Raw genomic sequence first — 72,089 nt, 5'->3', positions numbered from 1 at the left:
CTGAACTCACACATGCCAGTCTCACACTCATCTCTATGATGAAGTGACTAAATACCTTATCTGGGCTAAGCCCCAACTTGGACTCCAGTTCCTCCTTAAGATGATCCCTTTAGACCTGTGATGATTTTTTTTGGTATTCAAACCTTTTTTGACACTTACATTTAAGATTCTGTATTATGTTTCAAATATTGATTGTATTGTGCCATGTATTTTTCAAACTAACCTGCGTAAGTCATATCTCCTTAGTGACTCCTTGACTTAGCAAACTCCTTGACTACTGAAAATTTCCTATATAATTTTGTATATAACCTCCTGCCCTTTGATTCATAGCAGGGCTCAGAAAACACAGAATATGCTTAATAAATATTTGTTGAATTACGAGTCTGTCCAGTTAATACCTCAGCAAATATTTACTTGGTTACTTGTCTTTGCCTGATACTGTGTTTCTTTTCTTGCTTAATTATAGTAAAAGTAAATCCATTAGAGGCCAATTTTTCTTTGAAGCTGACAAACATTGAAGTAGGTCTTACTTATAGTGGAGAATCAGATGCATATTTTATTTTGTTTTCCTTTTAGACTAGAGACAACTTAGGTCATCAAGAACAAGGAGAAGCACTAAATTTGGAATCTCTTAGGGAAAGCTTCAGTCCTAACACTAGAATTACCAACTGCCAAGTGCCAAATTTAGTAGCCAGAAGCAGTAATTGAGGTACTGTTCCCAGAGCCAGAGGGTTGGAAGCCACAAATATAATTCAGGCATGTGTATGAAATAGTGTCCAGGTGGAGAGTGAATGTTCCAGAATGGCTTCAACAATAATTAGAGTCAATAGTTTCCACAAAAATCAAGTTTGGAAATCTGGATCATGTATTGAGATTGTGTGCACAGATACAAATTAGCTGAATTATTCCAGAATCCACAGCTCTTCTCTGGTAGCATGGCTAGGACATGGTAGTGCTCAGTTGCTGAACGCAGAATGCCTCTTGTTTATTCCGTAGGGTTTAATTACTGCACAAGATAGACTGTGCTCCCATAGGAGAAATGCATTCCACAACATTTTTTTTAGGTTTGGATTGTTGCATGATGAGTCATCCCAGATAAAATCCATACTTCCCATTGGCAGAACACTTTGGGAGCTGCTTTAAGAAAAGTGTTAGATAAATCCAAGTCATTGATACCAGCTGATGTTATGTTCCAGTGTTTTAAGTACCACAGAGTGTTAGGAGCTGTTTTTCCCCCAATATGGTTCGAAAATTTTGCAAGTTCAGTTTATGGGAATACCTCATATAGTACCAGCTAAATGTTTATTAAATATCCTGGTTATTAATTTTTCTTGTTATTTCTGAAGAATTTACTTGAAAAAACATAATAAACCTCCTGTTTAGTGTATAAAATGGTCTAGGAAGTAAATATCCTTTTCCTGAAATTTGATTTACATTTTAAATTTCAAGATAAAGCTAATTGAAATAACTCAACCACATAAATCAAATTAACTTGAAATTCAAATCTGATTTTTGAAAAATCTCAGAGTAAACAAAGGATAACTCACATGCATAATGAGGTAAAGGATTAAGACAGCCATTTAGTTAATTCAAGCTAAAAATCTCCTTTCCTGTAACTTCGATGAATATTTTAAGCAAAAGTACTGGAGTCGAAATTATCTGGAAAGCTGCCTTTGCTTTTCATGGAATTTTTCATGGATGTAAAACACTAACAATATTATTTTTCTAAACGGATTTAATAATTTACATTTGAGTATTTGTCACACACCATTACATTTACAGACTTCTATTTCCAAACTTCCCTTAATTAAGATAGTCCTTCTAGACAGAGGGATTAATGATTATTTTTAAAGGAAGGAAATACCCACCTCATAATTATAGGTCATAGATGTGATCCTTAAGCTATCTCAATCGTTAAACATTATCAATTTAACTTTGGACATGGCATTTTTGGAGGAGTTTGGCGTTCAGTCCCTTCATTAAAACTTCTGTATTTAACAAATATGCTCTGTAAACTAAGAGTGATGATGATAAATGCCAAGGTTAGGGCTACCTAACATTCTTGTTTCTTACTATTTGAAAGCAGAGATTTGTCACAAGGCAAACTATAATTAGCTTATTGTTCTTAAGCTAGTGTATTGATATAGTGTAGTGGTTCTTAAAATCGGTTTGTATCAGAATCATCTGTGATATTTTTAAGAAATGCTCACCTTAGGTTCCCACTGTAGCCCTACAGAACCTGAAACTGGTAAAGCGAGTCTCAGGTGTCTGTGTGTTACAAAGTCTTCCCAGATGAGCCTGATGGATGGCAGAGGTGAGGACCACTGCCAGAGCTCATGAGAGGGGGGCCAATCAAAAAGAACTCACGATTAGACCAAACTTGAATATACATTGAAGTATTTATTTCAGCAAATATTTAACGTTTTTTTTTTTTTTAGCAATCTTTACAGTGATTATTGTGGGCTAAATTGCCAAGGAGAGTACTTACCCTTTTCACTTTTTATCTCTATTCTGAGTTTAAAGAAATATAAACATCTTCTAGCAATGGCATTATTGTTGTGGAATACAAAGCTAGTTAGAGATGCATTGCAGCTAGAAACCTCTTTGAAGATCTACGTGATTGAGGACAAATTAGATGTGTAAGGATATGTAAAAACAACAGATTGTCTGAATCTTGCTTCTTTTGGGGTGAAGAAACACAAAACACAAAAGAGAGATCTGATCTATTTACAATGTCTGGAAAATCTAAAGTGCATGTATCTAAAATTCTGTCCTTTGAAAGACAGATTACTGAATACCCTACCAAAGAGGAAATGATCACAGGGGAGAGTGATTTTTGAAACGTTAATGTATTGTTGAGAATTCACTCTACTGAGGGATTGGATTTTTTTTTTTAATTTGAAGGGCAGAAATTTTGATTAACCATTTATTTTATCCAAGTTGTAATAACTGTTAAGGGCACAGTCACGTCCTTAGCAGAGTCTGTTTCCTTCCTGGCAAAGCAAGGAGAGGCTACTTACTGATCCTCACAAATATATTTCAGAGGCACAGGAGCTGCAATAAAGCTAAACGGGCAGTGTGGTGCTCTATGCCTCAGAATAATGACGCTTCCTCACTCCTGGTGCTGATGTCTGGCTAAGGAGGGTGCAGGGAACAGTTAACTCTCTTTCACAACCAGCCAAAGAAAGACATTTACACTTGCTCCCAGTCCCTGTCTCTGTCTTTCTCTTTCCCTTCTTATTTTTAAACACCTTGTTCAATGGTCTTCACTTCAAGGCAGATCCCTTGACCTAAGTAGATTATTGGGGATGCATGAAGGACACAGCCAGATAGCCGTGCTTTTCAAGGAAGAGATTTGGCTCCAAATAGGACACTAAGCTTTTCAGCCTTCTGCTTATTTACCTCATCAGCAGGATGCAATGTCTCTGGGTGCTTAGTGGACTCCTGGGGAATCAGGGGAGAAACAAAAGCAGAAGTGGCAGCCGCCGCAAATGTGGGAGTCTGTGCCATTAAAGGAAGCAGTTGCTAATAAGGGCCTGTGAGACCTAGGTTTCCTCGGTTTCCATGACAGTTATTAGGTACCATAGAAATTGAATTGTCTCCCACAATGCTCTTAGGGGAGAGGGGGTGCTCCAGTGACAAAGCAGTGCAGTTATGACTTGCAGTAAATCGTCCTTTTGAGAATGCAACACTCCCTGGATTATTTGCTCCTGCGTTTCTTTTAAACTCCCTTTCAGTGTATTTGACATTTTGGCCAGAGACCCTGGCTTCTGCTGCACAGTGTCTCAAACACTATTTTTCCCCCTTTTTGTTTAGAACTGAGCTTGGCAAAGCAAGGATATGAACAATTGTGCAGGTGGGCTACTCAGGGCGAGTGAAGAGATAAGGCATCCAATCAGGGACTGGCAGCCTGCGGCCCTGCCAGTATGCCCCTCCACCAGATTTCCGTAATCCCAGCACGGGAGACTGCCAGCAATGGGAGAAGTTCAGTGGGCAGAAACAAAGAGAAGAACAAGGAAGTCGAGGTAAGAGGAGGTTTGATTTGATAAAACAGGACAGCCAAGCCAGCTGTAGCCAGTGCTGCTCTTGGTGCCACAGGACATGGCTGAGGCTTAAGAGCAGCTGGCTCCCGCTTTCAGTGTGTAATAGTAGACTGGAGGAGAATCAGTTCTAACTCACAGGAACATAGTAAATGTAACCACGGTTTTCTGAATGAAGAAAGGAACCAAATCCGTAAGCATACTTGCTGCTTGACAGATAGAAACTTCTGCCTCTTTTTCTAAACATCTACAGAGTCACTTTGGACTTTGATGGCTCGTGGGACACAACCCAGCTGGCCCGGGTAGCTGTGGACATTGCTGTCATCCATTTGCAGACCCTGGGGCTGTTGGTGTTTGTTAATCTTGCTTACTGCCCATTAATCTAGAATGTTTGAAAATAACTTTCTTAACAAAATGACAGAGGAGCCACAAATATGCCAGCTGTGTCACTGAACACATAGCACAAATTAGGATGACATGTCTCTGTCTCATAGGATCTATTGCTCTCTGTAGTTATTGTGAATGTGTACATGTATATTACTTTTGTTTGATATGTTTCATTTGTATTTTTTTCTTCACCAAAAAAAGCATTATTTGAAACTTACATGGGCTAGCGAAATAGATTATCCAATTTATCACACTTAGGCTTTATTTGCAGTGAAATTTAGCTGCTGTTGTTCTAACAACTCGAAATATCACATGCAGAGAACTTATTTCAAAGCTTTTTAAGAAAGAGATTGAGCAGACTCAAGGATTTGGGTGAAAATATTATAAATGTTGTTGTGTTCCCCTAAAAGGGACCCTGAGATAGGAAGCCAGAAACTGTAATTCTCCTGTTTAACATAAGTATTGTCTAGACCTCAGGTCTCAGTAATTTTGTAAAAAAATAGTCTTTCCCCACCTCCTGTTCTGTATGTTAATCTTTTTTTTTCTCAAGAATAGGTGCTAGGTACAGAAAGAAACAAAAACAAAACAAAGCAAAACAAACAAACAAAGCAGATGGGAGTTAAGTATGAAGAAGTGCCTTAAAGGAAGAGACTAATAAACGTAAATACTCCTTCAAATGAGAATTTATCTCCTTTTTCTACTTTGTTTGAACTGATTTTGAAAATGTCACTGAAAAGCAATGAGATCTTTATGTGGCTAGAATTTGTACAAAACTTCAAGAGATTTTTCTAATTCAGCGTGAGAGATACTTTTCCTTTAGTAACTGTCCTGTCATAGGCACATTGGGTATTTCTGGAGTTTCTGAGAATTAAACATGTTTTTAAAGTGAGTAAACTTACTAGTTTTGTATTAATTGGAATATTCTCTATGAAATGTTTCTTTTCTTTGACCTGGTAATGTGATTATTAGAACATCAAAAAGCTGTTTCTTAAATTTATTAGTGCGGAGTGCAGGGTTAGCGTCACTGATCAATCGTGAAAGTAGAACCGGAAATGCTAAAAGCAAGAAAAGTTACATATTACTTACTTGTTGCCTAGCTTCTTTGGTAGAATTTAAGATAATTTTGAAGGGAAGTTCATGTGAAAATATTAGGTGGCAATTTTGTTTGATATCCAGAATGATCAGTCTTTCAATGATATTTGAGAATGAATACACTGATTCAATCCCAAGTGTTCCCCACACCCCCTCAAGCCTGACCGCCCCCCCCTCCCCCCGACCTTACCCATCACATTATGTCACCACCAGAAATCTCCTGTTGCTCATGTCTGCTTGGCTATGAATCAGAGAAAGCTGGGATGGCTTACCTGACTTTTGAAAAAAAAAAATCAAACAAATTTGGTTTTTGACACGTTAAAAATAATAATGAAATTATTCAACCTCAAAAACAGCTGCAGTCTTTATCCAGATATTGATGTTCAGACACCACTCCGACATCCTCACAAATCTTTTAAAGCAGTACACATTTATGAACAGCTGTGTTTCTTTTGAGGGCAAACATATTTTATTATAGTCACAGTGTGAGTCAGTGGGCATTCTTAAAGGGAAATAGGTTAATTATGAGAAAAAGAAAGGAAAGTCCCAGCCTGCATATTATTTTGAAAAGAGACATAATTCTGAGTATCAGAAAGGGAAGCACTTTTCTGGTTTCAATTACATCTCAGTTTTCTATAGGATAGAATTAGGAGTTTCTCTTTAAGACTATGTTTGAAACATACTGCTAAATCTTATAGGCCATTAAATTGCTTGTTTTGATGAACTAAATAAATATCCAAAAATTGCAAATTGCATTTAAGGTGGATAAATTGCACAGAATATACCCTGCGAGTTGGAAAGCAAGAAGAATCTATTCAAAACAATACTTTCTGTAATTTCAAATGTTGATTCTCTCTAAAGGAAGGGAAAACATCTTGTACACAAAATGGACATTTCCTGATTGTTGAACAAATGAGACAGGTCTTCCTTTGAAGTTCCCTTAATGTATTTTGCTTCTCTTAAAGTTATCAAAATAATGCATGCATATGTAGGGCAAATGATCTAATTTCCGAATTAAGAATTTGCTAATTCAAATGTGAGCCAATTTAATGTGTTCCATTAGAAATTTAGTGTCCCTTGAATATAGAAATTTATTAACTTCACATGTAGTTTTGTTGTTGTTTTAAGGCATACAAAGAAAAAATGGAAAATGTATAAACTATTTCTTAGCTATTATTATAGTACAGAAGATTTAAACTATAAGAAATAATTCAGAGATTGAGATTTAAAAAATAATAAATCTAACTCTAAGCTTTATAATCAATATACATTTTCACATATTTCATGTGACATAGCACTATAATTATCTGTTTGGTTAATAACCTTAGAAATACAAAAACCATAATAACATATTACATCCATTTTAGATATAGTTGGTATTAATGTTTAGGGGAAGGATGTAGACTTATCTTCCAGAGATATCAGCTCTGGAGGTTGTTTGGACCATTGACAGGCAATGCCTCACACTTGCATTCCAGAGACAAGATTTTATTAGCACAACTAGGGATGATCAATCTCTATGAAATGATAGATGAATCAAAGTAATAGAAGATTTATGTACAGTGCAGTTGGTCAAATTTATTAATTTGTATGTATGTATGTATATATGTATATATATATGTATGTATGTACATGTATATGTATATATTCATAAATATATATAGAATGCTTAAGTGCAAGGTCCAAGAAAGTCCTGGAAAGGAAATTAGCAATCAGATTTACCTTCATAGCGTGGAGTCAGTGAAGGAAATTAAATGGTTTGGAGTGGGGTTAGTTCATCTACATCTTCAGAAAGCAACCTTGAGAAAGCCATGAGGGAAGATCCCTCTCTAAAGAGATTCGTAACTCCAGATCTCTCCAGCTCTCTCCTTCTCTAGTTAAGTACAAAGCTTAACCAATCCAGCTTCTTTAAATCTTGTTTGCCTACTACTGTAAGAGGGCCACTTTGCTTCTATTAATCCACTTTTCCCTCCTTTTTTAGATACGTTAACACCACTTTTTAGGCTGCAATTAATTCACCTTAGGGATTTGGGCTTATATGACATCTGTCTCTTATAAGGGAAATCAAATTCTTAGACTTCTAGAGTAACTTAATTTCATACCCTATAACTGGAAATAATGATGATTGTGTTAATTACCATATTTAGTCAACTAGCATGTATTTTTAAAAAAACAATTCTCTAGGATTTATATGCAAATACCCCCTTGCCCACTGTATTTCAGATGTAGAAATAAACCAGGGATCATACCAAGGGTGTTCCTCCCACCTGCATTGAATGCTGCCATATACTCCGTCAGCACAGAGTCTGTATCTCAGATGATAGGAGTTTTATAAGAGGTGAAAAGGAGCTATTGATGCTTTTCTTCTAACCTTTTCTCACTCACAAATTGACCATGCATGGCCATCATTGATGGCCCATCAAATGATTGACCATCATTTAGGAGGTTTGAGAGGAAAAACACAAAAACAAAAACACCTTTGATCATATGTACATTTTTCTTTACTGCTTTCATGATTTTACAATGTTTCTCAACTTCAATTTTTTCTTTTTTCTTTTTCTTTTTTTTTTTAAAGAATGTTTCCCTCTCCTTCCTTTCTCCTAGGATGTCCCCTTCAAGACCTTCTATTTGCCTTTCCAATGACAGCCCACTGGGCTACCTTTCCTTACTCAAAGTAGCTGCTGATCTGGCAATTTGAGTGAATTGAAAACAATATGACTTTTTGATATCTATTCTTCATTTTTTAACAGAGTGGATAAATTATTATTTATCTGGTGGATAGATTTATTAATTCCATTTTTAATAGAAAATCATAAAAATTAAATAGCATAGTTAATCTCAGAGCCAAAGACTATATGGAGATTAGTCAATCTAAATTTACACTATGGGTTTCTTTGTAATTAAGATGCCATACACTTTCACACTCCTTAAGGAAAATTTTTTTATCAAAGGATCCCAGAATCAGAAAGTCTCTTCAAAATTCTTAGTTCCAAAAACAAAACCCATAGAGAATAAATAACTTGCCCTTGCCACATGACTAGTTAGTGGTAAAGTTGGGACAAAAATACAGGTCTTCTGACTGCCAATCTAGTGTCCTTTCTGTTATTACTGCATTTGGTGATTTCTTTTTCAGGCAGAAAATTACAGTCCCAAAGATTAAAAGAGTTAATACAATCCCCAAAGCTGCTGACCTCTGTATGGGGGAATTTGGGTTTTTGTTGTTATGGTTATATGCCCATGACTCATAATCAGAATAGGGATATAAAATGGGTCCCCTTTATAAAATATAACTGGAGTTCATTTCATCAAAATTTAGAAAATAGGGTAAAATTAAATAATAATGGGAAGAATAGTTTAAGTAGGGAGGACACTTGCCTGAGATTTAGCACATATGAAATGGAGTCCAGCTTCATCAAAACCTTTTAAATTTGAGTGAGTCACCTAACCTCTTTAGCTTGTCCCCTGGAGAACAAGTACATTTACTAAATCCTGTTTAAACAATAAGATTATTTTATTTTCTTCTCTTATTTCTTTAACACAATCATCTGGTCATGCTCCACTCTGGGCACATAAAGATGATGATTGTCTTCAAAAGTCATTTGGCTCAGGCAGGATAAGACTGTGTGGTGAGGACTCACCCTTAGTGGATACCTGTTGTCTTGCTATGCATCATTCATTTCTCCTTCTGATAACAGTGCTCAGGGAACCAACCCTGTCCTTTCACAGCCACGTGATTCAGAATGAGTCTTGATTGCCTTAATCTAGTCACTATGTCATAATGCTCTGTCATAGTAATTGATTCAGAAATAAATATATAACTCTATCAGAATCAATGGCACATGTAGATCCTTTAGAACTTACTTTAGGAAGCTTTATTGTTCCTGAAAACCTTTGGAATAGACTTACTTTCTTCTTTTGGATGGTTTGTATGAGAGTGTGAGTTCTAGATTTGGATGTTTTGAGGGAGAAGGTTGGAGCTTCAAGGCTGACCACAGATACTCCTAATGTGAAGGTGACTTGGAAATAGGCAGGGCAGAAAAAGAAAGAAAAGCTAGGTTCTGAGTGATAAAAAGATGAGCTACTGGGTTACTCCTTGCTTGAAACCAACCATCATTTAAAACCAAACTGCCTTCCAATGAAGTGATTCAATTCCTTTATTGTTTAAACTATTTTTTTTTTGGTTGAATGTTATATCACAACATAACAGGATGCTAAATGATTCTTTGCCAAAGGGTAGTTTTCTGTAATGTTACTTGAGTAGCAACTGACTCTGAGCTTGGAAATAGCTGAGAACCAGGTAGAGTAATCACAAAGATTAATTTATGAGTAAACTGTGAACATTTACTTGGAATGCTCTGTATTAACCAAATGAAAACATCTTTAGCAGATATGAAACACTTTATGGAGAATGCCAGGGGGTAGGAAAGCTAGTTCTCTTTTCTTTTCTTCAGAAGAGTACTTTCTAACTTCTAAGTCTCAATTGAATATTGGAGTCCCACGTGCTTATAGTGAATTCCACTGAGTATACTAATAGCATTGAAATAGTTTATATAATGAAAACCAGGAAATTTCCATATTACTATTTGCTTTTCGCAATGAAATTACCATAATGCACATTAGTTTTTCTTGTTTAAAACAGATGTTGTGGGTAATTGGATTAATAAGTAAGACTGAATAACACATTTTATTGACAATTAAATGAAAACAGTAATTGCTGATACACCTTGGACAGTATTTTAATTTTTTAAATATTTTGCTTATTTTTAAAAATTTTTAAATTTAAGTATAGTTGATACACAGTGTTATATTAGTTTCAGGTGTACAAGATAGTGATTCGACATCTCTGTACGTTATGGTATGCTCATCATGAGTGTAGCTACCGTCTGTCACCATACAACTGGATTACAATAGTGTTGACTATAATTCCCTATGTTGTGCCTTTTATTCCCGTGACTTATTCATTCCATAGCTGGAAGCCTGTATCTCCCACTCCCCTTCACCCATTTTGTATATCCATTGCCCCCCTCCTTTCACCCCCCTTCCCAGCTTCTGGCAACCATCAGTTTGTTCTCTGTATTTACAGATTTGATTCTGCTTTTTGTTTATTTGCTTTTTCATTTGTTTGGCAGGTAGACTGTTAAAACTCCTCCCTGGTGGGCATTTTAAAAAATCTATTATGAATTCATGGCTGTTTAATGAGACTCAATGTGATCATTGTGTTTCAAAGATTGTTGATCAAAAATCTTGATGTGGAGGTGTCTTGGGGCATGGGAAGAGCAGGTAAAGCCACAAATGTTTAATTAGGCAGGATTTTTAGAACTTGCTGCTTAGCTAACATTCAACTCCATTTTCTGCAGCACTGACAATGACAACATGGATTTAGAATCCCTTAATTTGAAGTACTGCTGGTGGGGGCGGGGGGGGGGGGCGCAGATAGCAGTCTGAGTATTGTTTTCTCCCAGCTCATGCCTACGAATACCACCCGGAGCCACTTGGAGCAGCCTTCATAACCTCCAGGTGAAGATGAGAAATGACATCTATTCGATACTCATTCTCTTTCTTGTCTCTGTAACTCTGTTAAATAATTGAAAGAGGTGTGACATGAGGGTAAAACTGGTGATAAGACTTTGCTCTTAAAAGAGTGACAAGGAGATTGAAGAAAAGGACAGTGTTCCGGGGTGCTGGGTGTCTGACTTGAGCTTTCAGCCTCTCACTTTTGACATTGATCACTCCATTCATCAAACCTTGCAAATCGGGATAAGGAAGGTGAAGAAAACAATTGCAGAGCATCTCTTCACCCAACCACTGCCAAAGAATACAGTACACATTCTCTGATACAAAGGAACACTTTGAATTCTTTAGGATTTGTACTTTTGATGTCAACATCAGAAAGAGAGTTTCTTAGGGAAAAAAATACTGGCACCAGTAAACCATCGGACATGCGATGCCGCAGGGCACAGAAAATGAAGCTCGTGTGACATATAGAGTAAAAAGAATCTTGTTAGGTGAGGCAGCAGTGTATGTTTTCACAAATTATCAAATTCTTTACAGATAGCAATTATTCCTACCTGTAAACCTAAACAGGTTTACTCCTAAACAGGTTCCATATAGCAGTGTATGGCTATGAATGCTTAGTTTATGAAAGTTATATGCTTAGGTCTATGATACAGTTTTACTTTCCATTTTTTTCAAAATTAATTTCCATAAGATTATAAAATATGATAGAGATTTGTTAAATTTTACAGAACTTTAGAAATTCAAATTCTACCAGTATGTTTTATTTTAATCTGAAACTACTTTCTATATGACCATTTGCTATGAAACTACTACTATAGTTCTTTCAAGTTTTGGAGGAAGTGATTTCTGTGTCCAATTACCTAGTTACACAGCAAGGATTCCCCTTTGACTGCTGGTGTTACCATCTAACTCAGGCATTTTGTTTGGTCCAATGAGAATATAATAGAAACTCATGCCTTAGAATTAGAAGGAATCTCTTGTTACTTGATACTGCCTATGTTGAGAGGCAACAGATGAGGTAGTTAAAAGCATGTTGGGTTCAAATCTGAGCTTTGCCAGTTAGCTGTGGGATCTTGATGAGATTACTTAACATCTGTGCTTGAGTTTCCTTATGTGTAAAATAGTGACAAATACGAGGACTACCTTAAACAGTTAGGAGAATTAAAATGAATGAACATTTCTAATGCAAGGAAAAGTCATCAGGACAAAATAAATGCCATTATGTGCTTGATAAGTAAAAGTGCTAAGGAAATCAATTCCCTATGTTCATTGTATTTCCCACCAACATTTAATTACTCATAGTGAACGTGACTCATTAATTAATGCTTTTCATTAATGACGACGTGATGAGGAAATATTTACGGTCACATGGCATCATAGAAGGAGGCTTTTATAATGATAGTGATTAAAGGAATAAAAAGCTAATTCATTGCTCTTTGAAGTTTGCCAACACTCTGACCTCTACTTGTTCAGACCATGTTTGCCTTAGATAAGAGAAACCTAACCTTAATGGCTTTTTGTTGCTCTCCTAACCTCAGTCTCATACTGTCAGACCAAGAATTCTCTATAGTCAAGTCTTTGTAGAGCAGTTTCACTTCTATTCCATGTACATATCGCCAAGTGTTCTTTACTTATGCTAATACTTTTCAACATTTCATGGGTTTTTAAATCTGAATATTGTAGATAAATGTTATTTTGATAATTCTTTGTCCTTCGTCTTTATTGTGGTAATGTTCCTAATTGCCTTTTGTTTTACCACCTCTCCACGTGTTACAAAGAACAGGCCATGCTAGGAAGAACTAAAACAACCAATGATATTGAATGGGAAAGTTTTTGAAAGTTTACGTGTATAGGATGATTTTGTGAATATTTGAGTACTTTCTGAAAAAAATAGTATTTTTTTTTTCTAAATCATAGTAACACTCAAAGAAATAACATCATGCTGAATAGCTTTTAAATGGTCTTCAACTATATAATGATGACTCTTTGTTATAGCTGTTGAACTTAAAGGTACTGGCCTGGTTCAATTCTACATAAAATGTTCTGTGAAAAATTTTTTTCCCCCTTGTGTTGCTTTTTGAGGATATCGGTGCTACACACACACACACACACACACACACACACACACATTCATTCATATATTTATAATCATTATTAATCTATTACTAATTACTGAACGCACACTACATGTTCAATAGGAATTGTTTTATGTACTTTTCATGATAACTCACAGCTTCTCTATGAGATCATATTTTGGTTGCTATTTCTGTGTAATGAGCTACCCCCAAACTTAATGGGTTAAAGCAACTATTTTATAATGTTCATGAATTCTGTGGGTCAGGAATCTGACAGTATGTAGTGAGATGGTTTACTGTTTGGGGCTGTGATCCGAGTGTGTGACTCTGAGATGGCTTCAATACTAGGGACTGGGATTTTCTGAAAGCTCATTCATTCAGATATTGAGCACCTGAATTGGGAGGATCAGAAGACTATGATTACCAACTGAATAAATTACACATGACCTCTTCATATGTCATTGCATCCTCCCAGCACAGTACTTCAGGGTAGTTAGACCTCTTACATGGAGACACACATTCTGAGTGTGAGTTTTCCAACAAATCGGAAGCTGCATTGCTTTTTATGACACAGTTTTAGACACCACCGAGCATCACTTTAGGCAGGCATTTAGTCATTTTTACCCAGATGCAAGGGCAGTGGGCATAGATCCCACCTTTTTTTTTTTTTTTTAACTGAAGTTTCATTGACATGCAGCATTATATTAGCTTCAGGTGTACAACATAATGATTTCCTATTTGTTTATATTGTGAAATGATCACCATGATAAGTCTACTTACCATCTGTCACCATACACAATTACAAAATATTTTTTATTATTGTGATGGGAACTTTTAAGGCGTACTCTCTTAGGAACTTTTACATTTATTTATTTATTTATTTATTTATTTATTTATTTATTTTGGGGTGTGTTCAACTTTTTATTTTAGTAAAATCCAGATAAACACAGCACATGCAGTGCTAACATCTAATACTAATACAATAAGCAACTACTAACTTACAGTGACTTGAGGTTCAGTGTCTACGTTCAGCAAGTTTAAATCCATTCTTATTTACTGAAAATATTGCTGGCTGATAAAATTGAATGTAAAAGTCACTAATTATGGCAATACACAAAAATAACCACATATTTGAGGATTACAAATATGCCAGACAGTCACTGAAAACCAAACCAAAGAAAACACATAACTCACAAAACCTTTAAAATGTGGACACTTCATATCAGTGTTCCGAAGTGTTTCGTTAACATTTTGAGACAAATATATCAAAACCTAGGCATGCTTTAATTTCAAGTTGCTAATTTTGTCTTAAATTTGTCAGAAATTGTATCTAGCTACATCACCAATGCCAGATCTGCTTAATTTGGCTCAATTGTTTAATAGAACTTAACATTAAAAGTGCACAATACCCTGGAATATATTATTTCACATATGGTGACATTCAGCATTCAAGTGCCAGTGTTTTTGTACTATCTTTTCATTGAGTTTCTTTAAACTTTTAAAGAATTCACTTTTAGACTTATAAAAATAAATATTTGTCAAAATGTTCAATAAATATTACACAAAGTAGCAGCAAAAAATATCTAAAATCTGTCATGTGCAAATAGTTTTTTTCTCAACTGTCATTCTGTGGTCCCAAATAAAATTTTAGAATCTAGTTCTTAACAAGCTGTGTTCAACAATCTCCAAGAGACAAAATAAGATTGGAAGTTTAAGGCCATATACACAAGACATATATATATATATATATATATTCTCTGAATGTACAATAAAATAAGTACTTTGTAAAAAGTTACGGGCAAAATGTACAAGAGTCTAAACCTACACTAATTGGAATAGCACCATAACAAATGACCTCAATACTGTCAAGTGTACCTATTTAATGGTTTTTAGAACAGGACATAATATACTTGAAAATCTATTGCACTTTATGAAAATTTTTGCCTGCTTAGTTTTTAAAGATCACTACATTCTGGCCACAAAAGCAGCACAGAATCCCAAGTGGCAAAGGCAGTTTTAGTGGTAGACAATCATCTTTGGCCAAATCTATCTTAAAGAGACTATAAATATAATGGAAACCTATGCAATGAAAATAGACTAAAACTGCACTATCCAGAAATAACATCTGACATACTTTAGTATGTATTTCCAACTTGTGTGATCTGAAGGATTTCAGTTTGTTTTTATTCTGATCTACAAAGTTTACAAGTGTAAGCCATTTTAACATTTCAATACAGCTTAAAGAGAATAACATAAATTTGCATTAAAATAAAGCCTGCTATATAATCCCTCCTGCTCATATCCTCTTGACCAAAAACATTAACACAAGCATCCATTAAAAACCAAAATCCCGGGCGCCTGGGTGGCACAGCAGTTGAGCGTCTGCCTTCGGCTCAGGGCGTGATCTCAGCGTTATGGGATCGAGCCCCACATCAGGCTCCTCCGCTGTGAGCCTGCTTCTTCCTCTCCCACTCCCCCTGCTTGTGTTCCCTCTCTCGCTGGCTGTCTCTATCTCTGTCAAATAAATAAATAAAATCTTTAAAAAAAAAAAAAATCCAACCAGGCCCCATAAAAAGACTGGTTACTGCCATGGTCAGCTGTCCTACTATTTCAATTTTATTTATGGCAGGCATTAGAAGAATCTAATCAGATGAAATCACCTTCAAACACTTCTGTTATCAAACCTTTAAACTTTTTGTGTAATAGTATGCCCATATTTGCTAAGCTTAAAATTGATAACCTAAACATTAAAAGAGGAATTGCTGTATTTATTAAAATTAATTTTGAAGAATGCTTGAAAAAATATATATGAAGTATTCATACATGCCACCTCATCATGACTGGAATGGCTTATATTTAAAAACTACAAGATTCCAAGTGCCTATCAGGGTAGAGTGAGCAAGTCAGAACTTTAACTCAGTCCAGTTTGCCACATTAGAAGCTAATTCTGCCTTAAGATGTTTTCCTCCCCAGTTTGCAAGTACACAGAAGTCTTAATGCAGCCTACTGCCTAAGCTTCTTTTTTCTTATTAATATCTGCAGATGAATGGATGATTCCTGTTAAATTGTATCACGCCTACGTGCCAAGGCTTGATTTTAGCCCAAGTTCAGTAAATTTAGTTTTTCAAAACAATTGATATCCTGAGCATTACTGAGTCAACAGGATGACAAAATAATAAGTTGTTTAAAGTTAAAGTCACGGTACATTAACAAACAAATGACCCTCAATCACAAAATCATAAATGCAGCTTGGGGTGAGAATAAGCAGGAAAGGAGTATATCCCAACGATGGCAATTAAGTCTTCAAACCAATTTCCGAATAAGGCTGTTGATTGTTCCTTTCTTCTTGTGACTTTGAAGCTCCCTTGAATTTTCACGAGAATCACAGCTGGTAATGTACTGCAAAGTCTTGAAGCTATAAGATATAGTCTGGCTAAGTTACATGTGGTTTCCATGTTAGCTTGTTTAAAAGGGTGAATTTGTTGAAAAGCAGATTAAGTTGCCCTACCAGTCAACCCCTTGAGAATTATAATTTCCTCTATATCCATCACTATGGTAGAAGCCTCCATAGACACCTCCACTAATTCCTCTGCTGTTGCTGTGACCACCTCTACTACTATAGCTGCTGCTTGCATGTCTACTACAAAGCCTTAACAACTTTTAAACATACACTATAGTAATATTAACTATAGTTGCCATGACATACATTGCATCCCTATGACTTATTTTATGTATTATGTATGTATGTATGTATGTATGTATTTAATAACTGCAAGTTTGTGTCTTTTGACCCCTTAACCCATTTCCCCACCCCACCCCCCACTACCTGTCTCTGGCAACCACCAATCTGTTCTCTGTATCTACGTGCTTATTTATGTGTATGTGTTTGTATACATGTGCATATATATATATATATACATATATATGTATATATAGCATGTGTAAGTGGAATCATATAGTATTTTTCTTTCCCTATCTGACTTATATCACTTAATATAATGCCCTCAAAGCCCATCCATGTTGTTGCAAATGGCACGATTTCATTCTTTTTTATGGCTAAATAATACTCCATTGTGTGGTGTGTGTGTACATTTTCTTTATCCATTCATTTGTTGATAGATGCTTAAGTTGTTTCCATATCTTATCTATTGTAAATAAGGCTGAAATGAACATGGGGTGCATATATCTTTTTGAGGTAGTGTTTTTATTTCTTCAGATCAATACCCAGAGATGGTATTCCTGGATCATATGGTAGTTATGTTGTTAATTTTTTGAGGAACATCCATACTATTTTCCATTATGGTTGCACCAATTTACATTTCCACCAACAGAGTACAATAACTTCCTTTTCTCTACACCTTTTGAACACTTCTTATTTCTTGTCTTTTTGATAATAGCCATGTTGGCTTGTGTGTTAGGTAATATCTCATTGTAGTTTTGATTTGCATTTTCCTGATGATTAGTAATGTTGAGCATCTTTTTGTGTACCTGTTGGCCTTCTGTATTTGTTCTCTGGAAAAATGTCTATTCAGATATTCTTTCCATTTTTATTCATTTTTAATTTTCTTTATTTTTTCTGCCCGTTTTTAAATTGGATTATTACTAGTATTTATTTTTACTGTTGTGTTGTATGATCTATTTTGGATATTAAATCCCTTATCAGATATATGAATTGCAAATATTTTCTCCCATTCAGTAGGTTGGTTTTCATTTTGTTGTATCCTTTGCTGTGAAGAAACTTTTTTATTTTTTATTATTTTTTAAAATATTTTATTTATTTATTTGAGTGAGAGACAGCACAAGCAGGGAGGCGGGCAGAGGGAGAGGGAGAAGCAGACTCCCTGCTGAGCAGGGATACCAATGAGGGGCTAGATCCCAGGACCCTGAGATCGTGACCAGAGCAGAAGGCAGATGCTTAATGGACTAAGCTACCCAGCTGCCCTGTGTGGAAACTTTTCAGTTTGATGTAGTTCCACTTGTGTATCTTTTATTTTGTTGCTTGTGCTCTCCAAAGGTGTGATTTCCAAAAAAAATCATTATCAAATCTCATGTCAAAGAGCTTTTCCCCTGAGTTTTCTTCTAGCTCTTGGTTTCATTGATTTTTTCCTATTGTCGTCTTAGTGTCTGTTTATTTCTGCTGTAATCTTTGTTGTTTCCTTTCTTCTACTAACTTTGGGTTTTGTTCTTCTTCCTAGTTCCTTGAGATGTAAGTTAGTTTGTTTATTTGAGATTTTTCTTGTTTCTTGAGGTAGGCATTTCTTGCTATGAACTATTTTCTTAGGACTGCTTTTGTTGCCTCCCATGTTTTGGTGTGTTGTATTTCCATTTCCACTTGTCTCAAGATATTTTCTGAATTCACTTTTGATTTCTTCATTGACCCATTAGGTGTTAGGTAACGTATTTCTGATCTCCACATATTTGTGAAATTTCCAGTTTTCTTTCCTGTAATTGATTTCTAGTTTTATATCATTGTGTTAGGAAAAGATGCTTGATACTCATTTTTTTTTTAATTCGATAAGACTTGTTTTGTGGCTCATTAACTGATCTATCCTGGAGAATGTTCCATGTGAATTTGAGAGAAATGTGTACTCTGTTGCTTTTGGATAGAATATGTCTGTTAAGTCCATCTGTTCTAACATGTCATTTAAGGCTGATGTTTTCTTGATCATTTTCTTTCTGGATGATCTATCCATTGATGTAAGTGGGGTATTAGGTCTCCTACTTTTATTGTATTGCTGCCTATTTCTCTCTTTAGATATTTGCTTTCTGTATTTTGGTGCTCCTATGTTTGGTACATAAATACTTACAAATGTTATATTTTCTTGTTGGATTAACTCCTTTATCATTATGTATGACCATTTTTGTCTCTTATTAGTCTTTGTTTTGAAGTCTATTTTGTCTGATACCAAAGTATAGCTGCACCACATTTCTTTTGGTTTTCATTTGTGTGAGATAACTTTTTCCATCCCTTCACTTTCAGTTTGTATATGTTTTATGTCTGAAGTGAGTCACTTGCAGGCATCATATAGATGAGTTTTGGTTTTTATTCATTCAGCCACTCTATGTATTTGATTAGAAAATTTAGTCCATTTACATTTAAAGTAGTTATTGATAAATATGTACTTACTGCCATGGCTGTTTTATAGTTCCTCTGTTTCATTCTTCTTCTCTTGCTCTCTTCCTTTGTGATTTGATGATTTCTTTAAGTGGTATACTTAGATTCCTTTCTCATTATCTTTTGTGTATCTACTATAGGTTTTTTGTTTATCTACTATAGGTTTCTGCTTTGTGGTTACCACGAGGCTTACATATAACAACTTAATAACAGTCTGTTTTAAGTTGATATTAACTTAAATTTGAACACCATCTAAAATCCTACAATTTTAACCCTCCCCCCAAGTTTTATGTTTCTGATGTCACATTTTACATATTTTTCTCTTGTATACCCCTTGTATACTAGTTGTTGTAGTTAATGTTATTTTTTCTACTTTCATTTTCTAACCTTCACACTAGCTTTTAAGTGATTAATCCACTACCTCTACTGTATATTTGCCTCCACTAGTGAGATTTATACTTTCATATGATTTTTCATTACAAATCAGTGCCCTTTTTTCCTGCTTAAGGAAGTCCTTTAACATTTATTGTAAGGCTGTATTAGTCGTGGTAAACTCTTTTAATTTTTGCTTGTCTGGAAAATTTATCTGTCCTTCAATTCTGAATGATAGGTTAGCCGTGCAGAATATTCTTGGTTGAATTTTTTTTTCTTTCATCATTTTGACTGCATTGTGCCACTCACTTCTGGCCTCTGCTGAAAACTCTGCTGATGGTCTTGTGGGGGTTCCCTTTCATGTCACAAGTTGTTTTTCTCTTGTCTAAGGTTATATTCTTGTCTTTGTATAAGATTATCTCCCAAGATTATCTCCTTGTGTTATAATGTGTAGATCCCATATTTTGATGTTAGTAGTGTCAAACTCTTGGCCTCATGAATTCTGTAGGTTGGAAATTCAGGCAATAAAAGCAGGGATGAAGCATAGCAGCATGGCATCATTCTCTGCTGCATGATGCCTGGGGCCTCTGCTGGAAAGATTCAAATGTTGGGTAGAATAACTCAGCAACTGGAAGCTGGAATCATCGTTTTTCACTCATGTTTCTGATACATGCATTAAGATGACTCCAAGATTAAGAGTGCCAACTAGAGCACCTGCACATAGACATTTTTGTCACTTGCCTTCTTCACAGCATGGTGATGTCAAGGTAGTCAAATTTCTCAAATGAAGGCTCAGGGCTTCAATTTCGAGTATTCCAACAATCAAGGCAGAAGGTGCATCACCTTTTATGATCAAGTCTTGGAAGTCATGCAGCATTATTTTCACTAGACTCTGTGGCTTGAAATAGTCACAAGCCCATTCTGTTCAAAAGGAAGTGTCACAGACCCTGCCTCTTGAAGTGAGTCATGTCAAATAACTTGGGAATCGTGTTTTAAACCACCACAAATTGGAGTGCCTAGTTGAGTACCAACTCTTGGTTTCAGCTCAAGTTATGATTTCATGGGTCCTGGAATTGAGCTCTGTGCTCAGTGGGGATTCTGCTTGAAGATTCTCTCCCTTTGCCCCTCATCCCCCTCATATAAATAAATAAATATTTAAAAAAATAGAATAAACCACCACAAATGGTTACTGTTATTATCTGCATTTTATAGTTCAGGAAATTTGGGCCCAGAAAGATGTGGAATTTTTCCAAAAACACATTCTTCATAAGAGGCAATGCCAGGATGTAAATCCAGGCAATGTGACTCCAGAGGCCATATTTAAATCCACTGTATTACCTTGTTTTATTCCCAGTGTACAACATAGAAGATGTGTTTGATTGTGCTAGACCTAAAAAGGAAAATTCACTTCCATTTAAAATTGTTCATTTATTCAATACACATTTTGTAGTGCCAGCAAGAGCCAACACTGGCCAGGGTACTAAGGATACAATAGTGAACAAAAGGGACATAGTCTGTCTTACTGCAGCATAAAATCTAGTTTCTCATTGTCTTTCTCAGTGTTCTTATTTGTTAGTTCTTGCAATAGACACTTCTCATTTTTTAATGTGAATATTTATTACTCTGGGTTTACTCTATGTGGCCATGGTGGGTTAATTGCAGTGATGGCTTCTATTTTTGTCTTCCTATAGTCAAGCCTTTTTTTTTTTTTTTTTTTTTTTTTTTGTAGTGCCTCTTAATGAGTTTCTGGACTTGGCTATACGACTTCCTTTGGCTAGTAGGGGAGTAGGAAAAACGATGGAAGTTGAGCCTTGAAAAATACTTGTGTAATAACATTTGCCCTCCTGCGTTTCTTTCGAAGTGGTTAAAACCAGAGCACTTATGGTGATAAGAGAAACATAGACCAGTTACCTCTGTTGCCCCCAGCAATAGATAGCCAGTTACAAGACACGTGAGTAAGGTTGTCAAAGACCAGTAGCCCATAGCTGACTGCAGATGTATGGACAAGACTAGTCGACTAACCCAAGCCCAAATATCTGCCCTGTGGAATCATGAGCTAAATAAATGGACGTTATTTTAAGTTTTGTGATAGTCTGATACACAGCCGCATAAACTGTTATATATTTCTTTCAAATATATATTATGGGTTTTTTTGTTTTGTTTTAGAGCCTGACTTTACTCTTGATAAATTTCTATAGCTTGTTTTGATAGTCTCTGAAGAGGTTAAATGCAGTTTTTATGCATGCCACACTTTTTTTTTTTTGAAAGGACATGACAATCTATTTTAATACCACATTTACATATAGAAATCATCTTTGCTAGATTGGTTAATTTCAGCTGCTAAATTAACTTTACAACCATAACAATTACATTGATAGTAACTAATTCTGATTCTTCCATTTAGATTTCTATACCTAATAGAGCTCTTAAAACATACATTGAAGACTTTTTTTGGTACAAGTATACCTTCTAAATAAATCTAAAACTTAAAAGTAGAGCATACATTAATTTTTAAAAATGAAAAATTTCAAATGCAAACTGCAAAATCCTTTTTATGGGACTCTTTCTCTTGACTCATGTTTCAGTCTTTTTATAGTATTTAAATGACATAATAAAAGGTATACATACTTAAATATGTAATGTTGTGTTTGAAATATATTACAGGCTCAGTAATATTAGATGTTATCTCAAGAGACTGAGTCTTCTCATCTAGCCCCTACACCTTCAAATATAGAAGATCTCTAACTTATCTTACAATAAAGAACATATTTAAAAAAAAATTATGTGGGCAAAGACTCTGTTTTAAGTCTTGGCCCATTTAATCATTCTCTGACCTTTTTCTTTTCTTCAGGCTTAGTTTCTCCAACTCCACCCTGGTTTGGCCTCCATGCTTAACAGCAGGTCGCCTTGCTTCCCTAGTGTGCCAGCCTCAAATACCTGCTCTCTTCTGACCTCTGCAAACATTCTTAGTTTCATTGACATTATAGTATCTTATGGAGAGGGAATCTCTCCACCAGCTTTGCTTCTGTGGATCTTCACAGACAGGGTTAACCTAATGGGCAAATCTAACATGATGAACTTGAGCTAGACCACCTGTAAAACACTATAATTAAGTTATATGTAATTCAACTGTTCTTTAGGTTTCCTATGGCTAATAACCATTGCTTTTCTTCAGTTTTGGGCACACAGAGCTCATTCTGACTTAGGGATTGGAATTTACTGTTTCCATTTACCTATTTCAATTTCCCTCTAGTTCTTTATGTGACTACTCTACCTATATGTCTGAATTTAAGTAGTAACACAGCTGCCTGCTCCACTTTCTATCCCACTACTTGGTTTTATTTGCTTCATTAATATGGATCACAGTCTGAAATTGCCTACTCCTTCTACTTCTACTTGAAAAAAGGTGCATAAGTGAAATGCGCTTTTTTTCTCTCGTTGGTTATAGTCACAGCGTCCAGAGCAGTGTTGGCACCTTGCAACGTCACAAGGGATATGGGATGAAGAAATCATATTTAGAACTAGTGAGATTATAGTCTCACTCTGGTCTGTAGTGTTCAGAACTTGCTAGAGGTGTTGTGTTTAGTTACAATTTTTGCATTTTAAGAGCACTGTTGAAAACTAAAGCATTCCAAGAAAAAGTCAGATAAGTGAAGAGGCTTGAAGAAACTTTTCTATAAGAAAAAAAGTCTTCAGAGGATATGTAGGTATATCTTAGAGAATAACTATTGTGCATAAAATCACAGTTTTTGCAGATATTAGGACAGTTGAGCTAGGGGAAAGGGATTAAATATGTTCTATGGAGCACTGGAGTACATAGCCTAGAATGAAAAGGAAACTGAATGTCAGAGTCTGATAGGAAGTTAAAATAAAAGTAACCAAACTCCTCTTTTTCAGATAAAGAAAAATAGACCCTAGAGTGTTTGTATCAATGTATGACCCCCAAATTTTATAGATCTTGAGGTGCAGAGCTAAAAATTGAATCCAGGCTTCCTGACTCTCATTCATTGTTCTTTACACTACAATTGATTTATTTTCCACTTAAACATCATTGTTTTTTCAAGCACTTGAAGGATCTTGAGACTTCATTCATTCATTTGTTCATTCATTCATCTATTCAATCAAAAGTTATTGAGTATTAACTATCCACTAGCATTCCAGCAGTTAGGGATAGCGTGCTATTCACATAGAGGCATTCCTTGTCCTCTCAGAGTTTATTTTCCGTCATGTGTTGGAAGAGGCATTAGTCCAAGTGTGATTACTGAGCTCAAATTACTGAGGTTAGTCTTGTAGTGTGGTAGAATTTTTCACTATACGTAAGTACATATTAACATTAAGAACGGGATTTTTCAGTCTGAAAATAAAAGGGACTCTTCTTGAAGCAGGAGAAGAGCTCCCTGGTCTCTGAAGTGTTCCAACAGGTTGACAAGATTTGGAGGAAATATCTTAGAAGAGATTAAACTTCCAAATGGGGAGAAAGTCAAGTTTCTTTTCCTTTAGAGTCTACTTTGCTCTGTTTTAGAGCTTGCTGAGATCATGGTTAATCTTTTACAAAGGAGCTTATGGACAGCTCTGTACAGTTCTCGGATGGTCCTCGGACCCATGAGAAAACAGCCTAATGAGAGGTTCTCCACCTAGATTGTATGGCTTAGACCTGGAGAACTGCTGGGTGCCTGTTACCAATCTGATTATTTTCAAGACAGTAAAAATTTCAAGCATACTATAAACTATAAACTTTTAAACTAGAAGGCTTATCGCCAAACAAGTATTTTTAAAGCACCTATCATGTGCCAAACACTCTGAAGAGATGTCACAGACAGAATTTGGAAAGGTGTCATGCCATCAGAGTAATTAAGTCCTTGTGCCTGTATGGGAAGCTCTGTCTCTTTCAGGCCCTTGAAATGTGTGAGGTCTACCTAGCCCTTGCTCCAACCTAATTATTACCATCCTGTTTTTTCCTTGCCCAGTGTCACTCCGATGAAGTGATTTAATAAATGAAATGTATGTTTCTTTGAATATAAGTCCTGTTAATTTAAATAGTGGTTGCATATTTCAGATCATTTTGAGACTGTGTTTGTTGCCCTTCTCTTTAATTCTACCCCCAAACATGTGTCATGAACTGAATAATTTCGGTAAACTGAATAGCATCATTTCCTCTACTATTTCATATTTGCACCCTAATATGCATATTTGTGTTGAATGATAAATCTATTGATTAATAAGCTATACTGCATCAGGTTTAAGAAAAATCGGATCATAGAAACATGTTGCATATAGCACATATTTCTGTTTCATGTCATTTGTTTTGATCTGTTTCCCGTCCAGATGGACTAGAGCATATGCCACTTTGAACACTAAAGATAAATAATGAAAGGATAAATTTACAGTCTGAGGAAAATCATTTTTACTTTTACATTAAATCTAATTTATTTTCCTATAAAGGCAGGAGACTGTTAAAATAAACATTCCTGTTGCCCTGTCATGTACCAACTTCATTGTCAAGAATCAATTCCCCAGGACGTATTATTTCTTTCCTGAAATCTATCACCACACTGACAGAGATCTCTTTGAACACATTTTAAAGCATCCTCACTCCAGCCAAAATTTGCTTTAACTCATAGAAAATGCCGTAGGAAACATACTGAATTTCATGATGCTACTCTTACATTTTTCTTACTCGAAATGGTTCTCTTAGATATTGAGCTTAGCACAAGATATGAAAATGCAAATAGTTTAAGTGCTGTGCATATGAAGAGAAGAAATGTGATCCCTGTTTCTCTGGCAGTGAATTAGCTACATTCCTCCCCTAGGAATACCTTCCTACTCTTTTTTTGTCAAGGTTCTCAGAGAAGTAGATGGCCAATCCAGAGAGTACCTGCCCAACTGCCCCACTGGGTCTCTGCTGAAAACATATCCCAACCACGTGTCTATGGCTAGCTGCAGTGCCTAGTAGATGCTGCTCCCCCTCTGTGAGCTCTGAAATCCAGGCTATTTCTAGAACCTCTCAGTCCTGTAGATCAAGCACTGCTACAGCACCACTTCTCTCCCTGCTTTACACAGGTCTGGGAAGGAGTTAAGCTTATTCCTTCTAACCGATGCACTGTGGTTAGACACAGTGAATTTGGGTAAACAATTTCTGAGCCAGGGAGTTGACTTTTTTTGTTGCATTTTATTCTCCAGGGCTTCTTTTAATTCAGAGCTGTTTGTTGGAAGAGGGGCAGATGGAAGAGAAGCGGTGCTGAGTGGAGAGGAAATGATTGCCAAGTATTAGGATTTGGGTAGTCTGCATCTATAATCTGTGCTTCTCTTAAGTGCGGATAGTATAGTGTGCCCAGCTGGGAGAGAGGCCCAAAACCATAGGAAAGCAAATGCTGGCAAGGTATAATGGTGTTTTGATTAATATTCTTTGTATGTGTTAAATGCAATAAATATTTAATAACAGCAATACATGCAAATGATTGAAATTTTTCAATACTTTAGAGGAAAACATAGTACATGATGATAATCATTGTCCTTGCAACAAGTAGTAAAATGTGTTTTCAAGTGCTGAAATTTGGAAATTGCCCAGGTAGAAATTCAAACCTAAATTTTCCTCTCACTTAATTTTGCCCTGTTTATATAACAGAAGTGTCTTTAAATGAACAATAAAAGTCTCTTCCAAAAAACAAATAAGACTTTCATTTTCCTGGGTTTGTAAGCTACATAAGAGACAATGAATAGGGCTCAAAAGAAGAGGCTATTTGCAAATAGAGAATTCTCATGGAGGTGGATGCAAGAAGTCTTAAATTTGTTGCTATGACTATGGAAATACTTGCGGCAAATAAATATTTCTAACAGCAAATACTTGCCCCAGGGCTGAAAGACATTTTCAACCATGCAGGGGGGACTCTTAAGAATATTTAATGGATATCTATCAAGTAGAAACTTGCTCAAAGACCTGTCTAGGAATGACCACTATGATGGTTAATTTTGTGTGTCAAATTGGAGGATTTTTTTTCTTCCAAGATTTTATTTAAATTCATGTTAGTTAACATATAATGTACTATTAGTTTCAGGAAAATTTAGTGATTCATCACTCACATATAACACCCAGTGCTCATCACAGCAAGTGCCCTCCTTAATACCTGTCACCCATCCACATCCCCTCCAGCAGCTCTCAGTTTGTTTTCTTAGTTAAGAGTCTCTTATGGTTTGCCTCCGTCTCTGTTTTTATCTTATTTTATTTCTCCTTCCCTTCCCCTAGGTTCATCTGTATTGTTTCTTAAATTCCACATATGAGTGAAATCATATGGTATTTGTTTTTCTCTGACTGACTTATTTAGCTTGGCATAATATACTCTAGTTCCATTAACCTCGTTGTAAATGGCAAGATTTCATTCTTTTCGATGGCTGAGTAATAGTCCATTGTATATATATGCCACATCTTCTTTATCCATTCATAAGTCAATGGACATTTGGGCTCTTTCTGTATTTTGGCTGTTGTTGATAGTGTTGCTATAAGCATTGGGGTGCATGTGCCCCATTGAAGAAATGGAGGATGTTTTTGAATGGGATTAACATTTAAATCAGTAAACAGCTTGCTCTTCCTAATGTGGATGGGCCTCATCCAAGCATTTGAAGGCCTGAATAAGACAAAAAATTGGACTCTTTGAGCAAGAAGAAATTCTCTAGTAGACAGCCTTTGAATTTCATCTGCACTGTTGGCTCTCCTGGGTCTCTGCCTGGTAGCCCACCCTGTAGATTTTGGGTTTCCCAGCATCCATAACTGCATGAGGTAATTCCTTATAATTAATCTCCTTATATATGTTATTGTACTGTGTATATGTATTATGTTTCTCTGAAGAATTTTTTGTTTCACTAGTGAAGGAAGGAGTGGGGACCTGGGAAACTCACTGGGTGATAAGGCAGAAAGTGAGAGAACGGAAAAAACATTGAGGCCTTTGGATAGAAACACTGCTCTTCTAATGTGATGCAGTTCTAGGGCTAGTTATGTAGATTGTCAGGATGATTTGCCTTTCTTAAAACATGTCTTCAAAATTAAGGAATGCAGTGGCACAGTGAGATCAAGTATTGATCACTGATCTTTTATTTCCCCTTTTCTTCCTTCTCACTGCTTATTGCTCTTGACTGATCTCTGTCAAAGAGCATGTTTGACTCTATCAACAGGTTAACTAAGTAAAAGATAATTTGACAATATCACTGCTCTGCTTAAGTGACTTTGACTACTCTCCACTGCCTTATGAGTAAGTCTAATTTCCTTGACATGGTACACCAGGTGCCTTAGTGACCTGATTCCAAACATTTCTCCTTCTAGGTCTTGCTAGTGTCTTTGTACTCTCCTATTGCTGTAGACTTATTGGTTTACTCATCACTGCCTGAATATACAACTATACTGGCATTTCCCACCTTCTACCTTAGATGTTCTTTTCCTGTCCTTTGGTCATTGAATTGTTAGGCCATACTCAAAAGGGAACTGAGCTGTAAAATATTTTCCATTCCATAGAATCAGAAAAAAGCCCTCCTTTTTGCTTAGAGCACTTTTTTATATGTCAGTGCTCCCACTGTTACACTAGTTTTTGGTAGGTTTTGCAGCATGCAAGTCTGACTCTCTTACTGAAGCTCTAAATAGAGCCTGGCTCAACCAAGCCTGGCTTGGAAACTCAGCTGTGCTATTTGGTAGCTGGGCGACACTGGGAAGTTACTTCCTTGTGAAGGCCCAGTTTCCTCACCTGCAAAATTGTGAAAACAGTAGAACTATTAGTAAAATTAAATGTTTTAATACGTGAAAGTATTTAGCATAGTGCCTGACAATATAGAACGAGGTCTAAAATATTACCATCCATTCATTTATCCCTTGGTTCTTCAAGAAATGTTATTTGAGTGCTTGTTATGTGCCAGTCATTATTTGTCATCATCACCTTACAATTTTTGAGTTCATATTCATTTTTAAAAGCTGAACTTCTAGTCCAATAAATGTCACATAGATGTTCATTAAATGTTTATTGATATAAGAATTGCTTTGGTCATTAGCTTAAACACTGGGAAATTGGATGTTCAGTTTTTGTTCTATTTCTTAAGGTAAAAAGATACAGCCTATGGCTATGAAAAATATGCCTTATAGCCTAAAGCTGTCTTCCTTAATGGCTGAGAATTTAAATAACCTAATTAAAATGAAATAATATCTTCCTTGTATGCAAAATAACTATGTTTATAAAGATATAACACATTGTGAAATTATGTTGGAAGCAACAATTTATAAATGGTACAATTCTATATTTTTGCCTTAGTGTAATATAGCATTTTAGTATAATTAGATATAAATTTAACTTTTGAAATATTAATAATCTCAACTCTTTAACAAAATCAATACAACTTTGTAAGAACTACGTATATAACATTAGCTCTTAGTAATAACACACAACCTCAAATACCAAATGCTTAAATTTTATAATTTTTGTGTTTACCATGTCTCATATTTTTCAGTCTTTGGTATAATGTAAATCACACTCAAAAGTGTGAGAAACACAAATAAAAATGTCCTTTCCCATGAAGAGATACTGGACCCCTTCTCAGGTATCAAATATAGGACCTGTTAGGACCTTCACAATCTGTGTTATCTATGGAGCTGTAATAGCAAAGCATGCTCATTGTTATGTGCTCTGATTATGTGGCTTTTCAGATGCCTGAGTCTGTCCATTTGGGGATAATTGACATCGATTGACTTGGTTAACTGTAGAGTGTTAAAGTCTTTTCAGGCTAATAGTGCAGATATTATAAATTCAGTGCTATTTTAGAGGTGGATATGTCACCTATTCTGACAAAAATGTCACAGTAGGAGTGGAGCCAAGAAAGAGGTGGGTGTGGGTTCTTAACGCAGCCATTTGGAACTGTTTTAGAATTTTGCTATCTCATTGTCTTAAAAGAGAGCAGTGCAGCCTAGTCAGAAGGAGTCTGGTCATAACGAGTTTCCTAATTTGTGAAATGTGGATGCTGGAAAATAGCCCCTACAACATAGGGTAATCATGAGGACTCAAGGAGTTGATATACTTAAAGTACTCAAAATAGTGTTCTAGCACTATGGTAAGCCTGCGCCTGGTACTTCACTCTCTAACAAGAGCGATCCTTCCCATGTTTGAATGGAGTGCTCAGAATCTCTATAGTTTAAAAAAAAATCTCATCTTTCCCACTTGTCTTCCACTAGTCTATTAAGTAGCTGGGTGCTGTGACTATATCCTATTCATCAGTTTTCCTGGTTCCAGTTAACAAAAATGCTTATTAAATATCTGTCATCACCTGTGTTTTTTAAACCACTCAAAAATCTAACATTTCTTTAGTGTTTCATTCTGTTTACTGTTTCATTTCAGTTCCCAGACATAAACCTTAAACTTATATAGAATCCTTGCCATGTAGCACCATGGAAAAACTATCAGTAATTCACATTCTTGACTGAATTTTTATTTAATTTTACCTAAAAACAGTTTGGTACCAACTATAGATGTGAGGTGCTGTGTGTTCGGCAATACTGATAGAAGACTTATACCAGTATAATTTCAACCCAGGATCAGCTCAGCTGATCATTTAAGGCAATGTTTCTGAATCAAAAGTAGGAGGTACTGGAACGTTTTGGCATGTTTTGTGTATTTGGAAGAAGTCACAGCTATGAGGGACTTTATGTTGAGTGGCTCTGGGAAGGCAGCGATGAACTTCATGGCACGGCCCATGGAGAGAGTCATAGAGGAGAGAAGGAAAGAAGCCAAGGCTGAGAAACTGAGAAATATAGTAGATAGACTTATTTTCACCTGATTTATAATTTTTTGGACTAACAGTTCTAGAAAAAAGGGTTTTGAGATTATCCTAACTTGGAGGTTCTCAAAATGTGGTCTAGGCCTGCAGTATCAGCATCATTTGGGAACTGGTCAGAAATGCAAATTCCTTTTTTAAAAAATATTTTGAAGATGTTTACTTGTTTTCAATAATATTTTCAGATCAATATTCTCAATACTTCAACTTATACAAATGCCACAGGGGTTAAATTCAGCAATTCATCACTTGCATAAAACACCCAGTTAGAAATGCAAATTCTTGGGCCATATTTCAGGCTTTCTGAATCAGAAAGTCTGGGGGATAGAGTCCAGTAATCTGGTTTTCACAGGCCCTTTAAGTGGAACCTCTGTCATAACCTAGTCCTTACCATATGTAGATAATTATTCATAGTCAATGTTTATTAAGTTAAATCTTATGGAACTTACATCGTCATGATTTCTAAAGAATTGCTGCATATAGAAGTCATGGGTTTCTGCTAGTTCTGAAGGTAGGGCAGTTATATTCTGCTCTTTTATTAGTGATAAAGAAGACATAAATAGACAGCTAACAATCCAATGCAGTATTTGCTTAATATCAAATGATTATTTGTAATAATAAATACTGTAGGTATTCAGAGAAAGTAGCAATAACCACAGATGCAGGTGATTGTGGAAGGGGTCAGGAAATGGAATTTAGGAGATGTGGGTTTTCTTGTTCTAGCTCTGGGTTTCTAGGCAACCTTCTGCTTATTTATTGCTGAGAACAAACCATCCGGAACTTGGTGGCCTACAACAACAAATTATTATTATCTCTCAGAATTCTGCGGGCTTACTGGACTCACCTGGGAGGTTCTTGCCTGAGGTCTCTTGTGCGGTTATAGTCTGAGTGCAGCTGGGTGGAGGTCTCCAGAAGTGTGTGACTTGGCTGGATGTCACTGAACACCACTTTCCTCACAGGTCTTGGCCTCTTTCTCTCTGACCCCGGGTCTCATCCTTCACCTGTCTCCTTTAGAGCTGGGTTTCTCACAGCATCATGGTTGCAGAGAGGTGTTCCCCTTACCTTGCAGCTGGCTTCTGAGAAAGGAAGTGGAATTCCAAGTGCTCTAAAAGACCTGGAATTGTTGTAGCATCAGGTCCACCCTGTTCTATTGGTCAAAGCAATCACAGATGAAATCCTGATTCAAGGGGAGGGAACATACAGGGGTGAGTGTTTGGAGGCATGGTTTGTTGGAGGGCCATCTTTTGGAGACTACCACAAGTCACAGACAATCTCTGGAAAACGTTGGGTATGACCTAAATGATCTCTGGAGTATTCTTGCATGTAGCTTCACCTTTGCATGATCCACAAAACTTCCCTCCATAAATTGTAACTCACCAAGGAGAAAAGTAACATGTTATCTAGAGTAAATACTGTCAATTTTCTATGCTTGTGGCATTATGTTTTTAATTGGTTATCAGTATGGGCTGTTGGGCTGTTGAAAACAAAACAAAACAAAAAAAAAAACAAATTTTTCTTCTGGTTATCTAGCCAGAAAGAAAAATAAATATAGAAAAATATATCTCTTAAGTTGGTGAAACTTCCTTGCTTTAATTTTATCTCCAAAATCAGAGCACACTAATATCCCAGGCCATATCACAATCTCAAAGTGATCATATATAACCAGTGCAATTGTGTATTTAAGTTTTTTGAAGTCAATAATATCTTATGAATTCATTTTAGTGTTTTGGGGGGAACTTTAGTCCCATTAAAGTTATTATTCCTTAAAAACACAATGGTTCTATTCTGACCCAGATGTTTGAAATACAAGACTCTATAGAGAAATGCAGTGCCCGTTAGGAAATCTTGCTGAGAGGAAGTAAATGTGAATTCTCTTAGATTTTTTTGAATATACAGACTCTATTGCTCAGAGCATATATCTCATGAGGTCAAGCCAGATGTCATATCCTTGTATAAAAGTCATTGAAGTTTTACCATAGAAGCAAAATAAAATTCTAATCTCTAAAGAATCAAAATTTACCTTTTAAAATTGCTTATTCTTTAAAAAGTAGTAAAGGATTTTTAGAAGATTTGAATTTATACTAGAATCCTTATGAAACTTTTTTGCTAGAATGCCAAAAACATCTTTTCTTCAATATATTACTGAATATCTAAAGTTTTAAAGGACAGTGGAAATGTTTATATTTTATGCTTAGGCACTTTCTTCTTTTACACTATTCAAATTTGAATGCCTAAGCAGACCATTTTTCTCCACACTTACAGTACATAATATGTATATAATAAAGAACCTGCTATTTGAACTTAGGTCACAATCATGGCACAGTTTTCAATTATACTCTTTATCAGTTAATTAGGGGATGTGGAGTTGTATATTTCCACAGAAGACATTTTGCTTTCCCATCTAGCACCCTCCACCTTGAAGCCTTCCTAGACCACTATATATAAGTTGTCAGCCACAACACCCTTCCTGCCCGCCTGACTCATTGCTTGCCAGCACCCAGCACAGACCTACCATAATGAAAATATGCAATAATTATTTGGTGATTGAACTAAAATCTTTGTCTCTTTAACTGAATGGAAGGTATTCCTGGTCCCAAATGACTTCATCTTGCACCTGAGTTTCTTTCTCTCTTTTTTTTTAAGATTTATTTTTTTGAGAGAGAAAAGGGTGCACAAGTGGGGGGGAGGGGCAAAGGGAGAGTGAGAGGGAAGCAGACTCCCCACTGAGTGCGGAGCCCAACATAGGGCTCAGTCTTGGATCTGAAGATCTTGATCTGAGCCAAAATCAAGAGTCAGAGTCTTAACCAACAGCCACACAGGTGCCCCCACACCTTGAGTTTCTAAGACCATCTGAACTAAGGATGAGTCCATTAGTTTTTTAATTGCAGCATTTCCCCATTGAAAGGAAAAGCCTATGAGGTTTTTTCCCCAAAGCCTAAGATATTGGCTTTTTTGGGGAAAAAAATATTAGAAAATCATTTTTAGAAATAAACTTTAACATGGACACTAACGAGTTATATTTAGTGTTAACTTTTAAAATGTTCTATTTTTACATGTCTAAGTCATATTGTAAACATTTAATTGACAAATATTTTTTAATTTTAAAATAAAAAGGAAAATTAAAAATTTCCACCTTGCCCCCAGAAAACTGGGTCATGACAGTAAAATGAATGGAACAAATGAAAATCACTAGAGCAGAGTGAAACAGTGAATATTCTCTTCTAAAAAATGACAATGTGTGCTGCTACTTACAGCATTTCATCATGGAGTTCCAAGGTTGCTAATGACAGTTAGTACAATTACTCTCAGTGCATTAGTACATTTAGCCTCGCTATATCAAAGAAAGTATTTTTAATCTTATTCTTTAACTTTGGGGAAAAGGAGTTAAAGAGAGGTTACATAATTTTTTTGATCAGAGAATAGCATAGGTATTTGCTAAGAAAGGATAATAAGCAAGTCTCTCAACTATGGCAGTTGAGCGTCCCTTTGATCATATAATGGTGCTCCAGCTAATGGCGAACTGTGATAGAATAAGAGACCAATTGTGGGAAATAGCACATGACAAGATTTTTTTTTAAATATTTTTGACACACAATGTTACATTAGTTTCAGGTGTACAACATAGCGGTTCAACTTCTTTATACATAGTTATGCTGTGCTCACCTCAAGTGTAGCTACCATCTGTCACCATATATCTCTATTACAATATCATTGGCTATATGATAAGTTTAAGTGAATGGCAAGTGATTCCATATAACTTTCTTTTGTTATTTTCTTTTAATTTTTTTTTCTTTTTTGTAAGTAATCTTTACTCCCAGCATGGGGCTTGAACTCAAGCCTGAGATCAGAAGTCCTCATGCCTTACTGACTGAGCCAGCCAGGTGCCCCTCTTTACTATTTTCTGGCATCCATTTAAATGAATGAGAGATTAAAAGATCAGTGGTACTCAGCTAGTCTCACATATTAACAATGGTAGAAACACTTGACTTTTATCATCATAAATGAAAGCATTAGTGCTCATTTTAAATATAAGAAATAGCAGAATCACATGTTAGTCTTCCATAAGATTGTTAATGTTCAGGAGAGAGTATGGGCACCTTTATTATACAGAAGGTCAATATAGGATTGGGTAACTATTTAATAATTGTTCCATAGATGAGTGTGTAAGTTTTCTGTTGCTGCTTATGGACAGAATTGTGTCCCCCTGGATTTATAAGTTGTAGCCCTAACCTTCAGTGTGACTGTATTTGGAGATTGGGCTTCTAGTGAGATAATTAGCATTAAATGAGGTGTAAGGGTTGGCCCGAATCCAGGGAAGAGGAAAAAACTCCAGAGCGCTCTCTCCACGCACGTAAAGGCCACGTGAGGACATAGTGAGAAGGTAGCTGTCCACCAGCCAGAAAGAGAGGTCTCATCAGAAATCAGCACTGATAGCACCATAATCTTGGACTTCTAGCCTCCAGAACTGTAAGAAAATAAATTTCTGTTGTTCAAGCCATCCAGTCTTTGGTATTTGGCAGCCTGAGAGGACTAATTTAGCTTGAATGAAGCTACTCCAAATTTTTCTGGCTTTAAACAATCATGATGTTATTTGCTCACAATTCTGAGGGTCTAGTATTTGTGTATAGTTTGGCAGGGGCAGCTCTTCCCTGCTCTCCGGTATTGAGTAGGGAAGATCAGCTGGGGGAGGAGATTTCAAGGTGACCTCTCTCACATGTCTGGGGCCTTGGTGCTGGCTGTTGGCTAGAGTCACAGTTTTTTTCCATGTGTCCTTTCTTTCACATGTTTCTAATGCTTCAGTGATAAGAAGGCCTAGACTTCCTTACATGGCAGATGGACTCCCTCTTTGTGAAAGTAGAAGGTGTAAATCCTTTTAAAGCCCAGACTCAGAACTCCCAGAATGTCACTTTCACTATTTTCTATTGGTTAAAACAAGTCATCCCAAATATTCTGAAACTACTGGGAGACTTTGTGCCTGGTAAAATGAAACAGAACATCATCAAGAATGAACTCTCTTTTTTTGTAATAATTTCGGCTGATTGTAGATTACGGTAGACTTTAAATGACCAGCTTAGGTCACTAAGGCATTGTAAATAACATAAAACAAGAAAATAGAATGAAGAAATTATTCTTAAAATTGACTGAATATTGCTCTTTTCCTAACAAAGGCTAAACTTTATCTGTTTTATGTTGTGTGATCCCAGGTTTTAATCAATACTTAGAATAGTCAGTATCTTAATTGTATAAAGTAACAGCTTGCAAGTATGTATAAGAGTCAAGAGAACATATTTTCCATCAATAGGTGAATATATATATGTACATATATAACATCTTTATTCCTTTGTGTACATATATTTCCATATACACTATGTATACATACATACACAATGGAATATTTTCTGTTGCGAAAAAAGACTGCGATTTGCAACAATGTGGACAGATCTAGAGGGTATAAAACTGAGTGAAAAAGTCAAAGAAAGACAAATACCATATGCTTTCATTTATACGTGGAATTTAAGAAACAAAACAAAGACAAAAAAGACAAAAAAACAGACTCTTAAATACAGAGAAAAAACTAATGGTTGCTAGAGGGGAGGTGGGGGCGGGGATGGGTGTAAAAGGTAAAGGGGAGTAAGAGTACACTTATTTGATGAACACTGAGTAATGTATAAAAATGGTGACTCATTATATCGTACACCAGAAACTAATGTTTAACATCTATATTAATTATACTTTAATAAAAAATAGAACATATTCATTCCATTAATTTAAAAAACTAGCAATTATCCATTAAATGCCTACTACCTACTATGTGACAAGCTTCTGGACACTGGATATATAGTGATAAAATAACAAAGTCCCTAACTCTGTTATCCCTAAGAAAGTCCCTAACAAAATCATTGCAGTTTTAAGTTTCCGGTGGGGAGAAAACAATATCAGACATACAATTATGTGTTAAGTGAGGTGGTATGCACAATTAAACACACACACACACACACAGAAAAGGAGATGAAGTGATTGGGAGGCAATTGGGAAAGAGAAATGTTTCTATTTTAAATAATGTACTTTGGTTAAATCTGTCAGGAAAGGTAAAATTTGAACACCTGAAAGTAATTAGGGAGTTAGACATACAGATATCTGGAGGCAGAGCTTTCTGTGCAAAGGCCCTGTGACAATAATGTTCTGGAATGTTCTAGTAAGCACAACTGAAGCACATGGGGGGAAAAGGTGGAGTTGAGAAGTATTCAGGGTCCAGACATGCAGAGTCTTTCAAGCTATTTTAAGGTTGATTCGTATTCTAAGTGTGATTGGAAGTTATCTGGGTTTTTAAAAGGCTATCTGAATGCAGTATGGAGAATAAACCGTAAAGAAACATGAATTGAACAGAGAACCCATTAGGAAGCTGTTGCAGGAGTCTGGGAAAAGAGATAATACAGATCAGTATCTAGGTGGTATTTATAGACGTATAGATAGCTGGTCAGATTCACCATATCCAAAGAAAGAGTGGGTCTACTTACAGGTTAGAAGTTGGGAGTAAAGATCTAAATAGTCAAAAATGACTTCAATTTTTTTAAATTGCCTGAGCAACTCAATGATGAGTAAGAGCTATTTCCTTGATTGGGAACAATTGAAAAAGAGCAAACTTTGGTATTAAGAAAAGCAAGTTTAGTTTATATGTAGCAATATCTAGCACTATTTCTGGCACATATTTAAGCAGATGCTCAATCAATTTGATATCTTTTCCTCCTTTGTAACTTTTTTTCTATAACACAATAAAAGATATCCCCCGAAAAAGGTAGAAAAGGGCCAAGTTCTTGACTTGACAGCAAAATAAAGCATTTTGGCTAGGAATTTTCATCAAAGCAAATTTGAAATTGTGGTTTCCTGGGCAGCACACTGTTATCTACTCATTTTTATGCTAGTTTTGTTTTGGCTGCATGAGCTTAAATAAAAGAACTAAAACCATTGCTAAGATTAATTTCTCATTAGTTATTACATGTGTAAACTAAATATCAGAAATTTGTCACATTACATTGATGATTGTAGAGTTTAATAAATGTTTTAGAATTTAGTATCATGGTTTAATTACAGTTACAATTTTTTTTCCAAAGATAAACTGTTCTCAGCTGTAACTGTGAAGTTTCTATTGGTAAATTCAAATTTTAAAATGTGTGAAAATATGCAGAAATTCTATTATTTTTCTTAATACAATTCTTTAACAGTTGAAATTATTTAAGTAATAAAAACCACATGAAGTTTATATATTTGGAGGAAAAATAATCATTTTCTGATTTTTCTAATAATATAGATGTAATGTAGATAAATATTCTAGGTTAAATGAGATGGGTAGCAGCAGGGTTGATTTTGACTGGGCACTTGGCTTCTTTTGGCTAAATATATAACCATCATCATATGTGTAGTTTTGAAGCCCTTTCATGAAGACACAGTTTTATAGGTGTTATTTCAAATTGAATGATGAGCATATTATTTAAATGCTTACTTAGATATGTACTATAGAAAATCATTTTGCCACTCTAGATCTATTTGTTCATTTTCCCCAAGATCACTTATCAGTTATCTCAACACATAAATTATACTTTGTATTTAAAATGATTTGTGTATCATATATTAAAATTCTATATCTAACAGAATCTATTTTAGTGAAATCTTTTTTATTTTGTTGCCTTTTAGAAATGTTCTCCTTGGTATCATCTTTATTTGTTTCTTAAAGGGACAATTAACTAACATGAAAATATTAGTTCTAATTTACGAATGAGATAAAAAGACTTACTGTCTAGTCTCTTTATTCAAACTGTGATATTCTGGCAACAGTGCTAGCTTCCTTCATTGATCAATTTGATTGTGACTTTAATGATAGGGTTTCCAAAGTACAAAGTGATCATGTGCTGTGGTATTCATGTGGCAGTGGTTCATTCAATAAATACTTTTGAGCCCCTACTAAATGGTTGACATTTTTAACAGATATTTATTGAACGACAATGAGTTGAGGAAATCTTGCTTGGGACTATGATTTGAGCAGAATGTTCCTTTTAACTTTGGAATAATTTTGGATCTACAGAAAAGTTATGAAGATAGTACAGAATATTCCCATATACTCATCACCTAGTTTCCCCTAATTTAACATAATTATTATTTTTACCTATTGCTTTTATCAAAAGTAAGAAATTGACATTACTACTATCTATTCACTACAGACTTTTTTAAAAAAAATTTCACTATTCCAATGATGCCTATTTTTAATGTCCCAGGACCCAATCTAGGTTAGCACAGTGCATTTAGTTATTATGTGTCCTTGTCTCTACTTGTGACAATTTTTTAACAGACTTTTGACATCTGTGTCCAAAATAGTTGAATGTATAGAGTTTCTAATATATTTTATATAAAAATGGAATTTGTTTCATTTATCTATCATAATATACTGTTCTTGGCACTGGAATATAAACATGACTATGTTCTTATGCTAGAGAGGCTCCTAATTTATTGTGAGCAAATAATTCCAGTAATGACATAAATGCTATAACAGAGGAATAGGGAGGATGCAAGGGAAAACATCTGACTCCACCTGGAAACATTAAGTCTAGAAGGAGAGTGAGACTTTACAGGTAAATAGACATATTTGAGATGGGGAACAGCATATGCAAAGGCACAGAAGTGAGAATCACAGCACAGTTACTGGCATGTGAAGTGAGTGAGCGAGTAATTAGAAAATACGATGGCCAAGGGGAGTCAGATCCTGAAGGACTTTTATGTTCTGCTGAATAGTGGGGCTGCATTTCAAAGACAATGACAGCCACTGAATTTTTTTTTTTTAAGTGGAGCAGCTAAAACTTTGGCCCTATACTATGTGACAGACATTCTCATAAGATCATTAGATTATTCTGGGAAGTTATTCCTGTTTACTAGATTTTTAGTCAGAACTCTTGAGTTTTTCCCAAAGATTCATTTTTACAATAGTCAAGATAAGGAAGCAACTTAAGTAACCGTCAGTGGATGAATGGGTAAAGAAAAGAGCACACGCACACACACACACACGCACACACAATGGAATATTATCCAGCCATAAAAAAGAAGGAAATCTTGCCTTTTGAGTCAACATCTTAAAGATCTTGAGGACATTATGTTGAGTGAAATAAGTCAGACACAAAACAAAAACCCAAAACAACCAAAGCCTGAACCTCAAAGATACAGAGAACAGATTGGTGGTTGTCAGAGGTGGGGGTTGGGGGTGGGTGAAACAGGGGAAGGAGTCAAAAGATACAAACTTACAGTTGTAAATTAAGTAAGTCACAGGGATGTAATCTACAGCATAGTGACTATAGTTAATAATACTGTATTGTATGTTTGAAAGTTAATAAGAGAGTAAACTTAAAAATTCTCATCACTAGGAAAAGATGTGTAAGTATATATGGTGATGAAGATCTGTTGTGGTGATCATTTCAAAATACACACAAATATTAGATCATTATGTTATGTATATAAAACTAATGTTCTATGTCTATTATATCTCAATAAAAATATATAATGAATTTTGATAAAACTGAGGACTGTGTGGGAACATAAAGAATATTGTTAAAATCTGTAATTGTTTTCCTGAATGTGGAAAAAGGTGTTTCTTTTATAAAAGGGTTAATATTTAATATTGCACTGTATGTTAAATAGAATTTAAATAAAAATTAAAAAAAATAAAAGGATTAACGTTTTAAAATCCCAATTTAATAGTTTGTTGAAATCTGCAAGTCAAGCACCAAAGGAAGGAATTTTATCCTGTATTTATACAAGGTAGAGGGGCAAATTATCAATGTTCAAGCAAAGCCATGCTGTTTTTTGTCCATGTGTTAGAAGCCAATATTATTTCGAGCTTTCTACTTGAGGCATAATCAGCATCACCTGTGAGCTACTGAATCCGTATCTGCATTTGTAACAGGGATTCTTCTGTGTTTCACGTGCACATTCAAGTTTTAGAAGCACTAATTTAAGACATTTTTTATTAGATTTTTAAATTTATACAAAGAAGTATGTGATAGCCATAAATAAAATTTTGGCTACAGTTTATTTTTAAAAGAAGAAAACTTGTCAAGACAATGTGAATGCTAAAATTATTCTTGAAAGGAAAGAATGTTGCATATAATTATCAACCTTTTTAAATATGCATTTTATTTTTACCGAAGAGCATGAAAGGAACAAATGGGAAAATTGTTTTTAAGCATCTCTAAATGTCACCTCATTATATTTCACTCCTTCTGATTATGTATTTTTAATGAGTGAATTGAGATTTATTTTATCAATCTTCCTAGAAAGTTTTAGTTATGGAAGTTTAAATGCTGAATTCTTTAACCTACTACCTAAATATTTCGGTTTATGTTAAGCTTAAACTTTACTTTTCAAAAGTTCTTTATTTCTCAAGAATTTAATTATATCTTAATATTCTATGTGATTTCTGCAAGAACTAAAATTCCCTATTATATTGTAAGTGAAATTTTAATTAATGAAAATGAGAATTGATTTACCTTTCACAGGACCTATGTCTTTCAATTATCTCTGTATATATTTAAGTGTCTATTTATGGCAGCTTATTATATACAAACTGTTTTTTGAGCTACATTGATTTTTGCCTTTAAGAAATTAGCATCAAAATATGGGACACTAGCTTGCTCATGAATAATTCTGATTCAGTTTTCTGTTGTTATTAATCTGAGACAGAGGTCAGCAAACTTTTTCTGTAAAGGGCCAGATAGTAAATATTTTTTTTGGCTTTGTGGCTCATACAGTCTCTGTCTTATGTACTCAGTTCTGCAGTTCTGGCATAAATGTAGCCATGGCCAATATATAAACAAGTGAGCATGAACATATTCCAATAAAACTTTATTCATGAACACCCCAATTTCATATGATTTTATTCTTCTTTTGATTTTTTTTAAACCACTTAAAAATGTAAAAGCCATTTTTAGCTCATGGGCTATACAAACAACCAGGGGTTGGATTTAGTTTGTAGGCTGAGTTTGCTGCCATCTGATATGAAGACAATCCAAATACAGGGGTGCAAAGCTAATGAGAACATAGCACTGAAAATAGGCAGAGGGAAGACCACTTGTAAACTCTCAGTGGACATGACGCTTTCATGTCTTTCTCCTTTGTTTATCTTCCTCTTCCCCTTTGTAATTTCTAGCCTTTATTATAGCTTGATGAAAATGGACTGGTTTGCATTCTTCTTTTCACTGACTTGTCTTTGTTCTTGGCCCAGATTTTCAAAAAAGTGAATTCATTGCTGCTTATCTGACAATTCTGTGTCCCTGAGAAAAATTCAGAAGGACCTTCCAATTTCCACCAGTTGTACTTGGCATTGCGCTGTAATGAAAGACAAAGGAGGCAGCTGATAGAGGTTGTGTCTTTCACACCCATTGCCTTTTGTACTTTCTCAAAGTACACTCAGCCCATAGCTATTTAGATGATATGTAACTTATATTGGTCACAGTATTTGAGCTAAATAATTACTACACAGGTAGAATGGTGAATATCTCATGAATACAGCTATGTGCCTTACACAGATTCTCCTTTCGTTGTATGGTGAGCATGTTGAAAACACAACTCACATTTTCCTCATAATAACTCAGTCTCATATTTAATGTGTGCTTAATTTTTAGGCATTTTAATTGTTCTTTGTGCAGGAATCCCTCATAGCCAAAAGAGCTGAGGTTAAGACAATGAAGAAGTTAGCACAGAATATTTGCACTAGAGTCTAGAGTAAATGTTACAAAAATTTGTAAGAAAGTTATACAGTAACACATTTCACATGTCTTTGGGTTGACATTTTCTTGCAGTGTACATGATTATATAGGATAAAGAAAGAATAAAAGAATATGTGAAAGAATCTCTCAAAAATGAAATCTATCATATTAAAAAGTGCTCAGCTTTGATTCAAAAGATGAAAATATGGCTTTATATTTGGAAGAGCACACTCAAATGTATGCTTCTCATGTCCTAATGTTTATTAGGGAAAAGTAAGCAATTTTCAGCAATTTTCATGGAGTCTTAAAGAGATAAGAGATCAATAGAATTTTTGTTGCTACTAATGACTATTTTCCAAGATTTAAGAAATGTTCTGTACGTTATAAATGTTAAATTATACAATGAAATGAAGAATGAGGAAACACAGTCAGGAAATGCTTTATAAAAGTGCTGACTTCTATAATTCACAGTATTAGCATATTTTGAAATAGTAAGCTGGGGATTGTTCTGCTTATGAAATTATCATTGTAAGGTACCTTTATTTTTTATTTTTTTTAAATGATTTTTTATTATATTATGTTAGTTACCATACAGTACATCCCCGGTTTCCGATGTAAGGCTCAATGATTCATTAGTTGTGTATAACACCCAGTGCACCATGCAATTGTAAGGTACCTTTAGCTACAACTTGTTGAAATAGCCATAAGTCTAACCCTTCTTTCGTAAGTGATACTTTGGGCTGATCAGAGGTGTTCCTACATCTTTTAACTCATGACTTACCCACATAACCTGCTCAAGCAGGACCCAGAAAGCAAGCTGTGAACTGTAGTATGTGTTTTTGACAATTATCTTGGGCCTCTTTCTGCTTTATCTTTCTGCTTTTTCTCTTGCATTCTCTTCCTTTGTTCCTGGATTTCAATCCTTGCTCCTTTGAAGCTTTCATTTCAGGACTACCTTCAATCAGTCACAGTTTTTCTCTCTCTTATTTGCCAAGACTTCACTTTTCTTCTTGGTATTTGCTCTGGTTTTAGTTTCAGCCTCTGTATGCTCCACAAGGGAGAATCCTGTTTGCTTAAATAGGCATATTTTTCAAATTCTACTATCCCTTCCCTTACCACAGGCTTACACCAGTGTTCATGGTTCTTTGCATCTAGATAGCAGTCTGTTTGTAGCTAAGAGTTCAGGCCAGGGGTTAATTTAAAGGCAGCAGAGGAAGAGTACCGGTTGTGATAGGTAGATTTAAAGACAAAATTACAGATATGTTTAGGGACAAGTACAAATACAGTTGACTATTTCCAGAAGTAATAATCCTTTTTATCTCCTTTTTTTTTTTTTGCCTCTGTAAAGATCAATTTGACTTATTTCATCAAATGTTTCAGTTGAAGTTTAATTCATTTTTCAGAATATCCTCTAAGTCAGTGAAGTAATATTTTTACATGCTTTCACTTTTTGGGGGGAAACTTAGGTCTGTCCAACACTTGACATCTCATGCTTTTGAAATAACCGTAGTAGTCTCTAAATTAATTAAAAGTCACTTGGCTCATTGCCTCCCTTGTACAGTGTTCTGTGGAGCTGACATCAAGGTGAGGTTCTAATGTTAAGAAGAAATAGGTTTCTTTAGATCAATTCCTTGAAAATGTACTTTTAATAAACTTATTCATAAAATACAAATAATCCTACAAATTATTATATTTTTGTCATCCTAAGGAGTCATTTATAATAAACAAGCATCAGAGCATGGACTATAGGAACCTCATGTATCACATTATATGAAGCCCTTGAATGGGTCAGATGGCTCCAGGATTGAAATCTTGCTCCAATTCACTCTCCTGTAGCCTTGATGTTTCTGACTCTCACACTCCTCAACCCATTATACTAATCATGGTGGGTTTTTATTTTTTTTTTTTTATGGTTTCATAAGTTCACTTCCTTGCTCAAGTTTCCATGGTATTTCCAAGTTACTGCTGACTGCTCCATTAAATGTGGACTTCTCTTCTTGTTTATTCTAATTTTCCACTATTCCTCCATATTATACAATCATCACAGCACTGCACTTAGGTTTTCTTCTGTGTCTTTGCTTTTGTTGTTTTTTCTATTTATTACGTCTTCTCTCCTTTTCTACACCTTAAGTGCATTCTCTGTATATAATTTTAGGTTCAACTCATGTCCTGTTTACATAAAGCCTTTCTTAAGAAACAAACTCACCTTGATCAGTCTTCGATTTTTTATGCATATCCTCTTTACTGAAATAACTGGCAATTAATTATATAGTTTTCACTAACTTGGATTGTTTTCCTAACTTGATTATAAATTTCATACAGGTAAGGAATTAAAGTTTTTGCTCTATGAACTCCTAAAATACTAGACATGTATTAAGTTCTTAGAAGACTGCTCTTTCTAATGAAAATAAATGTGCTCTCTAGTACTACATTAGAACAGTTACAATTAGCTAAACCTCTAAGAATTTGCTTCTTATATGAAAAAAAAATGTAGCTAATGATACTGATTTGACAGTAACATTGTTAATGAACCATTAAAACATAAAATGCACCATGTAATGCCATTTTAGGACATTGAATATTTAGTTTAGGATGCTATTCTATGTTTTATGCCTTTAATTTTGTAGCTAGGTATTGGTTTTGTGCCTTATGTAGATTTGTATGAGCTGTAGTAGAAGACACAACATGACAAAGAAGTGAAGATAGAAAGATAAGGCAAAATATGCAATCAAGAGGGAGTAATGATGGTTGGGGATGAAAGCAGAGAAGTCCACATTGGGAAATATTACTATATACCTTTAGAATTTTGATAATAGTCAACAGAAATAGAAACAGATCAATCATATGTTTCTTTGTCTTCTAAGAAGCTGTAATAACTACAAAGCAGTTTTTAGTCCCCAGATACGAAATAGAAAAAATAAGATAAGTTATTAAGAACTAAAGGTAATTCAACATACACAAAAGGAAACAAAGTTACCTAAAAGGCAGGTGGCTACCAGACAGTATAACCTACTCTACTAATTTCCTATTTCTGTTATAAAAAGTTACAAATTTAGTGGCTCAGTACATCACAATTTATTACTTTCCTTGGTACTGGATGTCAGAAATCTAAAAGTGGTCAACAAGGCTGTGTTCCTTCAGGAGGCTCAAGGAAAGAACCCATTTCCTTGGCTTTTCTAGTTTCTAGGAGCTGCCTGTGGTTGTACATAAACCTGACCTTTGCCTCTGTTGTCCCATCTCCTTCTCTGACACTGACTCTCTTACATCTTCCGTATAAAGGCCCTGTGATTATATTGGGTCTGCCTGGATAATCTAAAATAATCTCTCCATCTCAAGATCTTTCACTTAATCATATCTTCAGAACCCCCTTTGTCATATAAGGTACATATTCATAGGTTTCAAGGATTCAGACATGGACATCTGTGGGGGACATTATTCTGGCTACTATAACTACAAGGGTATTAGGACCATAGCTCATCATCTACTCTAAGTACATGGAAAAGAGTGACACACACAAAAAATGCTTAAATTGGAATTTTTAGATCATATTGTTAGTAAGTTCTTATTTAAAGTGAAATACTTTTCTCCAAGTGAACTTAGGTTGAGCATTTTCACAAGGCAAAATTTTCTGATGTATTATTCCTCATTCACACCATTTCTTTGTGCACAAGCTGATGCAAAAATGTTCAAATATTCATTGTTCACTGAATATGCTATTTTTAATTCATATCCCACAAGCTCATATAAAAGGCAAATGCCTACATTTTTAAAATTCTGTAAATATGTGCCATATATTTAAATACAGATCTGGACTTTATCTTTGTAGAATTTGGTAGATTTTCTAATGGAATATAGAGGTAACATATCAACAAAATGTTGCAGTGGGCATTTTTATTACTAATGCAAATCCATCCCATGGAAAACAGATCATGAAAAATTTAATTATTTTTTAATTACTGAGAGAAATTATTAAGATGCTGCTGTGACTTGGCCACAATCAGGTAGAGTTAGCAGGATTACCTAAAAATAAATTAATCAACATTGATTGTCCACTTATGCTTAGCATAATCTGAAGCCTTTGGGGAACACAAAATTAATATAAGCATGATTTGTTTTACCAATCTATTTAATACCAATCTATGTCATATATACCAATCTACATATATTCATGTAAACTCAATGTCATTAGAAATTGGGAGATGAGCATAATTGTCTTGAATTAGAAGAGTCAGGAAACTTTTCTGGAGGATACTATTTTAAATTGAGCCATACAGGTACATTGGATAGGCAAAAATTACACCATCAGTCATCACAATGTACCCATGACAGATGACACCATGACAATGTAAGGTCTTCCCACCCCATATGACATAGAATATATGCCTTGGGGTGTTGAGGGGCAATGATGGGGATTTCTATTTTCTTTTCACTGATACCAAGAGCTCAGAACAATGCCTGATATGCAGTTACTGAATTTTGTTGAATGAATGAATTACTTGAATTCATTTTCTATGTGATATTTTTATAAAAAAATAAACTTTAAAATTAATGTTTCAATATAAAATAACATTAATTTGATGCTATGTGAAATTAGTTGTTTTCTTTTTCCCCAGGTGTACTAAGAGTACCAGATAAGGAGCTGGGTTTCATGTTTTCTATAACAGAGACCTAAGAGTAGGGAAGCTGTGAGACACAGAACTGTCCACTCAGCATTAGAAAGACGACCCTGTTCAGTCTCTTTTATAGGACCAACCATCCCCAGACTCTCTAAGGCAGACAGAAAGTTTTTCTAGATAAAAGCCTGTTCCTTAAACTAAGAAGCAGAATATTTGAATAATTTTTCATGATATACCTATGAATTTATACTTTTTTTTCCTCTATTTTATCCTTTGAAATGTCAAGATTACTCAACAAATGAATTAGCTATATACAGGGAAAGTATAATTTTCAATTAAGTTCATATGCAAAAATTGAGTTGCTAATAATAAGTTACTTTAAAGAACTAATGAAATTAGCAGCTGATGTAAAGATCTGCAATTGTGGCATTGCCAGGACTGAGTTCAGTAATCCAGACCTAGGGATTTTTTTTTTCTTTTTGTAACTTAAATAGTAGACAAGCTAATTTAGAAATAGTATTTGTGGTGATTTTTTATATCATTTGAAAATTATTCTACTTGTACCTTCCAATCATAATGAACCCAAACAGATTGACATAGATATTATGCTTATCATAAAATATGTTATTTTATATGACAGCAGAAATTTTTAGTCATCTTATTTTTTTTCTTGCAGAAGCTACTCCCAAATTAGTGACCTAAAATAACTCATAAGTTTTCATGACATAGAACCCAAGGAAAAAAATTATCTGGCCTACGACAAGGAGTTCAGAGGGAATTAGGAGAAAACCAGAGATTTTTGTGAAGATAGAGATAACATATGAGGTATTTATTTTCTTGAAATCTTTAGGAGTAGAAGGTAATGTAGAAATCAGAGGAGCATGCCACATATCTGAGACTCAGCTTTTGTGAGTATTGCTTATGCATGTAAGACAATAATATTTTTTATTTTATCTGTTCATTTAGAGCTATACCATAAATAAAATTGGCTCATGGAGATGGGAGGGTGAGCCAGCAACCTGTGCTTGGAGTCCCATGGATTATTATTGTTTTTTTAAGAGAGAGAGATTGAGAGAGTGTGCATGAGGTGGAGGGCAAAGAGAGAGGTAAAGAGAATCTTAAGCAGGCTCTACACCTAGTGCAGAGCCTAACGCAAGGCTCAATCTCACAACCCTGAGACCATGACCTCAGTCAAAATCAAGAGTCAGACACTCAACTGACTGAACCACCCAGGTGCCCTAGGCCCATGGATATCAGTAGTTGATACAAGCAACTTTATGTTTCTTATCTTGTAACTGCACCTAATCACTTTAGATTGATACTAAGACTGTGTCAACAAAAGACTGCCGGTAAGACTGGAGTCAACCAAATTGTTATGGATGTCAGTAGACGTGAGGCAGAACGGAAAATTAGGATTAACACTGGATTTCTAGTCAAGTGGTAATATGTCCTCATTATATCTATGCCTCTAGTTAGTGGGACTTTAAACAAGTTATATTATGGGTATTGCCTCAGTTCCCAAGTATTGCAAGTTGGGTTTTCTGGAGGAGGTGTTAAGATGAATTTAGGGTTCGGAATGTTTCCTAGACATGAACACTTGAGAAAAAAGAGAGAGGAAGGAGAATTGAATTGAGGAAGAATTTGAACTGTAGTGCAGACCCAACACAGCTTTGGCTGACCAGGCTGAAAGCTCAGAAGAGAATGCTGCACATCAGATTCCCCCTCAATTGGCTACAATTTTTGTACCTTTATTCCCCTACCTTGCATACTTAGTCACTGGATGTGGACTGTCCCTGAAAAAGCATGCCATCAAGCAAGGTGGTTCTCTGTAGCTGAAGCAGGAACTTCTGTAAAGGTGACGTCTCCAGATGGATTATGTGCACCCCACCTAGGTGAATTCTCCAAGGGCAACAGATTTATCTGTCTGCCACCTTGAACCAGTAAATGGCAGATTGTAGTGAAGGATTGGGGTAGGCAGTTTGAATGAATGGTAATGGGTGAATCATAGATGAATATAAGATTTAACATTGTATAAAGTTATGATTGTGCCCATATAAAGCCCAGGGTCAAATTCTCAGAAGGCTCTAGAACCGAACCAAGCACAGAGATATAGTCTAAAACACCATAAGTGCTTAACTTGCAGAACACAAATGTCAGCACATCCATTAGAAAGCCTCTGAGTTTTGTTTGTCAAGAATCTGAGTCCCGGGGCGCCTGGGTGGCACAGCGGTTAAGCGTCTGCCTTTGGCTCAGGGCGTGATCCCGGCATTATGGGATCGAGCCCCATATCAGGCTCCTCCGCTATGAGCCTGCTTCTTCCTCTCCCACTCCCCCTGCTTGTGTTCCCTCTCTCGCTGGCTGTCTCTATCTCTGTCGAATAAATTTAAAAAAAAAAATCTTTAAAAAAAAAAAAAAAGAATCTGAGTCCCTTTCTTCTTGAGAACAGAATGTTTATTTTGCTTTGGAAAACTCCTGTTCTCCTGTTGTCGTCAAGTGCTCTGCTATCTCTTGGCCTGGAAGTAGGCACCTGACCTCAGCTCAGCCAGTTGGGTGCATTTTCCCTAGAATTTGGATTTTGAGAGCAGTGAGAAAAGTAGGAAAGAATTGGCTGAGACTGATTCAGGGTGGAAACTACATGAAGAAATTGCCCCCAAACCTCAGTGCTTCCTTGGCTCTAGCCCTGCTTGAGATTGAAGTATTACAGCTTGGCTTCGATTTTGTGACCTATGTAGTAGTATTCCAATAAATTCCTTATTTCTGTCTCTGAGTTAACCAGAATTACTTTGGATTGTTTACAAAGTAACCCTCTACCAATTGTACCCAAGCTGTTCTAAGATGATAATAATAATACTTATTATGATGATATTATTATGATAATTATAATGTACTATAAACTGATTTTCTAAATGAGAATGTGGAAGGAACCAGTATATCCATTTTGTTGCGGTTTTTTTTGAGAACTCTCCACCAAATAAATACAGTTCCACATTGGAAAGGGGGTAATGATAATGGTGGATGGTGTAGAATATAAAGGAATTAGGGCTTCAGAGGGGAGGGGAGTGAGAGAATGGGATAGGTCAGTGATGGGTATCAAGGAGGGCACATATTGCATGGTGCACTGGGTGTTATACGCAAGTAATGAATGATGGAACTTTACATCAAAAACTAGGGATGTACTGTATGGTGACTAACATAACATAATAAAAAATTATCATTAAAAAAACCCTGCAAATAGACCATAGATGTAAATGTAAAACTATAAAACTTTAAAACATAGGAGAAAATCTTTAGTATCTAGAGCTAGGCAGAGTTCTTGACACCAAAATCATTCATAAAAATAAAAATTATAAATTGGTCCTCATCAAAGTTAAAAAAAAAAAACACTCTGCTCTGCTAGAGGGAAACAAACCATAACAGACATTAATGATAGAGAACAAACTGAGGGTTAATGGAGGGAGGTGAATGGGGGATGGGCTAGATGGGTGATGGGTTTTAAGGAGAGCACTTGTTGTGATGATTCTGGCTGTTGTAGGTAAGTGATGAATCACTGAATTCTACTCCTAAATCCAATATTGCACTGTATGTTAACTGGAATTTAAATAAAAATTTGGAAAAAAAAAGAATATAAAGGAATTAATGAGTGAAAACAGTAGAAAGTTAATTTGAGGAAATAATTTTAATTCATTATAAGTGTGAATTTCCAATCAAAAGAACTGTCCAAAATAGATCTGGGGAGGTAATGAATTCTTCCTATTAATCCCTGTGGGGAGGAAAAAATAGAGGAGAAAAATGTCTTGTTTGCATGTCTGTTGATGAGGATAGATTTCCCTTCAATTTTCCCATCACAATATATTCCACTATCACTGTACAATTACTTGTGAGGGAAATGAACCTTTATGAACCTCTCTGCCCAGATGATAATTCACCTATTCCTTCAGCTCACATTCTCAGGAGCACTGACTTGTCCACAGAGGTAGCATAATGTCAAGCAGCTGCGCAAGAGGCTTATAGGACATTCACCTTATCATCTTGATGTATGTCTTAACAGGAATTACAGTTAGACGGAGAAACACTGTCTTATCCAGAAAGACATGTTTCTAGAAGAGCAGGTTATGAAGGGGATTGTTGAAACCCATGACTAATTTCTTTGCTTCACTATTTTATACTACAGCATTTTGAGAATGACTTCCAAATTGGCCATGGTGGCTTTGATCGCTTTTCTAGGGCAGTGATGATATGGAACATTACAGCTTCATAGATATTTCAAAAAATCAGACTGCAATTTATGATAGATGTAATATAAAGCAATAGAAAATAAATATTTTAACATGCTGTTTTTTGTTCATGACAAGAAATACAACAGCTTTTATGGGGAAAGTTTCTAGTTTAACTGCCCCTGTTCACACTAAATTTCATATATTGCATATTTGACTTTGACCAAAAATTGAACAGAAAAGAAAGTTCTTTGGCTTAAAAAAAAATAAAATGGAATGAAATAAACAGGTTTTACTTTATCTTATTTATTTGAATTATTTCTGATGTAAGCTAACACTTTTAAAAATCAAAACATAAGTTTAATTTAAAAACACTTCTGTAGCACTTTCCAAATACCAAGCACTGTTTTAAATGCTTTACATATATCGGATCTTTTAATCACTGCAACAGCTCTGTGACACAGATACAATTATTATCTTCCTTCACAAACAAGAAAACTGAAGTGCATAGGTATACTGTTCTTCAGGGACAAACCAGAAAGTGGAGAAATGTTTCCGAAAAATCAGTGGTAAAGGGAAATCTGTTCACTGGGCAGAATTTGTAGCACTAGTATGCTTTGTTGGTTTTGGGTGGATTGAGAAATACCCATGAAGGTCAGACAGATGCTGAGTAGCAGGCCATAATTTGCAAGCAGGGAGGGCCTTCCAAAATCCAAGCACTTATTCTTTATTGCTATTTATCATACATCACCAATTCTAATCAGACAGCTGTGTTTCCTACCTGGTGTGACCTCTGTCATGTTTACCCCTGCTTCAACTGTTGTTCATGTGCTTTCACTTTCATGGTTTCTTGAAACATCCTTTTCTTTCCCTTAACTTAATTCTACTCAGTGTCCATTTCAGTCCTAACGCCTTCGTAAAGCCTTTCTTGACAGTCATAGCTAAGATTGAGTTTGCCCTTGCTTTCACTGATAAAGCCCGCAGAATTTGTACCTGACTACTGCCGCTGCTGAACACCTAACCCTTTTAACAACAGAGATCAATGCAAGCTTCCAACATGGCACCTTTCTCAAGCCAGCCTCCTTATTGTTTAGTGACTGCATTGGAAACCTTCCAATAGGGAAGAGGCGGTAATTTGCCCTCACTAGAGCAGGATTTAAATTCTGGATATACATTTGCCTTCTCTGCTCCCAAATGCTTCTACTAGCACCAACATCTGTGATCTTACTTACTTTTGTTTTATTCCTAGGACATTGTCTAGGACCAAAGTACTCATTTCACACCAAAAGAAATGTGCTAAAGGGCTCCTGCCCATGGAATTATCTGGTCTTATTCATGCACTCCATCAGTGTGAAGTAAGTGGCCTGATAGAATGATAGAGCGGTCTATTGAAAACTTAATCACATTGCAGTTTGGAGATTATACACTTCAAAAAAGTGAGATTTTATCTTATATGATGAGGAATATGTTATGAGTCTGTTACCAGTATGTGGTGTCATTTTTTTTTTCTATAACTAGAATATATGGGTCTGGAAATCAAGGGTGGAAGATGGAGTGGCGTCACTCATTATTTCACTTACTAACCCATTTGCAGAATTTTTGCATTTCTTCCCCATACCTTAGACTCTGCTGGTTTGAATCTCTAACATCCTGAGGGAAAAATGCTTTCACCAGGGGACACAGTGGTTTCATTGAAGTAGAAGTTGAGACTGCCACGTGGCCATTTTGTGCTTCTCCCTTTAGTGAAGCAACGAGCACATTATTGCACTGACTGGCATGACTAATCTTGATACAGAGAAGTAATTGGGTCACTACTACTAATGGGAGCTGGAGGAACACTCAGTGAGCCCAGAAGATTATCTGTGATGCCTCCAAACCCAGTGGCAAAAGTCAGTGAAAAATTATAACAACCCCTGTATAGGACCGCTAAGGGTTCAGTTTTTTAGAAATGAAAATTTAGGCTACCACACATGCTGCCAGAGATAAAGAACATACGGAGTTGATAGTTGAATAAAGAAGTTTAAGAAAAACAACAACTATAGCTTTGTGACCAGTTACAAAATGAGTGCTTCATCAATATGCATATTTTATTATATATGTGTGTATTTGAGTATACATACATATGTATATACGTTTGTCTGTATGTATTCACTGATTTCTACCTTTTCCTCCCATCTCATTCTTTTATTGTTTTACTTAAGGCTTGGTGGTGGTGGCTTCCTTCAAAATTTAGTCTAGGTTACAGAATATTCAGGTGGGACTGTGATGGAAATAGAGGAGTGATGAACATCTCTAGAGAGGTATATAAACTGCTGTCAGAGTATACGATAGTTTGGATCTTGTACCTCTCTTTTTAGGGAGAAGGTGAGAGTTATTTCATTTATAGAAATACGTTTACAACTGTTATACAGAAGCATAAAATTGGTACTGTTTCGATGGGATGGATTGTGCTCTAAACTCACTCTTATGTACTCTGGAGATGTTGAGCCTGATACTCTGAAAATTACTTTCTCATTTGTCAGCTGATTCCTGTGAGTTCACCCAATCAGAAAAACTGGAGGGAGGTGGAGAGGCAGGAAGAAAAATCTTATTCCTGTCAGTATTCAGACCAAGTTCCTAATGCCCCTCTCTGAGTTCCTGATGTCCCAACATCAGCCAGATGTATTAATTAGGCTTCAGTGGAGAAACAGAACCTATAGGATGTGTATATATTCAGAGAGAGACTTATTCTAAGGAATTGCTTGTGCAAGTACGGAAGCCTGGCAAACCCAAACCCTCACAGAGTAGGCTGACAGTCTGGAGACTCAGGGAAGAGTTGCAGTCCGAGTCCAAAGAAGTCCACTGGAAGAATCCCTTCTTCTCAGGGGAGGTTAGACTTTGTTCTGTTAAGACCTTCAGTTGATTGAATGAGGCCTGCTCATCCTGTTAATCTGCTTTACGCAAAGTCCACCAATTTAAATGTTAATCTCATTCAAAAACACAGTGTCTGGGTCATCTTGGGTGCTATGACAAAATAACTGTAGACTTGGTGGCTTAAACAACAGAAATTTATTTTCTCACAGTTTTAGAAAGCTGGAAGCATAAGATCAAAGCTCTGGCTGTTTCAGTTTGTGATGAGAGCTCTCTTCCTAGCTTTTGGATGGCTACCTTCTCTCTGTGTCTTCACACGTCAGAGAGAGATGTTTCTTTTTTTCTGTTTCTTTTCCTTTAGGGCTACCAATCCCAACCTTATGACCTCATTTAACTTAACTACCTCCTAAACACTATTTGCAGGTAGGGTTATATTGGGGGTTAGAACTTTAACACATTAATTGCCAGGGTAGGGTGTGGGGGAACACAGTTTAGTCCATAGTATTCTTTGTGCCCTCAAAATTCATGTCTTTATCTCATGCAAAATACATTCATTCCATACCAACAACTTGTAAAGTCTTTTTAAAAATTTTTTTAAAGTTTTTATTTAAATTCCAGTTAGTTAACATACAGTACAATATTAGTTTCAGGTGTACAATATAGTGATTTGACACTTGCATACAACACCCAGTGCTCGTCTAAACAAGTGCCCTCATTAATCCCCATCACCTATTTCCCCCATTCACCTCCTGTCCAGTAACCATTGGTTTGTTCTCTATAGTTAAGAGTGTTTCCTTGGTTTGTCTTTCTCCTTTTTTCCCCTTTGCTCATTTTATTTGTTTCTTAAATTCCATATATGTATGAAATCAAATGGGATTTGTCTTCCTTTGATTGACTTATTTCACTTAACATTATACTGTCCAGCTCCATCTAAGTTGTTGCAAATGGCAAGGTTTCATTCTTTTTTATGACTAATATTCCATTATATATATATATATATATATATATATATATATATATATATATATCCCACCTTTTCTTTGTCCATTTATCAGTTGATGGACACTTGGGCTGTTTCCATAATTTGGCAGTTATAGATAATGCTTCTATAAACATTGGGGTGTATGTATTCCTTTGAATTAGTATTTTTGTATTCTTTGGGTAAATATCTAGTGATGCAATTCCTGAATCATTGAGTAGTTCTATTTTTAATGTTTTGAGGAACCTCCATACTGTTTTCCAGAGTGGTTGCACCAGTTTCCATTTCCACCAACAGCGCAAGAAGGTTCCTTTTTCTCCACATCCCGACCAACACCTGTTGTTTCTTGCACTGTTGATCTTAGCCATTTGGACAGGTGTAAGGTGATAGCTCATTGTACTTTTGATTTATATTTCCCTGATGATCAGTAATGTTGAGCATCTTCTCATATGTGTGTTGGTTATCTGTGTGTCTTCTTTGGAAAAATGTCTATTCATGTCTTCTTCCCATTTTTAAAAATTGGATTATTTGGTTTTTGGGTGTTGAGTTTTATAAGTTCTTTATATATTTTGGATACTGACCCTTTATCAGATACATCATTTGAAAATATCTTTTCCCATTCCTTAGGTTGACTTTTAGTTTTGCTGATTGTTTCTTTTGCTGTGTGCAAGCTTTTATTTTGATGAAGTCCCAATAATTTATTTTTGCTTTTGTTTCCCTTGCTCAGGAGACATATCTAGAAGGAAGTTGCTATGGCTGATGTCAAACAGGTTATTGCCTGTGCTATCTTGTAGGGTTTTTATGGTTTCAGGGGTCACATGTAGGTTTTTCATCCATTTTGAATTTATTTTAGTGTTTGGTGTAAGAAAGTGCTCCAGCTTCATTCTTTTGCATGTTGCTGTCCAGTTTTCCCAGCACCATTTGTTAAAGAGACTGTCTTTTTCCCATTGGATATTCTTTTCTGCTTTGTTAAAGATTGACCATATAGTTGTGGGTTCATTTCTGGGTTTTCTGTTCTGTTCTGTGGATCAGTGTGTCTGTTTTTGTGCCAGTACCATATTATTTTGATCACTGCAGCTTTGCAATATAACTTTAAGTCTGCAATTGTGATGCCTCTAGCTTTGATCTTCTTTTTCAAGGTTGCTTTGGCTATTTGTGGTCTTTTATGGTTCCATTCAAATTTTAGGATTGTTTGTTCTAGCTCTGTGAAAAATGTTGTTGGTATTTTAATAGGAATTGCTTTGGCTAGTATAGACATTTTAATAATATTTTCTCTTCCAATCCATGAACATGGAATGTCTTTCCATTTATTTATGTCATCTTCAATTTCTTTCATCAACATTTTATAGTTTTCAGAGTACAGGGCTCTCACCTTTATGGCTAGGTTTATTCCTAGGTATCTTATTGTTTTTGGTGCAGTTGTAAAAGCAATTTATTCCTTAATTTCTCTTTCTGCTGCTTCATTATTGGTGTATAGAAATGCAAAAGATTTCTGCACGTTGATTTTATATCCTGCAACTTAACTGAATTTATTAGTTCTAGCAGTTTTTCAGTGGAGTCTTTTCGGTTTTCTAGATAGAGTATCATGTCATCTGCAGATAGTGAAAGTTTGACTTCTTCCTTACTGATTTGGATGCCTTTTATTTCGTTTTGTTGTCTGATTGTTGTGGCTAGCACTTCTAGTACTATGAGAGTGGACATCCTGTCTTTTTCCTGATTGTAGAGGAAAAGCTCTGTTTTCACCATTGAGATGTTATTAGCTGTGGGTTTTTCATGTATGGCCTTTATGATGTCGAAATATGTTCCTTCTAAAACTACTTTGTTGAGGGTTTTTATCATGAATGGATGTTGTACTTTGTCAAATGCTTTTTCTGCATTTATTGAAAGGATCATAGGGTTCTACTCTTCCTTCTGTTAATGTGTTATATCATGTCGATTGATTTGGGAATACTGAACGACCCTTGCAACCCAAGAATAAATCTCATTTTATTGTGCTGAATGATTTTTTAAATGTATTTTTAGATTTGGTTTGCTAGTATTTTGTTGAGAATTTTTGTATCCATGTTCAACAGGGATATTGGCCTGTAGTTCTCTTTCTTTAGTAGAGTCTTTATCTGGTCTTGACATCAGGGTAATGCCAGCCTCATAAAATGAATTTGGAAGTTTCCTTTTCTACTTTTTGGAATAGTTTGAGGAGAACAGGTATTAACTCTTCTTTAAATGTTTGGTAGAGTTGGCCTGTGAAGCCACATGGCCCTGAATTTTTGTTTGTTGGGAGTTTTTAGATTACTGATTCAATTTCTTTGCTGGTTATGGGTCTGTTCAAATTTTCTATTTCTTCCTGTTTCAGTTTTGGTAGTTTATATGTATCATGGAATTTGTCCAATTCTTCTAGGTTGTCGAATTTGTTGGCATATATTTTTCATAATATTCTCTCATGATTGCTTGTATTTATGTGGTGTTGGTCGGTTTTTTTCTTCTCTCATTTGTGATTTTATTCATTTGGGTCATTTCTCTTTTCTTTTTGATAAGTCTGACTAGAAGTTTATCGATTTTATTATTTTTTTTTCAAAGAACAGCTCTTGGTTTCATTGATCTGTTCTATTTTTTGTTTGTTTCTATATCACTATTTCTGCTCTAATCTTTATTATTTCCTTCCTGGATTAAGACTGCATTTGTTGTTCTTTTTCTTGCTCCTTTAGGTGTAAGGTTAGGTTGTTCATGTGCGATTTTTCTAGCTTATTGAAGTAGGTGTGTATTACCATATACTTCCATCTTGAGACTGCTTTTGCTTCATCCCCAAGTTTTGGACTTTTTGTGTTTTCATTTGTTTCCATGTATCTTCTTATTTCTTCTTTGATCTCCTGGTTGACCCATTCATTGTATGGTAGCATGTTGTTTAACCTCCATGTATTTGTGTGTTTTTTTTTTTTTTTTCAATTTTTTCTTGTGGTTAACTTCTAGGTTTGTAGCATTGTGGTCACAAAAGATGTATAGTATGACTTCAATCCTTTTGTATTTGTGGGGGCCTATCTTGTGACCTAAAATATGATCTGTTCTGGAGAATGTTCCATATGCACTTGAAAAGAATTGTGTATTCTGCTGTTATAGGATGGAATGTTCTGAATATATCTGTTAAGTCCATCTGGTCCAGTGTGTCATTCAAAGCATTGTTTCCTTATTTATTTTCTGTTTAGATGATCCATCCATTGATATAAGTGGGGTGTTAAAATCCACTGCTATTATCATGTTTTTATCAATTAGTGTTTTTGTGTTTGTTATTGTTTTATATATTTCAGTGTTCCCCTGTGGGTGCATAAATATTTACAATTGTTATATCTTCTTGTTGGTTGTCCCCTTTATGATTATATAATGTCCTCCTTTGTCTCCTTTTACAGTCTTTGTTTTAAGGTTTAGTTGGTCTGATATGAGTATGATTACTCCAGCTTTCTTTTGATGTCCATTAGCATGATCATGATTCTCCATCCCCTCACTTTCAATCTGCAATTGTCTTTAAGTCTAAAATGAGTCTCATGTAGGCAGCATGTAGATGGGTCTTGGTTTTTTTATCCATTCTAACACCCTATGTCTTTTGAGTGTTTAGTCCATTTACATTCAAAGTAATTATTGATAGATGTATATTTATTGCCATTTTGTTACTTGTTTTATCAATGTTTCTGGAGATTTTCTCTGATCCTCACTTGTCTTTGTTACTTTTGGTCTCTCTTTTGCACTTAAAGAGTACCCTTTAATATTTCTTGGAGGGCTGGTTTAGTGGTCATGAACTCCTTTAGTTTTTGTTTGTGTGGGATACTCTTTATCACTCCTTCTATTCTGAATGATAGCCCTTCTGGATAGAATATTCTTGGCTACAGATTTATCCCATTAAGTCATTTGACAATATCATGCCACTATTTTGTGGCTTGCCAAATTTCTGTCAAGAAATCTCCAGCTAGCCTTATGGGTTTTTCCCTTATAAGTTAAGGACTTCTTTTGTTTTGTTGTTTTTAAAATATTTTCTTTATCACTATATTTTGCAGATTTAATTATAATATGTCTTGTTGTTGACTTGCTTTTTTTTGTTTTTGTTGGGAGTTCTCTGTGCCTCCTAGATCTGGATGTCTATTTCATTCCCCAGATTAAGGAAGTTTTCTGCTAGTATTTCTTGAAATAAATTTTCTGCCCCCTTTTCTCTCCCTTCTTCTGTGACTCCTATAATACAAATGTTATTATGTTTGATGGAGTCACTGAGTTCCCTAAGTCTATTCTCATGTTCTGAAATTCTTTTTTTTCTCTTTTGTTCAGCTTCATTATTTTCCATTATTTTGTCTTCTAAGTCACTAATTCATTCCTCTGCTTATTCCAGCCTGCTGTTCATTTCATCAAGTCTGTTTCCAACCTCATTCATTGCACTCTTCATCTCTGATTGATTCTTTTTTAACTCTTTTGTATCTGTGATAAGGGTCTTACTGATGTCTTCTCTATTCTCTCAAGCCTAGCAAGGATCCTTATGATTGTTGCTTTACATTCTCCATCAGGCATGTTTCTTGTATCTCTTTTGCTTAGAGCTATGGCCATGGCCTTATTCTTTCATTTGGGATAAATCCCTCCATCCTGACATTTTGTCTAAGTCTTTCCTTTTTCCATATGTTAGAGAAGCCGGTTATTCTCCTGATCCTGAAAGTAATGGCCTTAAGAAGAAGAGGTCATGTAATGCCCAGGGCCTGGTGCTCAAGGGAATGTCTCTGGTGTGTGCTTCATGGGCTCTGCTGTTGTGTTTTGGCTTCTCTGCCTGTCAGACAGCTGTCTGCAGAGGATCTCCTTGCCTGCTGTGGGCAGTATTTGTCCCTGGCCTGAATGTGGCAAGTTTTAACTAGATGTGCTCTGATGTGCTTATGAAATGAGACCTAACACCAACTCGACCAGAACTGAGGCTCTGCAGAACTGTCTGGTTGGGAAATGTGGTGTGGGCAGGGGTTTGTGCTGGTCTTCCAGGGGAGGACTTTGCCATGCTGGGACTGTGGCAAGCCTGAGTGAAAGGGCAGTCATACCAGAGCACAGTGGGTGGGCTTGGTGTAAGCAGGTTAGGCAGCTGTCCTAACTCTCCACACTGGCTGCTTCCCTCAAGTGGCTCTGTGTTTATGTTGAGGGTCAGGGGAAGGAAATGGCACCAGCCAGCTCCTTTGTTCCTGGAGCTGCATCTCTGTGAATGCTGCCTCTCAGGGATGCACTCCAAGAAAAGCGAATAATCTTGCCACTCTGTGCCCCAGATGGTTTTCAGATCACTGTTTCCACGCTATCTGCCTCTGTTGTTTGCCTGCTTTCTCTCCAGAAGCAACACAATGCCCTGCAGGCTCTATCCCTGCCAAATCTGCTGACCTTTAAAACTCGAGGCTTTAAGCCTTACTGGTTGTAAGAACTCAAAAATTCAGCCCTCATTTTCCAAGTCAATGGCTTTAGGGAAACATGCTCCTTGTGCATTTCCCTGTGTGCTCCTTTTTCTTACCCTTCTTGGCAATTATAGCTTCCTCCCCTTCGCAACACCCTCAATCTGTTTCTCCCCTAAACTGTGTCTCCACTCTTCCTACCTTCTTGTATCTGGCCTCTTCTGTCCCTTTAGTTGTGGAAATTGTTCTGTCAGCCTTCAGGTCAATTTCTGGTATATTTAGGATGATTTGATAGTTATCTAGTTGTTTTTGTGGGATGAGGCAAGCCTAAGGTCTTCTTACTGTACCATCATCTTGAAAATTATCTGACGGAATCAACACCCAAAGTCTTAACTCATTCAAGTATCAACTCTGAAGTCTAAAGTTCAATGTCTCATTTAAATACCCTCTAAATCAGATGTGAATTAGACTTGAGGTATGATGCATCCTTGACGCAAAATTCTTCTCCAGCCACGAACCTGTGACCAGACCAGTTATGTGCTTACAAATGTAATGGTGAGGCAGGCATAGGACAGACAAATAGTTCCCAGAAACATCCAGAATAATATTTGACCAAATATCTGAGAACCATGGACCAGCAAAGTTGACATATGAAATTGTCATGTAAGATATCACACTGTCCTCCAGGGTGCAAGCCACAAGCCCTTCTTTCAAACTCCTATGGTAGTATCATTACCTGGACCTCATACCCTTCTCAAAAATCTAAGTCCTAACTCTGCTGCAAACCTCCTTTGAACTTCTAAGGTATTAGCAGCAGGTAGTTGGTACCTTTATTCAAAACGGTTTGAATCCCAGTACTATGGTGACCCTCCTCCAAACTTCTAAGTTTTCTTCAGTAATTATCTAACTTTTTGCTTTTTTCCTTATTTGCTTTAACAATTCTCCAACCCCATTTAACAAATTCCCTGTGTCAAATTTTCCATATTAAAATACCTGTTGTCATTTCTATTTTATCAGTTAAACTGTTTGTGATATACCATAATTACCCTAGTTCAGGATGTTATAACATAGTACTATAGACTGTGTGGCTTATAAACAACGGGAATGTATTGCTCACTGTCTGGAGGATGGAAGTCTGAGATCAAGGGTAGCAGCATGGGTAGGTTCTGGTGAGGTCCTCTTCCTGGTTTACTGCTGGCTGTTTATTGCTGTGTCCTCACATGACAGGAGAGAGTGGAAGCAATATCTCTCATGTCTTTTTATAAAGGCACTAATCCCATTCATTCCCATTCATCCTCATAACCTAATCACCTCCCAATGTCCCCACATCCTAATACCATCACAGAGGGGAGTAGGATTTCAACATATAAATTTTGGGGAAACACACATTCAATCCATTGCTACAATTCTGGTTTTCCTGGGACAGTCCTAATTTATGTTTTTTTTCCAGTGTGTTTTAATAATGCTCTCTTTCTCTCAAAAGTATCCCAGTTGAACAATAAATTATATGATCATGGCAAAAATAAAGAATAGTACATTAGAAATCAGGACACTTGGGATCTAGTCTTGAGTCTGTGAAAAATGTATGTGACCATGAGCAAATCACCTAACCTGAGGAGTCAATGACTATTTCCACCATTTATTACAGCTCCAAAAATCTTTGATTTTATAGTCTACCATGCTATCATAGTTTGCCCGAATCTACTTAAATGCTCTACCACTGTAATATTGATGTAAATCTGAGTAGCTTTAGAATGTGCCAGAAATGACATGAATTTTGAAAAAGATATGGTTGCCAAAGATCAACTGGGGGAGCTTTCCTGAAAAAGTAATATGAACTTGATTTGATTACTTTAACCCCAAAATTATTGTAATAGGAAAGGATACATATATTTGACAATTTAAATGGATATACAACTTAGATTAAAATTACTATTAACATTCGCAGATTTGTTTTCTCTGTCCAGGCACTACTTTAAGTACTTTGCATACAATAATTCATTTAACTTTTCCAAAAATACTGCAAGGCAGGCATTGTTATTATCTCCATTTCATAGCTGAACGATTCACAGGGGTTAACTAACGTTTGTGAATATACATAGCAAGGAAGTGCTGGTACTGAGAATTATACCCAGTAGCCTAGCTTCATAACTTCTGTGCCATAATTTTAAGTATCAAGATGAGTGGCAACTTTATGTGGCATGATGGAGATGTTAACTAATGATATGGTGCTAATCATTTAGCACTATATAAGTATCAAACCAATATATTGTGCACCTTACACATTACATTGTACACAGTGTTATACGTCAATTATATCTCAATAAAGTTGGACAAAAAGATCAATACAGTTAGATACAGAAGACAATTATAATTCAAATTTGATTCAAGAAAATCTACCAAACTCTGTTAGAAAATATTTGCATTGTTCTTTTTCAAAATTATAAGAAAGCTTTCCTGTTAAAGATCAGAGATATTTTAGACAAAAGACCCTAGACTGACTAAAATGAATCCTCAGATTTCTAGGCCCCAAACTCAGATATTCTGATTCAGTAGGCATGAAGTGAGGTCCAGAAATCTGCATTTCCAGTGATTGTTTTGTACTCTAAAGTTTTCAAAGCAACTACAGTTGACTCTTGAACAACACAGGCTGTTCTGAACTGGGCAGGTTCACTTATACATGGATTATTTTCAATAAACGTAGTACAGTACTGCAAATGTATTTTCTCCTCCGTATGATTTCCTTTTTTTTGTTTTTTGTTTTTTGGTTTTTTTAGAGAAGGAGAGGTGGAGAAGGGGAAGAGGGAGAAGGAGAGAGAGAATCTTAAGCAGGCTCTATGCCCAGTGTGGAGCCTGATGCAGGGTTCAATTTCATGACCCCAACATCCTGACCTAAGCTGAAATCAAGAATCAGACACTCAACCATCTAATCCACCCAGGCGCCCCATTCCTTATGATTTTCTTAATAATATTTTCTTTTTTCTAGCTCACTTTATTGCAAGAATACAATATACAATATCTATAACATACAAATTATGCATTAATGACTGTTTATGTTATTGTTAGAGCTTCTGCTCAATAGTAGGCCATTAGTAGTTAAGTTTTTGGAAGTCAGAAGTTATACACAGGTTTTTGACTGTGCAGGGGGTTGGCATTCCTAGCACCCACATTGTTCAAGAGTCAATTGTATTTTATACCTTTCAGAATATCAGGAAAACAATGAGTACCTGACAGACACGCTTTACTAGTTTGCTGGGACTGCCATAATAAATAATATGGCCTGGGTGGTTTAAAGAACAGAATTTTATTTTTTCTCAATTCTGGAGGCTGGAAATCTTTGGCTTCTCGCGAGAGCTCTCTATTTGGTTTGCAGGCAGCCACTTTTTCATTGTGCCCTCACATGGGCGTCCCTTTGTATCTGTGTCCTAATTTTTCTTTTTGTATGGACATCAGTCATACTAGATTAAAGCCCACCCATAAGAACAGCATTTCAAATTAATTACCCCTTTAAATATCCCATCTCTAAATGCCGTCAAATTCTGAACTATTATGTGTCAGGACTTCAAAATATGCATTTTGGGAGATCTAGTTAAGCTCATAACACTTGCTCACCATACATCCCAGCCTGTTCAGAATAATCCAGTTTGCATCTGATGTGCTGGGTGAATGTTTATGAGAGCCTCTTCTGAATTTCAGAAGTGTTTCATTTTGGACCATCAATTTTATGGTTTCCCTAACTTACTTAAATAAAGGCACAGACTCTCTTATTTTTTTACTTTGTCCCACTGGTATCTCCAAGACAATTCTAACAGTACAGAATATATTAGAACAGGGAAATTTCAAAAGTTATATTAAGGCAGTTATGTCTTTAAAATTGTATTATATTGGAAATTAAAAGCCTAGTGAAAGGAAATCAGAAATTAAGGTGGTTACAGTAGAACTGATCACTCTCCTCATATGCAGTTTTTCTTGATTTTGTTTCTTTTCATAGTACTTTTATAACTACTTTTTATAATATTAATATATAACTTAAATCAAAGATTTTAATGTTTTTGCTTGAAGACTGCTAGAAACAGAATTAAAATGTCATTTCTATCCAGAGTTTTCAGTCAAAAAGAATATAGCAACTCACCTTTCTGAAGTTACAATAATGCAATTTAAATTATCCCAAGCCAATTAAATTATTTCTGTCTTCTTTTCCTCACTGTAAAAGATGACTTATAATACCAGCTACCCTGGAATTATAAAAATTGCAAAGTTCACATAAATGCTAAGAAGATTCCTCTGCCTCTACCCCTAGCTCTTCCTCCCTATTCATTTTCACATTGCCTCTCTTCCAGCACTTGTCATGCTGCTTTATGTTATATTTGTGTTCTGCCCTAGCTATTGGGATCTTAGCTTGAGGCAAAGGCACTGTGCTGGTGTATTTTTTTTAATACTTTGAACCTTGCAGAATGATTGGCATAGAGATAAAAGTAAATATTCATAGAGGGGAAGAGTAAATTAATGAAAAAAGAATGAATGGATGAAGTGGATAAAGGCAATTTGCTTCAACTTTCTCTACTGTAGAGAATTAAATAAAAGATCACATTAGAGATTTTTCAAGGGCTTGAGTAAACTGTACATATGCCATTCAAACATCAAATGCTTAATTCAGAATCCTAAAAAAGAGGAGAACTTAAGGAGAAAAAAATGTACAACTTTTTTCCCTCGTACTTCACTTGGCAGAAAAATGTTTAAATCTTCGTATTAGTATAGTAGCTCTCTGCTTGTGAGTCCTTGGTTGCATGGGTGCCCATAGTCTATATTCAGACAGAATGCTAATCTGAAAAACCAGCTTCATCTAGTATTTTGTCTTAGAATTCTTATAAAATGGATACATATCAACTCCATGGCACATTTTTAATTTAACAGGAATCCACAGAAGTTTTCCCATCTTTCTTTTTTTGAGGACAGTTTCTTATTAGTTTCATCTTTGTATATAGTCTACTCTAAAATTGCTCTGCATACTAGTCAACAAACCTGTTCTGTTTTAGTAGTGGAAAAGCTATTTCTTGAACTCGTTAGGATCATTTAAAATAAAGTATCAGAATCATGAAATCATACATAAAAATCTTCTAGATTTCACTTTGAAAATATAAAGTAGGCACTTCTGTAACTTAAAATTTGCATGGCTTCATTAGTATAGAACAGCTTCTTCCTTCTTTTTAAAAAATTGTTCTCACATGAAAGCATTGGCTGAATAGGATATGCAGATTTCCACACTAAACTTTAGTTTCAGTGTATGTAACTACTTTGGCCAGTTCCTTATAAGGATAGTCCTTGCAATTTATTTAAAATTGAAATTTCTCTTAGCTACAAGGCCTGAATTATGAATCTCGTTAGGCCTGTCTTATCTAGAGCCATGTGAAACACGAAATCCAACTGGCAGTTGGAACTGACAGAGTCTAAGAAGGGAACGCTAATCACATCAAGTTGTGTTGTCTCATTTTATATGTCAAAGTGTGAAGTCTCATTATAAAAAAGGAAGAGAAAGACCAACATTTAAGTTTATCTTAGTAAAAAAAAAAAAAGAAATAATATTGGAAAACTTCTCTTTACCCAATCTAAGATATTCTCTTTCCCAATCTAACTAAATCTGGGGATATTGGCAATATAGCATTTGGATAGCTTAAACTTTGCTTTGATTACTCCAAGCTGGATTTTTAATCAATTGTTTTTGATAACACATAGCTGTTCTCTGCAATACACATTCTATTCTAGAACTTTGTCCATTCTAATTTGCTAGAACATTCTGGATAATAATAAAGTCAGTCCTCTCCCTTGGGAGACATTTGCATGTATTATCAGAAGTTTATCCTGGGGCTCCTCGGTGGCTCAGACAGTTAAAGCATTTGTGTCTGCCTTTGGCTCAGGTTATAATCCTGGGGTGGCTCAGGTCATGACCGCACATCCTGGACTCAGGCCCTCCCTCAGCAGGGAGCCTGCTTCTCCTTCTTCCTCTGCTCTTCCCCAACTCCTGTGAGTGTGAGCATGTACTCTCTCTCTCTCTTTCTATCTCTCTCTTAAATAAATAAATAAATAAATAAATAAATAAATAAATCTTAAGGAAAAGTTATTTATCCTGATACCTGCTCAAGTTTTAGTTTGTAAGTGGCAAATTTTTCCTTTTTTAAGTCTCCTTAAAATATAAATGTCTTAGTATCACAGAAATGCAAAATAAATCCCAAGTGAGATTCTGCTACTACTACGTATACCAGAATGTACAAAATTTTTAAGAAATGTAAAATATTGACAATTCCAAGTATTTGTGACAATGCAGAGCAACTGAAATTCCCATACAGTATGATGGGGGTTGAAATTGATGAAACCATTTTGGAAAATGGTTAGACAGAATTACTAAAACTGAACATATGCATACTATCTTTCCCAGAAATTTCATTTCTATGTATGTGCCCAACAGAAAAGAGTACATATGTCAGCTAAAAGACAAGTACAAGAATACTCTAAGCAGATTTTATTCATCATAGTCCCTAACTGGAAGTAACCAAAATATCCATTAATAATTGATGGATAAATATGTTATATTCAGGGTGCCTGGGTGGCTCAGTTGTTGAGCGTCTGCCTTTGGCTCAGGGAGTGATCCCAGCGTTCTGGGATCGAGCCCCACATCAGGCTCCTCTGCTGGGAGCCTGCTTCTTCCTCTCCCACTTCCCCTGCTTGTGTTCCCTCTCTCGCTGGCTGTCTCGCTCTCTGTCAAATAAATAAATAAATAAATCTTAAAAAAATATATTTATACAATGTGGAGAATAAAACAAAGCAAAACAAAGCTACAACTGTTTGCAAAAATGTGGATGAATCTCACAAAATGTTAAATGAAGGAAGCCAAGCACTAAAACATACATAACGTATGATTCCATATATATGTTGTGCAAAACCAGACAAAATTAACGTTAAGTTATTTGAAGTCAGAATAATGTTTGTCTCTATGGGGTATGTTAATCTTGATCTAGGTGATAATTACATAGTCATGCTAATTTATTAAATGAAACAAGGGGCACAATTAAAAACTTTCCACTTTACATATATGATACCTCAATTAGAAAGTTTAAATGATATTTCATATGACTGTTATTATTTACATACTGAACTTGAAAGGAGCTCAAAAAACTCAATACTTTAAATACTTCTTTTTTTAAAAGATTTTACTTATTTATTTGAGAGAGAGAGAGCACAGGAGCAGAGGGAAGCCCAAAGGGAGAAAGGGAAACAGACTCCCTGCTGAGCATGGAGCCCAGGCAGGGATCTATCCCAGGACCCTGAGATCATGGCCAGAACCAAAGTCAGGTGCTTAAAGTCAGGTGCTTAACTGACTGAGACACCCAGGCGGCCATAAAACTAAATACTTCTTGGTGTAGGGAAACTTGGGTAAAGTATTTGTAAATTTTATTCGTTAACTTTCTTTTTTATGTTGGAAATTTTATTTTTCCCCTTTGCTAGGATGCATTTATTAATGTGAGATTTTCTGTTCCCATGTTAATTAGCAAGAAAGTAATATGTTTTTAACTAATAATTAAACTATACCCCCCCAAATAAGTAGTTACTCTGAGAGATTCAGGTTAGTAAATGTCTGTCACACTTAAATTCAAACTTGTCCATCTTCTTATGTTCTACCCAAGTATTTATCCTCTATTTTCATATGAAAATTATTAGATGTTTCTTTTGTTTTGTTTTGTTTTTAAATTCAGTCTCTAAGCTTCTTTGAATTGGAAACAGATGCAGATTTTCATGGATAAGTATTTCTTTTGAATAAAATTCTGGATATATCTCACCTGACCTCTTTTATTTTTTTAAGCATCTTATATTTGTGTTGAATACAAAAGAGAAGGTAGTAATGGGTTAATTTAGAAGAATTATTTTCATGCCAAATAATTATTTCTTCACAGTTATTAAAGATAGTGGTGTTAAATAAAGATCATTCCCACTTGGAACTTCATGGTACATTCAGTTATTGAGTTATCCAGGATGTTTGAGGAATGTGTGATTCCACAGGCCCCTTGGTCCCCAGCAAATGATGTATATTTGTACTTCTGGTCAGAATGACTTCATGAATGAACAAAACCTTATATTGTTTTCCAAATACTCTTTTCCTTCCCTCTTGAATGGAGTTTGTCTGTCAGAAAATATTATCAGGTAAATAAAAGAACAAATTTCAAAGCTGCCAGTCCTTGGCTAACCACAATCCTTTCCCATCACAAGGTCTTTAAAAAGTTTATTAATGATTGCAGTCCTGCTTGGGGAGACCAAATTCAAATCCTTTGGAGAATAAGAACAGGAGAACTAGTTTGTTTCTTTCAGACCTTAGAAAACTCTTTGGGACCTAGGATTCTACAGAGTTTTGCTCATGACTACAAGTCATTGTCATGTTATTTTATAGCTGTACCCATAGGGCTAGACCAAAAATAAATTGGCTCATGGGGATAAGGAGGTATCTCCGCAATAAACTTGGTGTAAGTATGTATCACGTTCCTATTTAATTTCTTTTTCCTCGAGTTTATTACACTATGAATTAATTATAAATGGGGGGGTAAAACAGGGAGCAGGGGCACAGTGCTTAAGAGCTTGGATTTCAGAGTGAAAATACCCAAATTTGACACCTAGCTCTGCTACCTGCTAGTCATGTCCCCTTGATCAGGCTTCTTATCCTCTCTATCCCTCAGTTTCTACATCTGAAATAGTTACACCGCCTCATAGTGTCTAAATGATCAAATGACTTGCTGTTTATAAAGTTGTAAGAGAACTTCTTGGCACTATACATGTTTTATTAAATAAAATAAAAAATAAAACCTCAAAAGAAAGTAAGAGAGAGAAATAACTCATAGCTCCACCACTAACACAGCCTTTAACATTGTTAATATGTTCTTTTCTGTCACTGTTCCTTGTTTTATAAGACTTATATACACATGGATCTGAGTGTATTATACTGCATTATGAGATATTTTGTCCATGTTTTACATGTATATCCTGCTTCATTTCCATAGCTCATGCTGTCTCTTCACTTGTAATGCTTGTTCTCATCCTCACATGTCCAAAGTCCAGCCAGCCTTGAAGGTTTTACTCAAATATATTGACACCTTCTCCCACTACTCTCTAAAAGAGGATGTTAATTTCCTCCTCCTCTGAAATTATGAAACGTGTTGTTCCATTTTAACATTTAAGTGCTATCTTGTAGCTTCTTGAACATGGCACGTCATCTCCTAAACTGTAGGTCTGGAGAGATGTAAATCTATACTCTGTATTGAGCACAATTCCTTGCACATAGTTGATATTCAACAAATATTTGTTGAATTAATTAATAAAAGTTTGATTTAAGTACATTTTAACATTAAAATTTATTTTTCTAAAAATCAAATATTCTAAAAATATTTATTGACAGGATGAAGTACAATAGATGTTGAGATATAAAACTCTATAAGCAGTATACTCCAATTTTCTAAAATAAAATAAATACATATTCACTTCCTATCTATCGTCTATCTCTCTATCCATCTATCGCTCTAAACTTGTCTAATCTATTGTGAAAAGACTGGAAGAAAACTTCCAAGCTGTTGACAGTATTTATGTCTACATTGTAGGATGTAGGTGTTTTAAATTTTATTTTTTTTTAAAGTCTGCAATTTCAACACATGATCTTTATATTGTAAAAGCTTAATATTGAGACAATGTAAGTGCCTATATAAAAATCAGATTATGTTACCTTAGAACTATAAGACATGTACCATCATATTTGAATAGTTTCACACTAAGTTAAACATATAAATAGATTTAAAAAATTTATCTTCTGGCTTTCAGCATATTGATCTAGACTCACTGGGGTGAGGCAGCCAGTGTCCTTCTCTCTTATTCTAAGTACAATAACTAATTTGTAATAAAAACTGGAATGTTCAGCTTGAAGAAATAAAAAAATAATTTTCAATCAGAAATCTTAAAAGAACTACTAAATATTTTTCATATAGAACTTTTAATTTTGAAAGCAAAATATAGTTTTAACTTGCTCTAAACATGAGAAAGCATAAAGCATGTAGAGGGAAATTAAGAAATACCTATAGGGAGCTGAAAAGGAAGTTGGTGAGATATAGCTTTAGAATGTTTTTTTTTAAATGACTCAATTTTAAAATGGTTTTCATAATGGCACACTTAAAAAGGAATAAAGCATACATATTCTGTTGATTTGAGAAAAAAATATCTGTCAGTTCAAGAAAGCAATTGGAAGTGGGCTTAATTGGTCTTCCAAAATTTATTTTTCAAGAGGTTATAGTATTAGGTACAATCATCTTGTGCAGTTACGCAACCCAGAGTCACCATTAGTGTGCTCTTCCAATACGTATTTCTCAGAACGTCTCTCTTCAAGCCCTGTAAGAGCTTTCGTTTACTTCAGAAGGTCTCTCTTCAAGCCCTGTAAGAGCTACTTGTTTACTTAAAGAATTCTTGATCTCTGGCAAAGTTTCTTCCATTTCTATAGCTCTTCTTAGAAAAAAATTTTCTTATGATTTACTTGACTGAGCTGAATTTAACTTATTTGGTGAGTGATTTTTCTTAATAATTGCCCCGGAAAAAAATTATTGAAAGAAAATACATTTGTTATGTTATCTATTGAAAGAAGCAACTCTACAGTAATAAAATGGAAACAAAGGAATTTGCTCAATGAAGAATATCTATTGACATGTGTCATTTGGCATTAAAAGGGAGAGTTAATTGCTGTTTGTGACCTTGCTTTATTTAGCTGAAATATCTATCAAATGTAGTTATGCAAAAACCTTAGAGAGACACATTTGAAATTCAAATGTTATAAAATCAAACACCACTAATTCAACACCCAAGTCATGAATTGTTCACAGAATTGCAAATTGCCTTAGTGGTATGTGAGTAACAGATGGATGAATTGAATTTGTTCAACAATCTTTCTGTATGTTATGGGAATCCTGACTGCCAGAGATGTTTTGGTAAAGTATAGCAGGTCAGTGATTCAGTATATAATAGCCAAATGAAAATTATTTTTTGTTGAATACATAAAATTGGTCTAAAATGAAAAAAAAAAGAAAATGCAACACAAGACAACAACCCTGTGTTTTTGTTGTTTTGTTCTATTTTTATGGTGCGGGAGATACTAAAGTACCTAAGTGCTCAAGATTCCTGAGAACTTTTTCCCAATTAAAAAGTGTATTAATATACTGAAAAGTATATTAAAAGTATACTTTAAAGAATAAAAGAAACAACAGTCACTTTTTCCTTCAAAAATTTAATCCTGGTTTTTCTGAGAATTAAGCAGTTCTGATAAATCATAAATTAATTTTTTTCTTTATCATGATATCACCTTTATATTGTTTTTCATTCAACATAGCTGTAATATTCTAAAAAAAAAAAAAACAAAAGAAAACAAAAACAAAACAGAACCAGTGAAGAGAATTCCCAAAGTATGTTCTTACTATTTCTTATCGAATTAAAGATAATTACGCTGTCTTACTTTGTGCTCATACAATTCCAAGTCGTCATGAGACGATTCTAGTAATGGTCAAATTGTTTATGAACATCAGCATCCATGAAGGTTCTTCTTTTTCTTAGAAGCCACCACACATTGCCCTTGGATTGAAAACAAAAATACAAAATGATTATACATTTCTAGATCTACATACTTTCTTTTAAGCTGGCGACTTAAATCAGCCTAACATAGGCTTGTAAATGTCTTAAATCTGATGCCTTGAGAAGATTTTTAGTTTTCTCTTTAGGCAAGATTATACTTAAACTCTTCCAAATGAATGAGGGTCTTCTTAATTTCCAAACAGCTACAGGGAAATTAGATTCTGCGACAATTCATAGTATCATATGCAGTTTAAGAAC

The sequence above is a fragment of the Ursus arctos genome, unplaced genomic scaffold (genome assembly GCF_023065955.2).
Source record: "Ursus arctos isolate Adak ecotype North America unplaced genomic scaffold, UrsArc2.0 scaffold_11, whole genome shotgun sequence".
Lineage (NCBI taxonomy): Eukaryota > Metazoa > Chordata > Mammalia > Carnivora > Ursidae > Ursus > Ursus arctos.
Note: the sequence above shows the minus strand (reverse complement) of the source record.